Here is a 72,089-nt window from a genome sequence, read left to right as displayed (position 1 = left end):
TTGTAGTCACCTCCAGCTATGAATCTATTGCCCAGGGTGTCCAGGAAGTCGCCAAAGTCTTCTTTGGCGATGGAGTGTCTTGGAGGGCAGTATACAGCTGAAGTGGTGATTGTACCATGACAGTCTTCTATTGCTACGTTTGTTGCTTGGTGGTAGTCTTTCTGGAATGGTGGAAGTTCGTAGTGCTTAATGTTTGATTTGACTATGATTCCGGTGCCCCCGGGTGCCTTTCCGCTGGGGTGTTGTGTGTGGTAGAAGTTGTAGCCGTGTATTTTGAGGTAGTTTTTGTCGGTGAAGTGGGTTTCGGATATGTGCATCACATCGATTTGCTGTTGTTTTAAGAATAGTTCTAGTTCAAATTTGTGCTGAGCTAGACCGTTGGCGTTCCACAGAGCTATTCGCATTGGTTTTATTTTGCGCCGGGGCGTATTAATTTGTCCATGAAGAGTGTGAGTAGTGACAGCAAGTTGTTAATTTGCTTTGTTTGCTTCTCGATAAGTTTTTCGAGTCTGGCGAAGTTGTCTGTGTTTTGTGGAGTGGGAATTCTATTTTCTGTGTGTACACTGTGTGTTTTCGAGTTGTTTACGTTTCCTTGCGTTGCCTGCGCACAGGATACTGCTGGTGAGGTGAGTTTTTGGGGTTTAGGTTCTTGTATGATTATGTCCTTGGGTCTCAGTTTTGGATACTTTATATTATGTAGTGTTTTGTAGGCTGAGCATCCTTTGTAGTTCGCAGAATGCTCTCCTTGACAATGGATACACTTGGCGGGGGTTTCCGGGGATTTAGTGCATTGGTCAGTGGGATGATTACCTGCACATTTTACGCATCGGAAGTTATGATTGCAGTATTTCTGCGTGTGGCCGTACCTTTGGCACCTTTTGCATTGTATTATTTTTTTCTTTACAAGAGGTGGCTCGAACTTAACTATGGAGTTCATCAGCCGATTGATGTTGTAGATTTCTTTATTGTTTGTTTTTTGTTTTAAGTCTATGAAAAATAAGGATAGTGGGTTTTTTGTGATTCTATGCCTAATGTTGCTGATGTTAGCTACTTCGTGGCCGTGATTTAACAGTACGCACTTTAGTTCGTCTAGATCGACTGAGTGGTGGATGTTGCGTAGCACCACTCGAAATGGTCTTTCTTGTTTGAGCTGATATGTGTGGAATTTAGCGTTTAACGTTTTTAATAGCTTGGTTAACTTTCTATAGGCATCTGGGTGGGTCGGCAGAATTTTCACGTGGTTGTTGTTAATCTTTAACTTGTAGTCCTCTTTGCTGATGTCTTTTTCGATAGTCCTTATCATTGACTGTATGTCGATTACGTCGTCAATGAATATTGGTGGGGGAGGGGGAATTCTTTGAGTATGGAGATTATTTACCTTTTCGGTTGTAATCATGGAGTCTTCCGTGGACTCCAGTATTGAGAATCTATTGAAGGTGGTCACCTGGCTGGCTGGTGGTTTAGTTTGACTCTTGTTCACATTTGTCTTGGTTGGTTCGAGCTTTCGTTTTTTCGTGTGATGGTCGTTTACCAGGATAGATGTGTTGCCCCCTTGCCACGGGGGAGGCAAAATGGCGGTGTTATAATTTAGCTCCGGAGAGCCTGTTGGGAATGATAGAGCCATCATCGAGCTAGTTAATTCAGTGTGAAAGAACTAGTCGAGAGGCTGTTAACCCCTGGCTAGGTTAGTTGGATTCGCTTTCGACAGATGGGCGTCACGTGGAGTTTTGTGAACTTCACAGGGCACTGGACACACGTCTGCACGTCTGGGCACTCAGCAGCAACTGGATGGTCACGTGCTGTTTTGTGGACTTTGCAGGGCACTGGACACACGTCTGCACGCCTCGACACTCACCAGCGAACTGTGTTGCTATAAATGAAACTTAATAGTTGTTGAAACCGCTCGAAAGTCTTGTTTCTAAATCATTCCCTCGTCTCGTATCGTGTTCATCAAATGGAAAAGGAGATTGTGTTTTAATGAAATCGCTTGTTACTATCAATCTTGCTGTGTCACTCGCATAGGAGAAGAAAGTGAGGAAGGAGAAAAAAATTAAGGTAAGGTCATCAATGAGCAAAATGTTTAATGTAATTAAAATTGTAATTAAAATTGAGTCCGCTGCAACCCTCATGACATTTAAAATTCCATACGTATATTGTTATACGTAACATTGCGATATTAAATATATTCGATCAAATAGGTTGTGTTCAATCAACATTCAATCTCGTTCCCTGAAAGCTGTTCATGGATATCTGCTTGGATACCTTACGCACGGAAATAGAGAGTGTTAACAGTAACAAACCCTCTATGTAGTGTTTTTGCTTTGCTCTTTTGAACAGGTAGATGACATTTTGCTTCGAAAAACGGATATATATACCACGGATATGCACATACAGAGTATGTGTATCGATATACACATTGATATACACCTTTGTACAAAGTGTCAAAAAAGTATTTATCGCGGTATTTTTTTCAAGCCATTCTACACCTTCGATTTGATGAAAATTGGTTAAATAAGTGTAGCGCAAAATTGATCTTGACCACAATTTTCAGTGTCAAATTGTTTTTCTATTGCATCATATAGTGCTCATTAGAAAGGAAAGTTCCGTTGTTTTAGAAAAAATGTTTGAAATTTCATTAATACTTAGACTGATTTTATTCATATTTTAAGGTCAAATATGGAATACAATAACATCAATACTAATATCTACTTTTTTGTGCGAATTACTTTATATTTCAATCTTCCTTGATACGCCGTGACAAGCAAAAGTGTAAACACAGCCCGTTGATTTTATGTAGAAAGCGAATGTCGAAGGTATAATGAGAAAAGAGCATTATTTGACCATACCACAAAATAATTTACCTAAATACTAGTTAATTCTATTGGATGTAATAGACGTGAAGTAGTACTAGTGGACGAAATATCTATGTTGAAACCTTGATTCGACGAGTATAATTAATGTGCAAAACTGTAATCATGGTTTGAGATGTCCATTTTTGTAAAATGTTTTGTACATTATTAATGTTAATGAAAATTAACTATTACATTTCGTTAATAATAACTTGTAGTTACTGTTACCTAATCTTTACCGATCACTTGAGAAATTAGTCTTTTACATTTATGTGTTTACTTTTTTCGCTCGTCACTGTACATGTTTAAGTCAGATATGAAATATCTGGCGTATTCCAGCGGCTTTGATTAAATCTAAGATGTTGATATCCTTAATATGGAGAATGTTGTTAGTAAAGTAACTATTTCTATCCAAAAACAAGATATCTTTGAGACAACGTGAATTTTCGTTCCAATTTTCTTAACTTACAAGTATAACATTTTCATCGCATGATACAATCTATCCTACAAAGTTCTTGCACACGACGAAGCTGAGAACATAGATCTTCTTCAAATATTATTTTTCTGACTGCTTCGTGTGGAATTTTTACTCGACGAGATGTTATTAAACGCTTAAAAGCTTATTATTAAACGATAACATACTTTTTCCTACATGGATGAACATGAAAGACGTCGAGTGAGGAATTAGAACAATAGTGGATGGTTGGAAACTATTATGCTGCGGTCTACCATTCGTTTGTGCCTATATATACCACGGAACAAAGGATAATTTTCACCGAATTCATGCAGAGCACATTTTCTAAGTTTTACTGTATATGATTACACCCATTATATTATATTTTTTTTTTTGCGTGGGGAGGGGAAAATGCTATTACGCATGCCCAGTGACCCGCATCACTGGGTTATGTGGGAGTCGGTCGGATGTCGTTGCCATACCCACTAAAAACCCCTCCTTCTTCTTCCTCCGCTTGGGGGGCAGACAACCCCGGTAAAACCTGTCGGCAGTCATCAGGGTTGTCCTTTCGTGCCCCGTGGTATCTACTTCTTCGGGCAGTTACTGCTCATGTCGTCCTCTCAGCCAGTTCAGAATACTGGGCTGGTCTCCTCCTGCGGTTTTTCGTTGCTTCATGTTCTTGCCCTCATTGCTCCGCGTAGTTGTTGTTTCGCTCGTTCTCCTCCTTGCCTCTTCCCAGGCCCTCGCTGTCACCCTCCTGTGACACATGACGGTCTTGCAGAATTGCCTGAATTTATTCCAGCTCTCGTCCTTGGTGGTCACCGTGGCGATCAGATTGCCCACGTCTATCTTCCCGCCCAGAGCGTTCTCCAGCTCGATCCTTCTGTCCGTCCACTTCGGGCACGCGAAGAGGGCGTGCTCTGCATCGTCGTTCGGGTCTCCACAGTCGAGACAGTTGCTGTCGCTGTCCCTGCCAATCCTTTTCCTATAGACACCGAAGCTCCCATGCCCGGTTAGCAGCTGCATGGTGTGGTGATCGATGTCCATCTTCTTTTTGGTAAACAGCAGCGCACTCGGTATTACCTTCTTTGTGATATTTTCTTTTTTGTAGTTGTTCCACTCCTTCTGCCAGGCCTCTTGGGCCTTCTTGCGAATCGCCTCCAGTTCCTCCTTCAGCTTGCAGCCGTCATCCGTGCCAATCCTGGACCCATGGATCTTGTTCCTCTCGTAGGTCTCTCCGAGCATCTTTATCTTTATGTAAATCGGGAGATTCCGGGTCAACACGCAAAGTGCCGCGTGGGAGACGGTACGGTATGCCGTCGTTGTTATGCACAGGGCCGTCCGTTGTGCTCGTTTCAGCTTTTTCCTGTTCTTATCGGTATTCGCTGCTCTAGCCCACACCGGTGCTCCGTAAGTTACGATGGACTCCAACACATTGTAGTAGAGCCTACGATCCAAGCTAGGCGGCCCGTTGATGTTGGGTAGAATTCCCCTAAGGGCTCCTATTAACTTGTCGGCTCTGTTACACACCATCTCGATATGCGCACCGAACCTCCGACTGGAGTCAATGACGACTCCGAGATACCTGATGCGATCGACCGTTTCGATGTCCGAGGAGCCCAACCTGAGTTTCACCACTCTCGGCACTCGCAAGCTTGTGATGAACATGACCTCCGTCTTTTCTCTCGCCAGGGTGAGCCCGACACTCGTGCACCAATCGTTGGCGATCCTTAGCATCGTGTTGACCTTGGCGGAGGCCTCTTCGTTCCTCCCGACGGAGCATCATCCGCGAAGGCGGTTGCTCTGACCATTGGCATGTTGTCGAGTCTCTCGAGCAACCGGTCGTATACCAAGTTCCACAGGAATGGTCCGAGGATGGATCCCTGCGGGACTCCCGCCGCCACCTCGTGCTCCACCGTGCCGTGCTGGTTGCTCACGATGATCCTCCTTCCGGATAGGTAACTGCCGATTAGCCTTTTGACCTTCCATGGCAGCTTCCTCTTGTCAAATTCCTCGTATATGCTCTTCCAGCTGTGCGAATTGAAGGCATTGCTAATATCTAGGGTGATCATCACGCATACTACCTTCTTCTGTTTGCAGATGTTGGCAAACTTCATCACCTGCGTGATGGCGTCTACCGTACTCCTCTTCTTTCTGAAGCCATATTGCCTCCGATGGAACGGGTCCATTCCAATGCATCTCTCGATGATCTTCTTAAAGCATTTTTCCCAGATCTTGCTCATGGTTGGGAGTATGCTTATCGGCCGGTACGCGTTAGGGAGACTGGGATCCTTACCCGGTTTCCTTAGCAGTATTACTCTGGCCGTCTTCCAGCAGACTGGGATCCTTCCTGATTCAGTGATGCCGTTGAACGCCCTTGTCACGAGTTCGCTCCTGCGACTCGCTACCAGCTTCGCGATCTCGCCCGGCACGCCATCGACTCCTGCAGCCTTCTTGGTGTTCATTCTTCCGGCGGCATCGACGACATCGCCTTCGTCGATGGCGACGCTGAGGCTAATATCTCCTTCTTCTTCGGTCTCTGCCTCTTCGCGGCCCTCATAATGGGGGGGTCCGTGTCCTAAGGTGAATAGCCTCTGTAGGACTGCCTTCACCATGTCAATCGGCATGTCGTTGGTTGGTCCCTTGCTTTTACATTTCTTCATGACCGTGCGATAGGGTTTGCCCCAAGGGTCGCTCTCCAGTATCTTGCAGTATTCTGCCCAGGCTGTTTTTTTGCTGCGGGCGATCTCCTTTTTTAATTGCCTTCGGATCTCCTTGTAGGCGTTGACGAGGGGCTCGGTGTTGCCGGCATTCTTCTTCCTTTCTCTCGTCACCTTCCTGAGCGCTTTGTGCGCCTGCGCTCTCAGTTCCGCGATCATCGGGTTCCACCAGTAGTTCGCGTACTTGCGGCTCTCCGCACAGTTCGACTTCCTTAGCATCCCTTCGCACGTACCTTCGATGCTCTTTTGCAAGGGCTCGGCCCCATCCTCTCCGATAGCCGCGTTGAGGTCCTCCTTCTTCAGTGTGTCGTCGAATCTGCTCAGGAACTCCTCCGGCGACATGTCCTTGGTCACGTACCTGTAGAACTTCGATACGGTTCGGGTCTTCCTCGCCTTAAACCTGTGGAGCACGTACAGATGGTCCGAGGCCGAGTATTTGTCCAAGACCGCGCTTCCGGCGTGTATCTCGCTGACCTTATTGGATACGCTTATTATGTCGGGGAAGCTCGTCTTCCCGTTCATGAAGAAGGTGTACTTTTCCATGAGCCTCAATGGAAACACCCGGTGGCCGCTTAGTGCCTCCATTAAGACTCTCCCTCTCTTGTCTGTGGTCGATCCTCCCCAACAGGTTGACTTTGCGTTGAAGTCTCCGGCCACGACGACCTTGTCGTGTCCTCTAGCAGCGCTCTTCGTCATAGTCGACAGCGTGTCTATGTATTCGGAATATGCTAGCTTATTTATGTTGGGCGAACAGTATCCGCTGAAGCAGAAGACGTCGCCGACGCGAACGCCCACTATCCCGTCGCTCTTGACCTCTGTTGTTTCATCAGGCAGTTTGCCATTGAGGAGTGTGACCCATATCGAGGCGTCTCCTTTGGTGTCATTAAACCAGTGCGGTAGCTGCCTGTTCGGCTCGGAAATTATTATTATATCCGGCCTAAGTTCGATCGCGCATTGGTGCATCATGTCCTGTGCCAGCTTGCATCTGTTGAGGTTTATCTGCAGTATCCTCATTTATTCGCTTTCAAGCGGCTTCTATATTCTGGACAAGCCAGGGATCCGGTTACGTGGTCAAATTTCACTCGTTTCTCCTTGCTGCAGATGGAGCAGCAGGGTGCGTTGGCGCAGGCAGCTATCGTGTGGTCTTTGGCTCCGCACTTCCTGCAAATCTCCTTTCCAGGGCTTATCGCCGTGCATTTGTTCGCGATATGACCGAACATGTGACATCTGTAGCACTTTACCACATTGGGTAGTGCCTTTATCGAGGCTATCGTCAAGCCGGTTCTGATCTTCCGGCTCGCCCCCTCTTTGGCCAGATAGGCTTTCGGCATCGTCACTATTGCCGATTGGGTGCCCCACGGCGCCATTTTTAGGGTCTTTACTTCGACCTCAGTGATGTCGCTTATGCCCAGTTGCATTCCTATCTCCCTGACTAGTTCTTCCTTGCCTACGAGCGGGTCTATATCCCTGATCTCTACGGAGGTCTTGTCGCGCATTGGTAGCGCTCTCACCTTGCCTCTTAGCGCCGTGTTCATATCCACCGCGGTCTTTTTGGCGTTGCTACCTGCTTTCAGCTCGATCAGAATGTCACCTGTTCTGGTCCTCCTAATTCCACAGCTCTCTTTTAGGGTCTCCCTTGCCCCCGTCAAGTCTTTGTAGACCTGGATCCACTCCTTGTCTTGCCCTACTTTGACGAGGATGGCTTCGGGTCTGTTACGTATCCTCTTCGGTCCCTCCGGCCTCTTTGGCTTGTCCAATGCTGCCCTTCCTGCGTTAGCCTTACTGACCACCGTCGGGGTGTCCGTTCTTTTTCCTTTCCTTCCGCGGACAGGGATCCAGTCATCCTTTACATCGCTGTTCGTGCAGTCCGTAGTCGCTTTTGCCGAGCTGTTGCCGGCACAGGCTCCTGCGTAGGAGGCCTCCACGGTCGTTGGTCTCTTTCTCTTGGTGTCGCCCTTCCCCTCGACGGGCGATCTCTCCTTCCTTTTTCCTTCCTTCTCCTCACTCCTCCCCGGAGGGGTGGTCATCCTGGTGGCCGTGACTGTCCTAGCGTTCCTCTTGAGCCTCATCTCGTCCAACATCGAGTGGAGCTTGATCGCTTTTTTACTGATAGCGTCCCTCCTTTTCTTGATGTCGGTATCCTTTTTGCTCATGAGGTAGAGTCTGCTACCTATGCATTGGATTTCGCGGAAGACTTCTGTGATGATTTCCGTCATCGCCTTCCATTCGCTCATTTTGATGACGATACTGTCCTCGTCATTGCTTTTGGTCTCGGCCGTTGCTCTGTTCGCCATGGCCTTCCTCCTGAGACATTCCCTTGGTGCCGCCGCTTCGCTGCCGCTGTCCGACATTTCCGCCGGTGTGTCTAGCTCCGAGGTGCTGGCCGCTTCGTCCCTCGTTGCCATCGGCTGGCTCCTGGCCAGGCTTCTCGTTGTCTTGCACGCACTCCCATCCACTGGGGACTTTCTCATATATCTGGTGATCTTGTCATCTTTCGGGATTTGTTCCTTGGCGAATCGGGTCGCCTTTTCGGTGGGTGGTGTCTTATCCTTGAGTGCCTGCATTGGCATCTCGACATCCTCGATGATTCCCGCGATGTCTTCATCAAATTCGAGGTATCTTCTTGTGCTTCTCTTGCACATCTTTTCCTCTGTGACAACTGCGGGTGTTTCTTGGTCCCCGGTCGTGTTTACGGAACGAGGGGAGGCCCTGGGATCGACCTTCCCCTCGCCGTTCGTCCAGTCGTTGGGTGACCGTCGGGTCGAGCCTGGGACGCTACTCGAATCCCCGACGGGGCCTGGAAGCTCCGAAACCCCCTGAGCCGTAAGTTTACTTACCTTATAGTACTTGTCCATATTGTATCTTTAATATACATATATATATATATATATATATATATATATATATATATATATATATATGTCGGAGATGGAAAAACACCGGAACCTCTCCTTGGATTCTCGGGAATACCGTAATGTCGTAATTTAGATTAAACAAATGTCGCTCCGATTGTTCGAGGTTTATGATAGTGAGCTTGGGCTCGAGGCGACAACCAGTCGCCGAACGTAGCCGCGGTCAAGGGATGAACGTTTTATCTAACAAAGGCACAGAGTAACTCTATACCTCTCCTTTAAAGAAATAGCCGTAGCGACACGTGGCAGTAAATATTTCAAAGGTTTCTGTTCCGTGGCTCGCCACACGCAGATCCTATCCTTCGGGTAAGATGATCTCCAGATGTCAATATACCTCCGCAGTATGTTTAGCTAACTTGAGGACCCGCAATAAATCTTAAGATTTAGTCAAGCAAAGTTCTTCATTTAGACAAACAGTCCTTGTTGCAACTACGGGAGGATAGGAGAAGCCTATCTTCCACGAACGATGCCCCCGTCAACAACCTCCCCTCAAGGGCGGCCAGCATCTCTTTCAAAACGCCGATATGGAGATCGACCAATTAGCAACAGCGCTAATTTCCCTCACCTTTGGAACGAAAGCTTTCTTTGACGAATCCGAGGATCTCATGTCCTTAGACCCACCCATTATAGTTTTCCTCGACGGCATCGTCGAGACGGAGAGTTACTATCCGGTACGATCTCGACGACGACTCAAGTAACTCTCGGATACGTAGTGATGGCCCCATGCATTAACATTGAGTACAACTTAGACGCTAAAGAAGAGTAGAGTTCGTCATCCCGTTGACCGTGGATTCGTTATTGAGCCTAAGATCATTGTCATTAGCTTCTCGAGTATCAAATTATCGCGATTACTTGTCCAATTCCAACATGGTCATGTTTGCACTAGTAAATATCTCCTCTATTGCATAGTGATCACGTCTAGTGTCAATAGGGATTCGTTTACGCCCTTAACCCTAACTCTAATCGTAACGCCAACCCGACATCAGAAGTGGGATCAGTGCCGATTATAACAGTGCTAGAACTTACGACCATCGTGCGCGAGTAACCCAGTCGCTAGTGCAAAATCGAGTGTGAAACCTAACAAGTTTTCGCTACCACGTTTTAACCCTTAAAATCGCACGTTCCGACCCCGCTGCACGGGGCGTAACTGTTAACCTGATTATGAAAGAAAACCATAATTTCAATAACGAGTGGCGAGTCGACTTCTACGTACTGGAAGCATCATCGGGTAGATCAAGTCATCTGGGTGAGTCGTTTCCATTTTTACTCCGATTCGGGAGCCGAGCGTTCACTAATTAAAGAGTCCGTGACCTCGAGATTTCTGGCAAAAGAATGACTGACATATTAGTAATGCGAGGAGCAGGAAATACTTGTATTAAACATACGCCTCCCATTTGTTCATCGTGTGTATTAATGATTTTTACATCGAAGATAATTTCTCAAGTCCTTGCTGATAGTTATCTAAAATATGATATCGCGATTAGTTGTGGAACTCTAAGTCTGGGTTTTGACGTAACATTACACAAAATAGCCTCGCTATGTGTAAAACAAAAATAATTAATGTCTGTAAGGAAACCACTGCAAACGAGATCGTCGTTAATGAAGCTGACATTGATGTACATGGTAATAATAAAAGTCGATCAATTTCTCTTCTCGACAAATTCAAAGATTCATTCGTTACGGATTCCTTACGTATTCGCGTAAATACAGGCCGGTTAGAAATACGATTAATTGATCCTAACATCACCGTACGAGGAAGTCCTTATAGATTTAGCGAGGAGGACCGAAGAGCGGTACGTGAGAAAATAAGCGTTTTAATTAAAGCAAAGATCATAAGGCCTAGTAATTCGCCATTCGCGAGCCCTACGTAACTCGTGAAGAAGAACACGGCTCAGATAGATTATGAGTGGATCCCCGAGAACTAAATCAAAGTACAGTCGCGGATCGGTACCCTTTACTCCTTATTGCGGATCAAGTCGCGAGATTGCAAGAGGCGAGATATTTTATTAGCCTGGATATGGCCAGCGGGTTTCACCAAATTCCTACTTATCCTAATTCAGCGGAGTATACAGCGTTCGTTACTCCCGACAGACAATATGAGTAGATAACGATGCCGTTTGAACTGAAAAATTGCGCCGTCCGTCTTTCGGAGGGCCATTCGCAAGGCCCTAGGCGACCTCGCTCATTCGTACGTTGTTATTTATTTCGATAACGTTCTAATTATTGCCGACTCGATAGATCAAGCTTTAGGAAGATTGAACACCGTATTAGATACCCTCGTAAAAGCAGGATTCTCTGTTAACATTGCGAACTGTTCTTTTCTAAAGACATCGGTGCTCTGTTTGAGATATGTAATTCATAACGAAGAAGTTCGTCCGAACCCGGGTAAAATACACACCTTAAGCTTTTTCCTGTGCCAACAGCCGTCACACAGTTCAGGCAGTTCATAGGGTTAGCTTCGTACTTCCGAAAGTTCATCCCTAAATTCTCACAGGTAATGAAACCCCTGTATGCGCTCATCTCGAATAACAGAAATATAACTTGGACAGATAGGCACGAGAAAATAAGACAACAGGCAGTTTCCGCCCTGACCGACGCGCCGGTGTTAATGATATTCGACCCCAATTACCCGATAGAACTACATACTGACGCTAGCTCGGAGAGAGTTACGGGGCGATTTTGACGCATCAAGTCGAAGGTAAAGGCAAAGTAATAGAGTATTACAGTAAAAGAACTACCCTCGCAGAATCTAGGTATAATTCCTACGAACTAGAGACGTTAGCAGTCGTAAACGCAGTCGAGCGTTTCCGTCACTATCTACATGGGCGGGAATTTCTTGTCGTCACGGATTGCGACTCGTCGAAAGCGTCGAGTAACAAAGTACATTTAAATGACAGGGACCATCGGTGATGGGCCTACTTGCAGACTTTTGTTTTTTGACATTATGTATCTGGAAAGTAAACGGACAGCCCACGTAGATTTCTTCTCGCGAAACCCCGTAGATTTAGACCACCGTAAAATTGATAAAATTGCGGAGAAAGAAATCAATCTGGCCGAAATATCGGAATACTGGCGATTAGCCGAACAACGTCGTGATTCTCAAACCTTGGGAATCGTCAAGAAATTGCAAAACGATGAGCTCGCGGAAGACATCGCGAATACATACGAATTACGGTCCGGTACTCTTTACCGTAGGATACAAAGAAAAGGCAGGACTCTCTGTTTACCTATAGTCCTAAGAGGTTTTAGATAGTCTGTTATTAACTATGTGCACCAGTCAATTATGCACTTAGGTTGGGAGAAAACGCTCGAGAGACTGTACGAGTATTACTGGTTCGAAGGGATGGCGAAGTACGTTCGCCGATTCATTGAGAACTGTCATGCTTGTCAAGTTTCGAAAGCTAGTTCAGGTAAGATACAAGCCGAACTACATCCTATACCTAAGACCAGCATACCCTGGCATACGGTCCACATGGACATAACAGGCAAGTTGAGTGGTAAAAGCGATTCAAAGGAGTACGTCATTGTTTTGATCGATGTGTTCACTAAATTCGTATACCTGCATCGTACTCGTAAGATAGATTTCCGTAACACCATTAAAGCGCTTAAACCCGCTATATTTTATTCGGAAGTCCCTGCCGGATAATAGCAGATCAGGAAAGATGTTCTAAAGGTAATGAATTTCGAGAATTCTGCGAAAGCAAACGAATTAAAGTTCACCCGACAGCGACCGATGATAGAGCCAATAGACAGGTAGAGCGTGTTATGCGTACATTGAAAATACGTTCACGACAGTAGAAACGACCGGGCGGCCGTGGCAAGACGCGATTGGGGAAATACAGCTAGCGTTGAACTGCACCACCAACCGCGTGACTAATTCGAGCCCTTTACAACTACTAATCGGTAGAACAGCGAGACCGTACGACCTATTACTACCCGACAATATCGAAGAAAAGGAAGTCGATATCCCTGATGTAAGACAGCAGGCTGTATAGAACATAGAGAGTAAAGCCCAGTACAACAAAGAAAGTTTTGATAGAAACAAAGCTAAAGTGGTTAGGTTTAACCTCGGCGATTTCGTACTACGCAAAAAATGAGAAAATAAACCAAACCAAGCTAGAGCCAAAATTCAAGGGTCCATTCGTAATAACCGAGATTTTGGAACGAGATAGATATATTTTAAAAACGCTAGACGGCAAACGATCGTATAAAAACAGTCACGACAGATTAAGAAAAATGCCGGACAGTCGCGTTCCCGCTGAGTTGGACGTCGGTAGTGACGGCAATAACAGTGACCACGACGACATGAGCACCTCGATCTCGGAAGATCCTTAGCACAAAGACCGTAGCACCTTACGGAGTACGTTATGAAGCTTGGTAAATGGGCAAGTGATGTGTTCACGCGCACCATGAGCTATAGAGTTATGAAGCTTGGTAAATGGGCAAGTGATGTGTTCACGCGCACCATGAGCTATAGAGTTATGAAGCTTGGTAAATGGGCAAGTGATGTGTTCACGCGCACCATGAGTTATAGAGTTATGAAGCTTGGTAAAGGGGCAAGTGATGTGTTCACGCGCACCATGAGCTATAGTGTTATGAAGCTCGACTAAGGGGCAAGTGATGTGTTCACGCGCACCATGAGCTATAGTGTTACGAAGTTTGGTGCGGTCGTGCGATCTAGAAAAACGAGATCCATTGGGGTGCGAAATCGAGACTGGTCCATTTCGCCGTTATGACCCGACTGATAACCCACAGGATGCAACTAGCACTTCCAATACTAATTACAACGTTACTAATTCATGTGCTTTTCTATTCCTTTTGTTGTCAAACCTCCGAACAAAATTTTGTTGTTACACCGGACCCTCAGCTTATTTAGACATTAAGTTAAATTGTAGACATGCTAATTGTACCGAACCTAATGTTAGAAAGACTCAATCTTGTAGCTGCACCCGAGGACGTGTGATAGTCAGAATGGCCGTGTCGGAGATGGAAAAACACCGGAACCTCTCCTTGGATTCTCGGGAATACCGTAATGTCGTAATTTAGATTAAACAAATGTCGCTCCGATTGTTCGAGGTTTATGATAGTGAGCTTGGGCTCGAGGCGACAACCAGTCGCCGAACGTAGCCGCGGTCAAGGGATGAACGTTTTATCTAACAAAGGCACAGAGTAACTCTATACCTCTCCTTTAAAGAAATAGCCGTAGCGACACGTGGCAGTAAATATTTCAAAGGTTTCTGTTCCGTGGCTCGCCACACGCAGATCCTATCCTTCGGGTAAGATGATCTCCAGATGTCAATATACCTCCGCAGTATGTTTAGCTAACTTGAGGACCCGCAATAAATCTTAAGATTTAGTCAAGCAAAGTTCTTCATTTAGACAAACAGTCCTTGTTGCAACTACGGGACGATAGGAGAAGCCTATCTTCCACGAACGATGCCCCCGTCAACAACCTCCCCTCAAGGGCGGCCAGCATCTCTTTCAAAACGCCGATATGGAGATCGACCAATTAGCAACAGCGCTAATTTCCCTCACCTTTGGAACGAAAGCTTTCTTTGACGAATCCGAGGATCTCATGTCCTTAGACCCACCCATTATAGTTTTCCTCGACGGCATCGTCGAGACGGAGAGTTACTATCCGGTACGATCTCGACGACGACTCAAGTAACTCTCGGATACGTAGTGATGGCCCCATGCATTAACATTGAGTACAACTTAGACGCTAAAGAAGAGTAGAGTTCGTCATCCCGTTGACCGTGGATTCGTTATTGAGCCTAAGATCATTGTCATTAGCTTCTCGAGTATCAAATTATCGCGATTACTTGTCCAATTCCAACATGGTCATGTTTGCACTAGTAAATATCTCCTCTATTGCATAGTGATCACGTCTAGTGTCAATAGGGATTCGTTTACGCCCTTAACCCTAACTCTAATCGTAACGCCAACCCGACATATATATATATGTATGTTTGAAATGGATGTCCTTCGACGTAACCGGTCGTCGTATGCTCCCACTGTATCCTTCCGCGTGTATGCGATTCGTGTCCTAAATAACTTGCCGATGTCGTCGTAAAGTCGCCAGTCGTATGAGTGATGACCGGATACTAAAACTCGCAGTGTCACTATCACTGTTCGACGCGGGGAGTTTAGACTGGCCCTCCACGGGGGCGCTCTCCACCACTCCTTGGTTACCCAGGTAGCCCGCACGGTGGCGCTTCGGTCTCGCGACCCAAGATGGCCTCCGCTCTGCCCCTAACCTCACTTTTCACACACAGCACTTTCAATCGTTTCTCTCGCTTTTATACCAGCGAGCTCCCCTATTTCTTGTATTCCCACTCATTCCGGAGCACTAGAAACTTCACTTTCGTGCACTTTTCCGCCCGAGTTCTTTAATTTACCCAGATATTTCGGTTATGCCTACGGAGCGACGTGCACGTGTCCGTTCTGCTTGCCGCCATCATGATGATCCCCATTATATTATATTATGTTATTACGATGTTTTTTTTTATTTATTTATTGAAATTCACAATTTGTCCAATTTGGACATTTGGTGGAATTTTTTAACAGTTAAATTAGCATGTTGGTGGCTACCCCCAGAGTGGTACCATCCTCGTGTTTGTTAGGTTATGTCCTTTATAAGGTCTGCTGGGTGCTTCGTTTTTAGTCTTCTGTCCATGTTTATGGTTTTGTATGTTTCCGCAGCTAACCGGTTTGGGCGTGTTGCTATTCTTGATTTGTATTTCTCGGAGTATCTGCTAATTTCTTCCTTGACCGTTGGGATTCCCAGGTCCCTCCGTATATCTTCGTTTCTGACGTACCAAGGTCCGTTTACTATTGTTCTGAGGATTTTAGCCTGTATTACCTCTATTTTGTTTATATGGCTCATTGCTGCCGTCCCCCATAATGGTATTCCGTACGTCCAGATTGGTTTTATGATCGTTTTATATATTTTTAATTTATTTTCTATGCTTAATTTGGATTTTCGGCTTGTTAGCCAATGCATTTGTCTCCTTGTTTTCTGTATTTTTTCTACTATTGATTTGATGTGTAGTTTCCATGTGGGTTGTGTATCTAAGTGGAGTCCTAGGTATTTGACATGCTTTGTTTGCGTTATATGCGTGCCGTTCAATAAAATGTTTGGTGGTATCTTTTTTCGTAGTGTGAATGTAATATGGTTGCATTTATTGGGGTTTGCTTTTATTTGTTTTTCTTGTAGCCAATTTTCTATTTTTATGACATGTTCTTGTAGTATTTTGACTGCCGTTTCTGGGTTAGTATGCCTGACTAGTATAGCTGTGTCGTCCGCGAATGTCAATACTGTGCTGTTGGTAGTTGTTGGTATGTTCGCCGTGTATAATGTGTATAGTATTGGGCCTAGGACGCTTCTTTGTGGTACCCCGGCCTTGATGTCTTTAACTTGAGAATGTGTGTCCTTGATTTTTATTACGAAGGTTCTGCTGCTTAGGTAAGATTTTATTAATTGGTGTATTTGCTCCGGGAATTGTTTCCTAATTGTTTGTAGTAGACTTTCATGGTTAATTTTATCGAATGCTTTCTCTACGTCTATAAAGAGGGCTGTGCAGTATTCCTTGTTTTCTAGTGCTACTATTATTTCGTTTATAAGCCTGTGCATTTGCTCTATCGTGGAGTGTTTGTTTCTGAAACCAAATTGGTGATCCGGTATTAGTTTTTTTGTCTCTACTATTGTTTTTATCCGGCAATATATTATTTTTACCAGTATTTCGGAAAATACTGGAAGCAGTGATATTGGTCTGTAAGATGCAGTTTGGTGCGGGTCTTTGCCTCATTTATGTAACATTTTGATCTGTGCTAATTTCCATGGTTTGGGGAAGCATTGAATTCTTAGAATTGCATTGAATATTATTGTCATTAGTCTTATTGCTTTTGGCGGAAGGTTTTTCAAGATTTTACCATTGATTAGTGTATTTTCGAGCTATCGCGGGGAGACGCGATCGTTAGAATACGCGTCAACGGGAGTCGTAAATTCCCGTTACGATTAGAATAATCGACACCACGAATAGTTCGATCCTCGTATTTCGGTTAGGATAATCGGGGTGGTTGATGCGGTATAACACTGGTAGTCACTGAGTTATAATAATGTATATTTCCAACACTTTATACAATCACACAAAGTAGTAACGCCGTTGATTAAGATACAGATAACGAGAGAAGGGTTAGTCTTGGATGAGAAAAGGAGAGCTTTAGGCGCTCTAAGCCCTTGAGAGTTATAGGAACTGTCGGAGTTCTGGATAATGTGAGAGCCTTAGGAGACTCTAGGCCGTGTAGGCACCTTGAGAGTTGTAGGAAACTCTGAGAGATATAGGAACGGTGAGAGTTATAGGGAATACAGGAACTCTCGGCACCGTGAGAAATGATGAAGGAACTCTGAGAGATGCAGGAACGGTGAGAGCTATACGGATTATAGGAACTCTAAGCACCGTGAGAGACGATCAAACTCAGGAGAGATAGGAACGGTGAGAGTTATAGGAAATGCAGGAACTCTAGGCACTGTGAGAGACGATCAAACTCTGAAGTTTTATTCTAATGTGAATGCGGAGGAAAGCTCGGTATGGGTGTGCGCTTTGAACGAAGAACGCGGATTCGTTGCTTACATTTTCAGTTAGGAAAGTGAGGGCAATGATCCGCGATGCTGATTGGTTATGAGCAATGTTGGGAAGGAAGATAGGAGGAAGAAGCCTCCTACTAACTTGGGTCCTAGGCGACATCGTTTATGGGGAGACTCGGATTTTCCGTTAGGGAGATCTCCGCTTTTTTCGTTAGGCCACTACCTGCTTTCTCCGCAATTCTTAAGAGCACGTAATAAACCCAAGGACTCTTCTAAAAAACCAGCTGAAAACACTTCTGGAATTAGAAAGTCCTTTCTGGCAAACAGATTGACTTAAACCATGTGTGCGAACAATGCAGTTAGAATTTCGACTTTATGGTGGGTCCTTAGGCCTATAGAGGGTTCGATAGACGGCACGTCGACCGTTGGCTGTCACGCCGCGCGGGATGGAGTGCAGATGTGTTGCGCGGCGTAACAATTAGGTCGATTCCTGGCGCTTTATTGTTTTTTGTTTTATCAATTATGTTTCTAATTTCTTGTGCTGATGTTTTAGGTATAGTGTATTCTTTGTCGGTTGTGGTAATAGTGGTTTGTGGATCCTCCTCCGTATGACTTTTGAGGTTGCTGTTGTTGATAATGTGTGGTGTGAATGTGTTGCAGAGGTGGTTGGAGAATTCTTCAGCTTGTTCTTCGTTGCTTCTTACCCATGTGTTATCTGCTTTTCTGATTGCTGGGACGGGTATTATTTGCTTCCTTATTTATTTCGTGGCTTTCCATAGTGAATAGTTGGTGTTCTCGTGTGTGGAGAGTGTCCCTATGAACTTTGCGAATTCGTTATCGTTGTGCTCCTTTATTTTGTTTTTTATTTCCTTTGCAAGTTTGTTTAAGTGTTTTTTGTTTTCTCGAGTTCTGTATTTTTGTCATTTTGCTTTTGCTTTTCTTTTTTCTCTGATTTTGTCGAGTATTTCTTGCGGGATTGCTATTGTTTGTCTGCTGGTTGATTCGGGTGTAGTCGTTGTCCTTGCTGCTTCTTGAACAGTTGCTGTCAATGTTGCTACTGCCTGTTCTATGTATTCCGGAGTTTTCAACGGGATGTTGCAGTTTATTTTGCGTTCTATTATTTCTTTGAAAGTTTGCCATTTGGTGGTTTTATTGCATAGTGTTTCTGGTTTGCTATAGTGCATTGGTTTGTTTCTGTATTCAATTATTATGGGTGTATGATCGGAGCTGAGCTCGAGGTTGGGTGTTATTTTTAGTTTATTTGTGTTTAGTCCCCTTGTAACTGCAAAGTCCAGAAGATCTGGTTTTTTGTTCAGGTCAGTCGGCCAATGTGTCGGTGTTCCTGTGGATAATATATTGAGGTTATTATTTCTAATGTATTTTTCCAGTGTTGTGCCTCGAGGTATAATGTTTCTTGACCCCCATAGCGTGTGCTTTGAGTTGTAGTCTCCCGCTGCGATGTACTTGTCCCCTAGGTCCTGGAAGTATTCTTCCCACATTTGTGATGTTATTTTGTGTCGCGGATGCACTGCTGACAACTGGAAGTAGTTGCTGCTAGTTTGAACTGTAACAGTGGTTCCTTGTAAATATTCTTTGTTAACTTGGCTGTGTAGATAATGTTTGATATCGTTTCTGACTATCACTGCTGTCCCTCCGTGAGCTTTTCCTGAGGGGTGTTTGGTATCATATATGGTGTAGTATGGTATTTTCAAGTAGCTTTTTGTAGTGAAGTGTGTTTCTGAGACAAGTAGTTTGTCTATATTGTTACTGTATATGAATGTTTTAATTTCGAGGACCCGTTGTTGTAGGCCGTTTGAGTTCCAGGCTGCTATTTGTAGAGTGTCCGTTTTTTATTCTTTGCTTAGCACGTTTGTAATTAGTTGTAGCATGACTGTGATTTGTTGGGTTTGCTGTCTGAGTACTGCGTTTTGTTCGCTTATCATTCTGGATTACGATGTTATCTAATTAATTGTTGTCTATTTGTTTTGATACTTATATTAACCATTATTTATAACATAATATACTAAATACAATTAGTATACACAATTAGTATAAGGATTAGTATAAGAAATTTTAAACAGCTTTTTTCAAAAGAACGAATCATTTACGATCCAGGGGTTTTCTGAAACTTTCGTTTCTCGTGATAAGTACTTTATGATGCAATAAAAAATTTTGTCTGAAAATTATACTCAAGATCAATTTCATGATCCATTTTCTCTAACAGATCTCCATCTTCCACAGCTACAACAAATAATTTTTTGACACTCTATACATTTAACATCGATTATAATTCTGATAATTGAAACACCGAACATCAATGTGTTTATTCACTACGCCAACACAGATAACAATTAACATTGATATATAATATATGTCGGAGATGAAAGAACACCGGAACCCCTCCTTGGATTCGCGGGAATACCGTAACGTTGTAACTTAGATTAAACAAATGCCGCTCCGATTATTCGAGATTTATGATCATGAGCTTGGGCTCGAGGCGACAATCAATCGCCGAACGTAGCCGCGGTCAAAGGGATGAACGTTTTATCTAACAAAGGCACAGAGTAACTCTATACCTCTCCTTAAAAGAAATAGTCGTAGCGACACGTGGCAGTAAATACTTCAATAGTTTCTATCCCGCGGCCCGCCACACGCAGATTTTGTCCTCCGGGTAAGATGATCGCCGGATGTCGGCATGCCTTTGTAGTGTATGTTTAGCTAACGTGAGGACCCGTTATAGATCTTAAGATTTAGTCAAGCGAAGTCCTTCAAATAGACTTTGTTGCAACTATGGGAAGATAGGAGAAACCTATCTTCCACGATGCCCCCCGTCAACAACCACCCCTCAAGGGCGGCCAGCATCTCTTTCAAAACGCCGATATGGAGATCGACAAATTAGCAACAGCGCTAATTTCCCTCACCTTTGGAACGAAAGCTTTCGTTGACGAATCCGGGGATCTCATGTCCTTAGACATACCCATTATAGTTTTCCTGGACGGCATCATCGAGACGGAGATTCTTTCTTTCGTACGATCTCATCGACGAGTGACAGTACCACCTTACAACCAGTGAATACCTCACATCTAGTTAACAAAGAGTTAGACTTGAACTGTGCGAGAACATACGTTTATCATCCCGTGACCGCGGATTCGTTTCGAACCTATGATCATTATCACTAGTGCTACGAGTGCCTAATCTTGTTGATAAGCCTGTGCTAGTAAACTCTTTATTGTATCACGGCAATGGCTAATTGTAATGAGAATTCATCAAACGCCCCTCTCCATAATCCTGACCCTAATCCGACATATATATTTGACGATATATATCTGAAAGAATAGAAATTTCATTTAATCGACTATATGACCATACTCGGTTAAGTACCAACAACGACTATCTATCAACCTTATCTTACTTCCTCAAAGGTATAGAAAGACTTTAAAAATATCAGCCATGTGATTTGGTCCTTTAAAATTTGGAAGTAATATAACGATAAAATACCATCAAAACCTTTAAATTTCCAATATTCAAGAGAAACTTGAAATCTCGTTTATTTACTCAGCAACAAAATCTTATTTACCTTCAGAGAACCTATACAATTTTTTCACAGCTCAATATCTCTCCTTTAAACAAAACATCAAAGTATGTTATTCCTAACTTCAATGGGCTCAACTCAATTTCTTGATCAATTTCTCTCGTCCTATACGCTCGTTTCAAAGCTTATAATACCATCTACACCTTTGTCTTGTGTTCCATCCATGGTTCCTATGCATGCAATTTTATTATTATCGTTCCAAAGGATCTTCGCATTTCTGTTTCGCTCGTGATAGGTATTCACATCTGTTTTATCGTGCTGTTTCATCTTCTGGGAACGATATGGTCGGAAATGTTATGATGTTGAATACGCACAGGTCGTTAAATGAGAATTAATTCAAGATAGATTCAAACGGAGTTAATTAAGTGATCCCAATTCCACCGCCTTGGAGGCTGAACGCGTTTTCCTTCCGAACGGTTCGCTCGTGTCGAGTGATGCAAATTTCAGCAAGTGTTTCACCTACGTGTTTACTATTAAATTTATTTCTTATCTATCTATATCTTATCTTATGAGAGTTTCGCCTGGTCTTAATTGGTTCTGTTGATTCTTATCGTTGTGAAAAGTCGATTCGCTATATATCTTTTGTATAGAGAACTATTATGTGATGTAAGAGTGTAATGTTGTAATATTTGTGATCCTTACTGTATTAATTTTGTCACTGTGCCGTTCTTTGGTTCGTTGAGCAGTTCATGTTCCCTACTTGTTTCGCTTGGGACTTTCATAATTTTCGTAATTACAATAAAAGGTTTAATTTGTAATAAGTTAAAGATTTGGTCCCTTGCTTTATGATGTACGAGAACCTTTGAACTAACAACTTTGAAGTGACAATTGAACGAGAACTGACAAGCTTTCATTTCAATCTATATTTAAGATATTTAATATTTAATCGGTTTTCGTGACACCGAATAAATAATAAATAATAAATTTGAAGGGAAAAAAACAAGAGATTAAGAAAAAATTCTGAAAGAGACACAAATCGGTAGTATTATATTATATTACTTTGCGAATTACTTTTCAAGCATAAAAATAGTTTGACGGTCACTTGTAGTTCCTTCCTTGCCATTTCATTTATTAAATTCGTTTAATTTCGTAAACAAAATAGCCACTCGTGGCGAGTTTCGTGTTTAAAATAGAATTTTGTCATACAGGCTGGTTGGTAATTGATAGTACAGGCGGAAAATTGGTGATTCTACTCGAAAAAAGAAGTCGAAAATATAGAATAAAAATTTTTCGTTTGAGACTTTATTTTCGAGAAAATCGACTTTGAATTTTTGATCGGTATGCCTGCAACGCGTTGCAACATATTGGAACGGTTTATCAACATAACGTCAATCGAAACACAATCTACAATAAAATCCGTTATAACGAAACGTGATAAAGTGCACGCGTACCGAGCGAAAATTCAAAGTCGATTTTCTCGAAAACAAAGCCTCAAATGAAAAATTTGTATATTTTCGACTTCTTTTTTTTACCAGTTACCAACCACCCTGTATATCCAACAGCTCACTTTTTCTTTGTAAATATTATTAATAATTTTATCAATTTTTTATATTTCCATCTTTCATACAAGTGACAATGAATCATAAAAGTTTCATAGAAATCACAAAGATTAGGGGATAAGTATACCACTATATTTTCATATATGTATATGTATGTATATTCCCAAATTACATGATAGAATATGAATAATATTGAACAAAATATAATCAAGTATACAGTACCATGGAAATACAACAGATTACAATTTTCTACCTGTCACCGATTCATCGTCATCTCCTTTCATTCTTTTGACATATATAAAAACAAATTAACCCGTCTGAAATAATCATACCTCGCTCTTTGAATACAAAAATCTATTCAAATGAAATAAAGGGGAAGAAAATAAGAATAAATATAATTACTCAGGTATAATCTCCTCAAGGTATAATTATTCAGTTACAAATGATTCTTCGTTAACACACTACATTGTACACTACTTCTTTTCCCGGTGGCTGAAGCTAATCGTCGACGTTTATAAGGTACGAATTTTGTCAACGGCGCCATCGGAATCTTTATTGAGAAATTAAAATATTACAATTGCCATCACTAAGCTCAGCGTCCACAATACACTATGTTTTTCAAGTTTAGGTGAACCATCGACGATAACCACATCAGATCCGGACCAATACTCAGTGCAAACCTCATCCAGGCATTCGAACTCGCAACATCGGCGTCCAACGCGGAATCTCTTGCAGCTCTGTAATAAGAAGAAATCGATTAATTGTACGGATCAATCGTCACTAGACTACTCGAAAATCCAGGTCATTCAAAGAATAAAAGAAGAAAGAATTGCTCCAATTCCACCATTGCTTCAGCAAAACTAGTATTTGAGAACCATTGGTCAAATATATTATAACACTAAACGTACATTTCGGGAAGAATAATTTGTGCTATGAAACAGAATACGATAAAGTTCAAAGGTTACATCGATTTTCAAAATTTTATAAATTCAGGTGTATGACAGTATCAGTCAGCTCTTTTTCTGTCCCCAAGCGCCAAAATTCATTCCGACTACCATTTTATGTATTTTACAGAAGTAAGCCTTCATTCATCTCCCATTCCATCCACCAACATGCTCTCGACGTATTCTCTTCTAAGTAAAATATTGATGTTGAGCCAGACATCCTACTGAATAATCTTTTCAGTGTTACTATAAGGTATTTAAAACCAGGGTTAGTGCTTATACGTTAGATGTAATACTTGGCATGAAACCTGCTTATATTGATATTAAACTTATGCATAGTAGGATGTTGGACCATTGTCAAAATGAAATTACAATACACACAGTTTCACCGTGGAAAAGTGGATCTTTCTAGCATGTCTACGCAAATGATGGTTGGAGGGGCGAGGGGGAGGGGGAACTGTACATGCGCCAAACACCGTTACGTTCGTAATTTTTCACACAAATTTACAACTGTAGGGAAAAAATTATCTCTGATGTTTCAGATGTTAGAAATTGACAATATCGCAGAACGGAATGCTGTGTTCTAGATATTCTATTTTTGTTACGAAAGTGGTACAAACGAAGTCCACTTAAGAATAGTACAACAAAATCGGTTGACGTTAGGTTATCATGCAGATATCGCGGCTTTTGCTTTGGAAAGCACGCAACTGCCAGTCTCGTCGTCCCTTGTAAACGAGAGAAAGATATTGTAATTGGTCGGGATTAACATAAAACTCGTCGCATGCGATCAGATGGCCTGAATGTTTAAAAAACGAGAGTAGAGTGCGTGCTACGTGGTTCTAACAGTTTAGGCGGAAACTAATTATTGTAACCGGAGCCGAGATATGTAGCGATATTACTTTCCTCGACAAAGCGTATAAGGTGAGGAAAGAATCGCGATAAGGTAGAACAAGAGACAGGAATTCTTTACGTAAAGCAGATCTGTCAACTAGATAGAGATCCTACAGCTATAACTACAGTGAATCCGTACTCTGGCGAATTGTCGTTTCACAAATAAAGCTTCTGAAAAACGGAATTCATAGAATATAACTGCTGTTGTAAGAATCTATATATCTGATTTTGCTGCCGTATTTGTCAGAACGTTTGTTTATCAAAAAAACGCATCCTCTGTAATCTTCTGTAGTTTAACAAGGCACAGTTAATAAAAGAGATAGAGCGTTAAACGGTGACGATTTAATCAAAGTTAAATAGATATTGGTCTCTTTAGTTAAAATGCCCTATGATTTATTTGCATCATTTTTTTTCCATGCAATTTAAAATATTTAAATAAACAATATTTACCAAATATTCAAATATTTAAAGAAACAGTAGTCCATACAATATAATTTTATTTGATGGTTATTTGATATTTAATATTTTGGTTTACATACAAAATTGAAATTATACTTTGCTTGAGGACAAAAATTCTAATTGCATTCCTAACATATACCAATAATTATTGATCGAAATAGAAAGAACTGCAGGACTAGGAAGATTACTTAGCATCTTATATAGCCTGGCAAGGCTCGAACGTTTCATCTTCCTGTAGATTTTCTTTGCTTTTAGACTTTCCTTCCATTTCTCTGAATTGGTATCTTCTGTACACTATTTATAAAAGAAGAATAAATTACATGTTACATCCAAGTTACCAATCCAAATAATTTTAAGTAAGAAAAGAGATCTAATGCAGCAGTTTCCACTTAAATATAGATCCGACGATTATTTACGAACAAATAGTATAAATCTTTTAGCAATATGAAATTCGCAATATTTATTCAAATATTTATGTAGTACCGGGGCCAGAAGGCCTAAGGTATCGGCCGAACTGTAAACAATGTACCGTTGGGTCCTTTAAGTGGACAGTTTACGTGAAAAGGCTGCGTGACCTTGATCACGGGGGTTTCGGGATACCTGTTCCGAAGAACGGGAAAAGGTAGAGTGGGCAGAGCGTGTGGAGCGTGCGGAGTGGACAGAGTTTTTGATTGGGAAGCAGTTTTTGCCACGCAAACATGGAAATTGCGATTCAAAATTGAATTTGCACTGGAAACGGTTGACGTTCCCGACTTCACGTGCCCGAAGTGAACGGACAGAAGGATTGAGCTGGAGAACGCTCTTGGCGAGAACATAGACGTGGACAATCTGATCGCCACGGTGACCGCCAAGAACGAGAGCTGAGATAAATTCAGGCAATTTCGCAAGACCGTCATGTCTCACAGGAGGGTGACAGCGAAGGCCTTGATGGAAGCAAGGAGGAGAACGAGAGCAACAACAACTACGCGGAGCAGTGAAGGCAGAGATACAAGACAACAAAGAACCACAGAAGGAGATCAGCCCAGTATTCTGAACTAGCTGAGAAGATGACGAGAGCAATACAGAATATACAGAATAACTGCCTGAAGAAGAAGATACAACGGGGCATGAAAGGACAACCCTGATGACTGCCGACAGGTTTTACCGGGGTTGTCTGTCCTCGAAGCAAAGGAAAAAGGAGGAGGGGTTTTTAGTGGGTATGGCAACAACATCGGCCCGAGTCCCACATAACCCAGTGATGCGGATCACTGGGTATGCGTAACAGCATTTTTCCCTCCTCACGCAAAAAAGAAAAAAAAACTATACACTCTATCAATTTTAAGTTGATAATTTCGTTATTATATAATTTTTCTTAGTCTAAACTGAATCCAGGGAGAAGAACTTTCATCCAATTACATACTTCATTAATTCATGAATTATATTCGTTACCGTACGTACAAAAAGAAAGTTGACTGATATAAAAATTCAAAGGATAGAATTTCTAAGCTCGCGATTGGAAACAGATTCAGTTCAATGGTTTAATTTGCCATTTAATTGAATTCTCTGGCAATTTCAGCGAACTGTGGGCTTTAAAAGTGTCCCGCATTCAAACGCAAGACTTCTCCTCCACCTTTCCCTTTCTTTCAATTCCAACCTCAAGTAATTGACCAATTAATTCGAAGATATATTTACATGCTTGCAAGGGATTCAAACAACTTCGTTGCGTTAAATTCGCAATTATAACCAACACGAATGTCTCAATCAATGTGCAGCTCGAAACAAATAAAAGATAATTAACTTTTCAATATAACGATTGATATGTTTGATGAAGAAAAATGTATGAATTTTTAAAAACGTCTCCTAGTACATTTAGCATTTTTATAGTAAAAACTTAGAACACACACGCACACATATACTATTCCATGAAATGATTTACACAGCTATGAGTCTAATCCTATCATATTATAAAGGGATGGACGAACTTTTCCTAATAAATATAACTTTATACAAAATCTTGTTTAAAAAAATTAGTTTTTTATTCTCATTAAATTAATTTAATATCAGAATATATAATTTTAGTCGTTATCAAAATTTTATGTCAAATGCGTTCATAGATACATATATAAATATGTCGGGTTGACGTTAAGATTTGAGTTAGGGTTAAGGGCGTGAAACGAATCCCTATTGGCGCTAGACGTGATCATTATGCAATAGAGGAGATATTTACTAGTGCAAATATGACTATGATGAAATTGGACAAGTAATCGCGATAATTAGATACTCGAGAAGCTAATGACAATGATCCTAGGCTCACTAACGAATCCGCGGTCAAGGGGATGACGAACTCTACTTTTCTTCAACGTCTAAGTTGTACTCAATGTTAATGCATGGGGCAATCACTACGTATCTGAGAGTTACTTGAATCGTCTTTGAGATCGTACGGGAGAGTGGTTCTCCATCACGGTAACGCTGTCGAGGAAAACCATGATGGGTGTGCCTAAGGGCACGAAATCATCGGATTCGTGGAGAAAAGCCTTCATTCGGAAAGTGAGGGAAATTGGCGTTACTGTTAATTGGCCAATTTCCATGTTGGTGGTTAGGGAAGCGTGCTAACCGCCCTTAAGAGAGAGTTCGAGAAGAGGAAGCGTCGTTCGTGAGAAAAATAGATTTCTCCTATTTTCTCGTAGTTGGGGTTAGGTTAGGACTGTTTGTCGGTTTGAAGGACTTTAGTTAAACAAATCTTAAGATTTAAAGCGGGTCCTCGGGCTAGCTGAACATGTACTGTGGAGACGCGACGACATCTGGTAATCATCTTACTCAAAGAATAGAGTCTGCGTGTGGCGAGCCACGGGACAGAAATCGTTGAAATGCTTACCGTCGTGCCCCGTCCTAAGTATTTCTTTTAAGGAGAGCTATAGAGTTACTTCATGCCTTTGTTAGACAAAACGTTCATCCCTTGACCGCGACTACGTTCGGCGACTGGTTGTCGCCTCGAGCCCGAGCTCACTATCATAAATCTCAAATAAGTACAGTCGAATTGAATGACAACAGTTTCTTAATTCGGCTATGGTGAAATCTAAATTACAGTACTAGGGGTCTTCCCAAAGTTCCGAAGGGAAGGTTCCGGTGTTCTTTCATCTCCGACAAATAAATGTCTAATCCTATGTATTTATTTCAACTGAAATCTTAACTTAAATATTTATTAACAATATTCTGACGAATATGCAATGAAAGATAAAAACAAGTTTATTTTTCCTATAGAATGTCTCATGCTTCTTACTCATTTTATGTTTCTCGTTGTCAGTGCGTAACTACTTATCAGCCGCATGAATGCTAAGTTTTACTACTGAGAAACGAAGAGACATATAGATGCAAATATACGCTACCTCGCGTGAAAAAACATCAGATACATTAACCAGAAGGAATATCCGATACATATAAAATTCATAGCGTAGTTATTTATACATACGGAATATTTCTTTCTGTATGAAATATTCTTTCTTCTGAATTCTTATTATAAATGTATGTCCATTTCCTACCTTAAAATGTCTCTCCTTTGAAAAACTCCATTTAAATATAACGATCAACAAAATATTACCAATAAAAATATTAAAACGAGATGCTGAAAGAACCTTTTAATGAAGTACAAATGATTATTTCAACTTTAATTCTGTTAAATTTGAATTGAATCATTTATAAACCGAACAGGTGTATAAAATTTTATTGCGTAAAAATCATGAAGCTGAAAATTAGGAACGAATAACGAATGGGTAACCTAGTTTCATTAAAAGGTACGTGTACGCCGATCCGCGTAACAACTTCGACACTCCAATTATTATAAAGCATGTATCCTTCAGAGATTTTTTGCGCGAACGCAAGATACCTTTTACACGTGCAACTGAATAAGTGGAACGTGATTTTCAATATTTCTTCTTGTAGAACTTGTAACAACGTAACTGTTTCACGAATATTTTCCCTGACACTTTTACAACGATGCGTAGAAATCTCCTTTTCTAATTAATAATTTCAGCATTTCTCTGAACAGTTTCGTTGCGATTAAAAAATATACAAAGCTTACGACGTGCTTGTTTAAAAATATTTATATGGAACAAGATTTCGAATTTGTCGCATCAATCGCGATCTCAGCAGGTGTAAATTAATTCGTTCTAATGAACGAATAAATTAAACGGCTCGTGACAAAAATTATCCCTGTCCATGTTTGTCTTTCTAAAACTAATTCAAGGCGAGTTAAATGAATCGCTGTGTACCCTATTCGCGCAGCATTTGTTTTAACGACCAGCATGCAAGCGTTAACGGTGTACTTTAGTTTCGCATGGTTGTGCTAAGCTGGTTGCTTTTAGAATGAGCATATACTTACAAAAGGAGGTGAACAGAAGATAGCCTTGCACCATTTTGGCTCCGAATGGTAGCAGACGCAAAGGCTGCAAACCGAAGGTCCCGGCACATACAGCAGCCCATTTGAGATAACTTGTCCTTCGAAATCAGTACAGTTTTCTTCTAAAGCCACTGAAAACGATTACCAACGTCAATATCTTTGCCCCTCGACAATCGTACGCGCAGTTACGCTAACCGTTTTAACACCACGCAGCGTGATCGCTCAATTCGCGTACCGTGGTAAATTGTGCCACGACGTATGGTCACGATCATTAATTCGCAACGCGCTCAAGCGTGCTCGTCGTGAGTCATATCAGAGTTTCCTCTCGTAATTACTTGTTTTTCAAATAATCATAAACCAAATAAAAAAAACCAATATAAAAAATTACCTCTTGAATCGGAAAACCAAATACTGCATTATAGAATGTTATCGCGCAAACGAAACGCAGAGCATAAATATTTCGCAAACTTTTGAGTGTTTGTTGTAACGCTTTCTATCGGTACTCCTCGCAAATAAATAAACGAAGCTCTATCGCGCTGCATAGCACAAACCGATACGGAGTCTTGAAACATCCGACACTAAAACGGTTAATAACATTACGAAAACGACCGTACCAGGAAATTTTTGTCGAACGGATCCGCATTGCGGCTATCACGATGCTTCTTCGTTGCATCGATGCTTCGTCGATGAGATTAAAGCACCGTTGAATTAAAGCACCGAGAAGCGACACGCGTCCTCAAGAACTACGAAGGTTCTACTCGAACGAATGAAAACTTTTCTCGAGTCCGGTGTGTATATACAAGACGTGCGAATTTAAAGTTCAGATTGTATTAATTGAAATAATTGGTTGGTTTGATCAAATTAATCGTTTTAAGCAAATCGTTTTGAGTCCAATTACCGGATGTCATCGATGCTACGCTGAAATGACGAAGGTCATCCAAGTAATTGATGTCCACTGTAATTATTTGTTAATCGCGCGTGGAATCGGAACGATTCGACCTCGTTCCAACGCGAATCGTTACTAAGGCAGAGACGGCAATTAATAATTGTCGCGTCATTTGTTCGATCGTGTTCACAAATTGAAATACAGCTGAGTGGCGGAAACCATTTATAACACGTCCCGTACCGCGTAGGTCGTATACATATCTCAGGATGAATTTTTCGTACTTCGCCGCATATATTCTCCATGTCAGACATACCATAAAATATTTCGTGCAATCGCGTATTCCTGTCTAATGTCAGGAATTCTCTTTCCATAGGTCTGCGTTTTCCATATTATCTATTTTGCTTATCAGTAAACATTCTTACAATTTGTGATTAATACTGTACGTACAAGAACGTTAAGTTTTTGACGTTGTAATATTTCACATGAAATAATAATGGCTGTATATCGACTAACTTATTAATTAATTAAATTCGTGTATATCAAGTTTCCTATCATTTAATACTTTCGTGTAACTACAGAGATTTGATACTATGAAATGAAATATAAAACTTGGTAAAAAACGCGCTTCGTTAGGAAATGAGGGTAATGATGCAAATATTTTTTGTAGCCATTATATAGAATTTCGATGGTATAATTAATCAGTATCAACTTACCAGCCCCTGACGGGACGAAAGTGACGAAAATAATTTGCAAACAGATGAGGATTGCAAGTATTTTCGAGTCCTTCATGGTTGTAAAAAATCAGGTAATGTTGTCGCTGTAGAATATGGGAAAATCAGGCGTTTCAATATCAGTTGTGCGGGCACTGGAGTGCGTAGACCAGAAATATCTGCGACAAAAATCAGAATACATTTGTTTTCACATGATTCGATCAATTTTGTGTAGGACTAAGCTGATTGAACCTAACACGGGATAATTGTCCAACTTACGACCTTAACAAGCCCGCTTGATTCTCTATAAGTGCTTGAAATTGATGCTTGTATTCTTTCCAGATTAACAAGCTTTGCCCCCCCCCAACCCCCTCCCTCTCTATTTCCTTAGATCGAGTTAGACTGCCACAACATATTATCTTTCTTCTTTTCTTTTCTTTTTTTTCGATCTTTTAAAGCCTTAAATCGCTGGTTATTATAGTGTATACATTCAATTACTCTGTAAGTCGTAAGTACATGTTTTACGTTATTTTTTATTTTCCAGCTAAATTCCACAAAAACAAGAAATATACTTCCAACGTGTTTTCACGTGTCTCTAGCAAAGATCTCGAAAACAAGTTGCGGCGCAATTTAAAACGACAAATAGCACCGTGTGTCTCGTTGTGGCAACGCACGCTTCGTCAGCTTTTTAAAAGCGCTCTCTGTCTGCTTTTTTCTCCCTTCACCGCCTATTCGTTTTTTCTTAACGAGTGAAACCGTTTTTACGAGGACGGGAGCACAGAAATGACGTACTGGCAATTCTGTTTCGTGATGACACAACCAGCCCGGTTTCAGTGAATTAAACCTGGCCCCAAGCTTCCAATTATCTCTCCCTTCCTTTCCTTTATTTTTCCCTTCTATATCGAGTTTCAGGTTTTCTAAATTTCCATTAAAATCAACTATGGCTTTTCTCTATTTTATATGTTAGCCGATGATTCATGGCAAAAGCGTCGGCTGTAAAAATATTTGGAGTTGCAACAGCAGCAAGTGTGTTTTCTCAAACAGAAAATATTGGAAGCGTACTCGTTGGCAAAACAGTTCACGGATAGTTCGTCCTCTGCTTGTTATTTGTTTCAATACCGTTAGCAAATAAATTCATGAAACATAGTGGTATCGCATAAATTGAAAATAAAAGCTTTGCGTATACTTGGGAGTTGAACTTTGGCTATTATACGCATGTTATATATATATATAGAAGATTGCTTAGAATTTGGAGCTTAATAACATATCTCAAAGTCATTGACATTAAAGAAGGTGAACCTTACTTACCAAATTTCCTTCCGTCAAATGATACATAAAAATTGAAAAAAATAATATACATAGTTTTGACTTTCTTCCGCATTATAATTTGAATCACTCGATTTATTCGACTAAAGATAATCAAGCAATAACCTCACTTTACACGTATTCTCATCACGTGAAATAGATCACATCAGGGATTTTCAAAAGTCGATGGAATATTAATAGCGATTAATTATTTATGGATGTATTCTGCACGGTTAAAGCAATCGCCTAGTGAATTATCGAGTTCCAGGAATATGAGCGGTAAACAGGATTGCAGCTATAAATGACTCTCTAACGTGTATATTAGAGATGAATTTGATCATTTATCCTCATAATATGAAATACGCTTTGAAGTGGAAATCATAATTAACAATTTCTGACAGCGAAAAGTAAATAAATCGATACGTTTAAATCAATATTAGAATTTCTTAATATTTTTATCAAATATTTTTATCAAATATTTTAACATCGTAGAAGTGTCGTTGGAGAGAAATATTAGGTTGTTCCAAAAGTTTCTTTCGGTTTATAAAGAAATGATAGATGTACGATATTTTTTGCATTATATTATTTTATTCAATTATGTGCGATCCACCTTTCTCCAATTTAATATAAAATAACATAAAACAAAAAGTGCTGTGTATCTATCATTTCTCTATAAAACGAAAGAAAATTTTGCGAAAATATAATAGAAATTTAGCTTTAACACAATATAAAAATGGATTGTTATGCCCCTAGGAGATAAGAACAATATGATTAATATTAATAATGAATACGTTAACGTAACGAAAAGCAGCTTTTGCAGAAGGCTATAACCTGAAAATGTTTACTAAAGAATGATAACATGAATTTTCTTAAGTACCCCATTTGATACTTAATCTGCTTTGTAAATACTGTACGTCCTAACTTTGAAAGAAAGCAATTTTAGCCAGAATGTTTCAAATTACCTAGCCGTATTGTTTCCTTGTAATGTAATTTATATTTACATTATCTCGCGTAATTCTTTCCACTTTATTGACTTCTAAACGTTAATGTAATATAATTTTTATAATATAATTTTAATCGAAGTTATTTAAAATTTGTAGTATCTCATCCCTACTAGAATAATATTAACAAATGTGCAGAGCTCAAGTCGAATAACACCGGCTCAGATAAATGATCATCAAACTTACTTTTGTTATCGTCGATGTCAGTGATTTTGAACCAGCCAACGTCCATGGCAATCAATATTATTTAGCCGGTCTTAACGCAATGTAAAAAGCAAAAAAAAAGAGGAAGGAAGGAACAGGGAAGCAAAGAGATAAAACGAATTTTTCATTTTCTCGAAACTAGATCGAGTTTCAAGCTGCTCGTAAAAGAGTCTGTAGTCAATCCGAATAAATTCGATGAACCGCGCTTCAAAATTCCCAGAGAACTGTGATAACCATCGAAATTTGTACAATTTGTCGATTCATCGCTTGACTAAAAAATGGAACAAAATGAGGCTGATCAGCCGGCCTTTGAACTTCTAATGATCCCTATCGTTATACCCTAGGTTGAATGCTACGATATAAGCCGAAACAGCTATAAGTAGGGTTCACGTGATTGCCGCCATCTATTATTCACGCGTTACACATTCGCCAGACGCGTCTAACGGTTGACATTGTTTTCTATCCTCAGTTCCAACGCAATTACGTTGCTACGTGCAATCAAGTCTCGAGTGAAGCTAATGATAAGTTGTTGTTCGATCCTACACAATTACTAAAATTATTCAAATTAAACTAATTTAGTCTAAAAAAACAAGTAATTTCGTTATATATTTCCTTTCATAATAAGCCATGGTTGGAATATAGTAGCTGACGAAAATATTCGTATATTTGTAGAAACATTTTAGGGCTGTATTATGCATAACGGCACTATAGAATTAATACTGTAACAGAATTCTACTATCATGGTTATGCTGGTAATATTCGAAACAAATCTGAAAATCTATGTAGATGTTGTAAGATATTCAGTACGAGTACTGTGCATTACTGGTATGTACATAATCACGACGAGATAAGGAAGGTACTGTTCTCTATTGCTCATCGCTACCCGTTGCTAGTAGCAACGTACTATGCATATATATCTCGTAAAGATTTTAAATGTAGCCAACGAGACCATTTTTAATATTTGACTATCGTGACCCATTACAGTTTCATCACTTTCGATTAATTGAACACGACCCGCACCTTAAGACTAAAATACACAATATAAGTATGGCACAGAAAATCTTTTAAAATTTACGGACGACTATTTATGGTATTTAAAGGCAGCAAAGATAATAATTAGCTGCGGATTTTCCTCGAATCGTAGCATACAATATGGAATCTGATTATTAAAAATTACAGTGGAAATACAGTGGATTTCCATAAGATATTCGTGCTTGTGGCATTTTGGAAATAAATTCTTAACCCAAATGGACGACCTCGATACTCGAGAAATTTTGTGAAGCTGACGTCAATGGCGATATGTACTGTTGTTGTGCTATCATTTCATAGTAAGCTGTATTGATTGCACTTCTATTCACGGAATTGATTTATTCCACACAAAAGTTGACAACAATAATCGAAAAAAGAAAAATATATTACCGCCTTTCACATCAGCATACACAAGCACATAGGATTTCACACGAATATACACACTTGTAAATTCGACGAAACGATCAAATTTAATTATTTTTCGATTTTTCGGGCATCAAGTACTACATCAAACGTTACACATCAAACGTTAAAATACGGCGAGCATACAAAATGTACAAACAACTCTAAATTAATTAACTTTGAACGTTATTGATTAATTAAAAAAAACCACTGTTGCGTTGAGTTTTACATTTTAAAAAGTTGTTATCCATTTTTGCTTTGTTTAAAACTAAAAACAGGACTACGTTCATTGTAAGTCGTAAATATCCCTTTTATTTATTTAAACAAACAGATATTTAAACAAACAATTTATAAATATATAATTTATTTACGTATATTTGTAATATCTGTTTTATAAATTTGTACAACCATTTATCCATTTATCTATTTTATTTGCATATAATTTTTATAGACTTTTTTTTCTTTTTTTCTTTTTTTTTTTTTAAGAACGAAAAATTGTGATTCTATTTTAAGACATGTCAGGCTGAAGCGATACGCGATATATATTTCTATTCGGATTTCACCGTCGTCGTAATCGATGCTATTGGAAACGTTTCACGATAGACGTCTTACAAGCGCTTGCAATGTCCGTCATGTGTAAGGCTCTACCACTGAATCGCGGCTGCCATTTAGTGATTAAGGTCGATCACTTAGAGACGTTAATCCGCCATAATGGTGAGCAATACATCGAAGCCATTATTGAAAGCATAGTTACGCTTTAATTTCATCGATCTTATTCACAAATAGAAGTGTACAAATTATAGGATTTCCAAATATTTAGTTTAGTTAAAAGGAGATATGAAAATGACAGGTATATTCAAAGGATAAAACAGAACCGTACGATTGTAAAGTTTCAAATCATTATAACTATTTAAATTTGAAAAATCCTACTATATTTATACAATATATTTTTATTAAGAATGGAAGAAATTTCGAAAAATACGACAACACTTTTTACTGTCGTCTTGAAGCACACCATATGTTAAGCTTCTTCGTCGTTACAAATTTTATCGCGGATGTAACGAACGTTTCGAACATGTAGCACGCACGCGTCAACGCCTACATTTGGATTTTAAATATATGTTTTATGCATTAAGTGTATTAACTTTCTTGCGCAATTTCTTTCAATTTGTTACGATATGGAGGGTTTAATTACGTTTAAGATATCTATCTGAATCCTTTAAATTCGAAGTTCTTTAAAAAATTACGTTACGTAAAATAATCGTTTTTCCACTTTATTGTATCATAAAATAGTTACTTAAATTCATATTACTTAAAGAATCTTCCTACAGAAAGAATAAAAAAGAATAAAATCCTATATGTTAAATTTTACGTGATTGATGGAATACATAGCGATGACGAGAACTAACTACAGACAACAAGAAACTATTAGCGAAGGCAACTGGTGACTATGAATGTCGTCTCTATAATATGTGGCGACTAAGGAGAACAACTACCAACTACGGATAACAAGTAACAACCAACTGTCTCGTTTCTAAGAGGCAACTAACTTGCAATTATCCTCCTTTGATGGTTTCTGTAGCGTGATATAGGTCTTGAACGTAGTTAAAGAATATGGTCGCTGCTGAATGGCGATTTGACAGCAAAGCGATCCCGCCAGTTCAAAGCTTGACATTACAAGCTACCGAAAACCATTAATCTTGTTATCGAATATCTAGCTTTCAGAAGAACCCTTGTGATATGATATGACGTCATGACATTTTTATGACGAAGACGAACAAACACCGACCTCTAACGAAACAAATTTTTATTAAGTGCCGTATGTGGGTTGCAGGCCGGCCAACCAAGGAAATTTATCGAATGTATAAAGTAAAATATATACGAATATATTCGATATATCATAAAATGCCCGCGTTACATCATCTAACAGCATAAAGAAAGCTAAATTTAAGGAATTAAAAAATTGAAATACCAATTATAAGAGAGTTAATTAAATTCAAACCTATCCTATGGTCCTAACCTAACCTATGGTCTCATAAAGACCTATATTTCCTGGAAATTGATATCGTTCGAATTCTAAATTCTCCTTAGAAAGTATCATAGAGAAAATATGAAACTTGAAAAGTACATCACGCTGATGCCTCGATAAACCGTCGTGTCGATAAATCCATGTGTCCGAGCGATGAATTTTCCCCAAACAACAAAAAACTGAAGGAAAATCTTCTTTGAAGGACGTGACAAAGTAGGGGAAGCGGTAACAATGATCACGCGATAAACTGATGGTGTACGTATAGAACGAGTGTTGCGAGAGAATTATCGAGAAACAAAAAAAGAAAAAATAATCGTCGGCCGGCGCGACTATACGCTATCGACGGCCAAACAGCGACTGAGACTAACTGAAACGAACTCTGTCGCAGTATGAGCACGGGCTGCGTTCGCGGATCGATCGAACACGTTCTGCGCCTCTCCGCGGCACCGGCGTCAAAGCCACGCCCGATGGCTGCAACGCACTGGTGCACTTGCAACATTAACCACTGGTCCTTCCTTTTTCGTGTGATATTATACCAGCATCTGCGATGCCATTTCAAAGACCGCAATCAAAGCATTAAATGCCAGATTAGAGCGACGCGATAATATTACCCGAATATTCGTCCGTAAATGTTACCGTATAGATGTTTAATTAAGCATTATTATGCTTCGAATAATTTACTATCACATGTTCCACAAGAAAACATATGTTTCACTTTTCCCCGTAGTATGATTGTAATTTATAACAAATATTTATAATTTATAATTTGAAATATTTATAATTCACTGAAAGTATCTTCCTGTCACGATCATAGACGTAAAATTTCAAATTAAAAGTACCAAATTAAAAACATATGTTATCCCGAAACCAAACGTACGACATGGCGAATCACGATGATACGATAAAAATTGATCTATGTCTTGATTTATTCAAACAGAACGAACTTACTCGAACTTTTCCAGAATAAACGATTTATTCGATAATATCCGTCACCAGCTTCTCTTCCTTCAACGGTAACAACTGACACCGAAAGCTCGAGAGACCCGAACGGTGAGACGTACCCAGAAGCAATGCAGTTACCTGGGCAAAGAGTCCCAAAGACCAAGGACGTAGAAAATTTCGAGAAACGGAAATGGAAACTGGAGTGGCGCGTCAATCAGCATTGACGGAAACTAATAAAAATGGAAAAAACCAAACTAATTCGTTTCACAAATTATTAAAACGATATTATTCAAAATTTCACTGGATCTTCTCACTGCACACGTCAATATTTGTCGAAATATCAATATTAAAAAGTTAATAAAAAAAATATCTTCTTTCTTCATACCTGTCTTTCTCCCGGGCGGCGAAGGAATACTAGAATGTTCGAGAACAACGGATACTTTTTGATCTTATCTCAATATCAATTTCAATCTTTTTAAACGAAATACAATCTGAACGATGAAACGTTTGATCAAATAATGTTCTTCGTTCGATACTATAGGAAATTGAGAAGAAACATCGAAAATTCGTTAATAAAACGAATTTCTTTGTTTCTGTGAGATAATAAACTTGATATACGTATTGGTTTTTAAAATCAATATATCTAACCAATGGGCACACTTTTAACAAGGGTGATGGAACATACCAAAAATCTTTCAAGATGGTCTTGGCAACGGAAGAGTCGAAAATATGACAATTATAAATGAAAAATTCTAATATTTTACAGCTGACAACGATAAAGAACTCCAGATATTCTCCTAATTAATTTACAACAAATTCGCGTATATGATCGATAGCTGACGTCACTGTGTCCCACAGCCCTTGTAAAACGATAAGAATTTCCTGGAAAAACTTGTAGCCACGAAATGAAAAAGATGATAAAACTTCTAACAAGAGTACTGAGACGAGCAACTTTGTACTTACCCCTTCGGAGTAGGGAACGTGATTAAACGTCCGCGAGTTCGAAACTTTTGTAAGTCACTGCACGGCCGCTGCTTATGGTGGAAATGTAATAGATATAAGTACAGAGCGCGTGAGCGAACTAAAAACGCGATATAGGGGTAAAGAGAGAGACCGTTCCGTCCTTCTCTAATGCCCGCGTACTTGTACCGGAAATGTGTAACAACGGTAAACAAGCGCCGTCAGTGTCCACTAGTGTGCATGCCTGATTAAACAAGGACAGAAAATGCTTATATACAGCCTTCTCTTTCTATTTCCATGTCGCATCCATCTTACTATACAGTAGACAGGATTCGACTATTCCATCATTATATTCGCACCCTGCTTACGTGTGAACTAACATTGCCATGACAACAAATCGTTCGTCTCCTGTTTGATGCTCAGTTTTCAACGGAGTTGAAGGGAAACTTTATAAGAGAAAGGAAGTGACGGATTGTCTCAAAGTAATAAACGAAAATTCTCGTAACTATCGAGAAACGATAGTCAATACAAGGATATCATTATCACATTTAAAACTATTACAATAAACGGTGATTTATCGCTGCAAGGTACCACAAATAAGATATCTCATAATTTGCGAAAAGAGGTAAGGAATATTCTAGATTTTAGACTTTGGAACTTCCATGACAGTCATGAGTGTGTTTTGTCATTGATTTGCCATATTGCGTTTTTCACAATTGTTGTTCATTTTTTGCGATATTTTACACTCGCACATAGTATCTATGATTTTTTCTTTCGATAATTCTTATAATTATTGTCAATAATTAATTATTTATAACCATTTACGCTGTATTATATATCATTAAGATTTATCTTTGCACGTATCAAGATAGTAGATAACAAAATTATGTTTATAAATTTATATTATGTGTATATATTTAGATATCTTCTTAGTTGCAATTTTTTCGAATAGTATCGGTGACCAATCGAAATAGAAATTAGTGCGGAAAGAGGGGAAGGAACCAAAATTTGAAAATCGACATCGGTAACTCAGTAGTTATAGAATAACTCAATCGATAACGTAGATTAACTAGTTATAAATGAAAATATATATAAATTCAAACTTTAAAAATTAGAAATTAAAAAGCAGAAGGCAAAAAATTATCGCCGAGGATTTATATAATAATAAATAGACAGTACATTCTTTTTGTCTGTCTTACCGAGAAATAAAACAGTTAATTGATGATTATCGTATAGTGTGTACTCATAGCATAAAATTTGTTCAATGAATTAAAAATTATATTTTTTAGATATGTAGACATTAGCGATGTATTAATCCGGGAAGCTCGTCTACCTCGGAAATATCGAGTCTGCGACAACGTCGATTTGGAAATTATTCTTACAGAATATGAAAATTATTATTACAAGATGAAATTCCAAAAATATCCTATATTGTGCAAGAAAATAACTGAAAAGGAAATAAAGACGAGGGAAATGACAAATGCGAACAAAGTGTAAGAATTTAAATTATTTAACACTATTCAACGTTCTCAACGTATTCAACGTATCGATTACAATATCATTCAATCTTCGAAGAAGTAGTAAAACGTGTCAAATCTGTTAGCAAAGAAACGAGAAGTGAGTCTGTGAAAAGGAGGAATGTACAACAGAAGATGACGGGTGACGCTACGGATGATATTAATCTCGCAATAACATTGACACCAATTTTCGCCAATGAAAGCGATGAATCTTCATCAGAAGAGGAGAGCTATTTAACATCTTAATGGAACAATCCACGCAATCAAAGATATCAAAATAGGCTCAGAAGCTTTATATAGACAATCTGGAATTATGGAAGATTATTGAAGACATTTCATGCGTAAGTTATTTTCGATTAATATACGTATTGTAAATACTGATTTCAGTAAAGCTTTAAATAACGAATTACATAACATTTACGGAAATTAATACGGAGATTATGCGCCATTTCATCTTTGTATTGTCGCAGGAAATCATACTGACAAAATTAAATGTATATTGGGACAACATCGTAGGCCTAGAGGAATGTAAATCTGCTATTAAGGAGGCCATTGTGTATCTCCTCAAGTACCTTATCTTTTTTAAAGGCCCATTTTCTCCCTGGAAAGGTATTCTGCTATACAAGCAATTACGAAATAGGGAAGACGATGTTGGCGAAGGCAGTCGCAACAGAATGCCACTGTACCTTTTTTAACATAACGGCCAGCTCATTGGTGAGCAAATGGAGAGGTGATTCCGAGAAGTATATCCGTGTAAGTTGATTTCCTTTGTCTATGAAGAAGAGATTCTGGAATATATCATATATAATAATAATCATATATAAATAGAATAGTTGTTTGGAAAACGAAATGATATTACGTTCGTGATGAAACAATGAATTTAAGGAATTTTGAATATAATATTTAATAAATAATAAATACATTTGTTAAATTGAACAGGTTTTATTTGAACTTGCCTAAAATTATTCGCCTACAATTATTTTGATCGACGAGATTGACTGGATAGGCACAAATAAAGGAGTAAACTGTACATTGTCTGAACCTTCAAAGAGATTCAGATCAGAACTTCTTTCTAGATTGGATGGATTAGTATCTAACGAAAATTCTAATGTAGTTCTTTTGGCTGCAACTAATTGCCCTTGCTATGTATATCACGCTATTTCAATGTTTTCTAAGTAGAAAATATCTTAATATCATAATTATTCATTATCTTAATCTTAATTATTGTGTTGTTCGGAATATTCCTTCGTTATTATTAATATAACAGAACAATAATATTTATTGTAAATATATTATTAGGGACATTGATGCAGCTTTACGCAGATGCCTCGAAAAGAAAATATACGTATCATTACCAAATGAAGTTACTCGACTCGATATGTTCAAATAATACCTTAGCAACCAGTTATTAGAGAATATGGATATTGTAAACCACATAATAAAATCTACTGAAAAATATTCTTGCGCGGATATAAAATTGCTTTGTAAGCAAGCATGGCTGCTAGAAATAAGTCCAATGTGGGAAAAACTTGAAAAAAAAGAAACATCTGTTACGACTTTGAAATATGAATTAAAGAATTATGAAATAATAGCAAAATTGTTAAAAAACAATGTCACCTACAGTTACGGATGTGGATAGATATGAAGCGTGGAATAAATATGTATGCCATAAGAACATATTTTAAAAAATATAAATGGTTATCATAATATATATCATTAATATAATTATCGTTCGAAAAATTGTTCGTGTGCGTGCATGTATGTGTGCGCACGCGTTATAAACAAGTTTGAAATGTTCGTGCTACATATATGTATACGTGGTATACATCTTCCCTTATAATATATAATATGTGTAATCTGAGTGGTAATATCTCCACGTATTACATATGTGTTAGTGTATTTTATCGATAATCTGTCTTTTATTTCCTCTTATCTTATTAACGCATGTATGGGCGCGTATATGCGCCGGGCGAAAGCTATGGGTGTAGACTCAGAACACATATATGCGTTTTTTGCAAGTATTCCGCATGGCCTAAGGACAGATATACGCGTTTGTCGATTTTTCCGATCAAGTAGAAGTAATACTATTACATTTATGTGAGATAAATATGAATGTATTCCTTAGTAACGGCAGTAAGCAAATGCCAATAATGTCTCGTTATAATTGTCTACCTGTTTCGAGGACAGTCGCATCTAATTATCGAGAAGAAAATGTGTTGTTTGTGTGAAAAATAAGAGAATGCAGAAAATGCGATGTCGGATTATGTATCGATAATTGTCTTGAAATTTTTCTCATACAACTGAATTATTAGCCAAATTCTGTTGTAAATTCTAAATGTTTATTGTAAATTTCAATGTTTAAAATAAATAATCAATACTAAAAAATAACGCTCTTGAATTATTTAATCTCGTGCAAAAGAATTACTATAACTTATTACGCTTTGCGCTTTCAATAGTCAATCAACAGAGTTCAGTCTAACGAAGAAGTTCCCTCTTACGCTAACGAACTGTCCTGTTTTTGCGTCCAGGCTTTCACGACATAAATTAAAATATCGCACATAAGCACAGCGTAACAGCGGCTTAAATTTAAGTTACAATAATAATCTTAAAAAAAAAAAAAAAAAAAAAAATGTAATAATGCATGGCTATGTCGTACCGTCGCGTATCGGTACTTTTGCCTGTACCACCCTACAATCAGAATTCAGCGTTTATTCTGGAAAAAAATCATGTAAAAAAAAAATATGTAAAAAACCTGGAATTAATAAACAAAGATTTTAAAAAATCAACAATTAAACAAGGGATTGAGATGACCAACCCCGCTCACGCTGCGAACTTCGAACGCGGAAGAGTCGAGCCGTGGCCATGATGGGTGATTCCAGGAATCGGTCGCGTATGGCAGGATCTGCCATGCTTTACCGATCCCAGCCGCGCCGATTTCCGTCAACAGACACAGTAACGGAGATATTTGGAACAGAAGCAGCCGCATATTCGTCTATCTGAAATTAAAGAGATGATTTCATGTAGAAGATACAAATTTGTTCCCTGATATTGAAATGCCGAACACGAGGAAAATGAGACATGCAAATGACAAAGTCGATGATCAATAGGAAGATAACATAAACAATTGTAGATTGCAAGGAAAATTTTGAAAAATGATACGTGTTCTAATAATAGAATATAAATAATAAAAAGGAGAATGTAATTGCCATTCTTCTATGTATTTTAATTTATGAGACGTAACTTCTGAATGACCTGTAATGCCCGTTTCCGCGGCATTATGCGCCGAGTTCCGGACTACGCGTAGATCCGGTAGTGCGATTGTTCACTCGACTACATTTACCATAGCGAAGTCGAACCTCCCGCGAAATCGAACTAGAATTCGACCCGACACGCGTACGCGCCCAACCACTGAAAGTTCAACGCACCAGTACCGTCAGACGATTCGAAACTTGTGAATCATCTGCTAACGATACGTATCCACCGTCAAAATATTTCATTGCAATAATTTTTCATAACGTTGCAACGATCGCTATATTTTCAATATACATGTATGATCGTAATAAAGAGTGTCTACTCTTCTTAGACTGTTATTTGTACAACATTATACGGAAATGTATGTTTTACGTGATATGGCTTCTCTCGACGCGTGGATCCATTGGGAAAACTGCTATATTTATGGTAACTTAATCGTTACAATAACATAAGAACACGTAGAACCGACTCAAAGTTGTAAAAACATGCTTGATACAACTCAAGTGTATTATATACGTTTGAAGCATCACCGCCCATTACTACACCATCAACATCAATCATGTTCTACACCACGGTCATTCTTCTGCAAAAAACGATAATTAAAAGAGAAAGAGAAAGAAGAATTACTGCACAAACTTCGACAACCATGGGACTTCCGTATACATATACAACAATAAGATCACCGTGAAATTGTCTTATCTTGTTCTTTTAATCGCGAAAAATCTGTCCGTAAGTTCGTGGACCGTGTCGAACAGAACGCTATATACGAGATAGAACGGGTTTTTGTCCGACTGTTGCACGGTTAAGAGCACGACGAGCAACATTGTTCGTGGCGATAAAATGAAGGTAAAAAAATGCAACGAGGAAACAAAGGATAGAACGTCTAGACATAGCGGAACAAATCTTCGGCAGGAAGATCTTCTCCGTTAACATCGACTCCGCACAGTTACGCTCGCTCTTTTACAGTTAGCCTCGCGGACCTGTCTTAATTTGTAACTACGTTTCGGGACATCCTCAACACGTTCCCCAACGCGTAGGTTTCATACGACAAATTCAATGTCATAGTGGTTTAAGTCGTAATTCCGAATGTTTGAATTCATTTTTACTCTCAAACATATCTTCCCTTTGGTTTCAGAACCGATTAAGTCGTAACTTTATTCTCTACCATTTCTGTTTCCACGGTTTGAACAGATGTAATCTATTTTTACGGTAATAAACACAGAAGATTATTTGATGAAAACTGGCAATGGCCTAACTTACACCACTATGATTCTCAACCCTGTTTTCCAAATTGTGTTATATAATATTTTATGAAATGTTGGTGCCATACAGGATGAAACGATCTTAGGCGAATCAAACATCTTATTTTCCCTTACGCCATTCAAATTATAAAATATGCAAACTTTTTAACATTTAACTCCGCTGTCTCATTATGTCGATTCCGTCAACTGTACGTATGCTGATGAACAGTAGTTAATTGTCGGTTTCACGATGGGATTTCGAAGAGGAAATTGGATAGCGGATAGGTGAGGGGCTCTGAAGTAGGATAAGAACGTAATTGTAACTCGACTTTTGATGATTTATTGCCTAGCTAGCGGGATCGAGAGCGTGACTGGTGATGTAAGATACTGAGGAAAGTTAATTAAACTTAGCTTCATTACGTAGAGTAAATAAGATGTTTGATTGCAGTAGAAATTGTCACATATTTGATAAATGTTAGATTTCTATATATAAGAAAAATGTATAAAAGATATATAAGAGTATAAGACTATTTCTAAGAAAGGTAAATTATGGGTTTTTCATCAAATGTTTGAATCAACTTTGTTAAAGCATTCCCTAATTTAACCATTTAGATGTTAACTATCGAGAAACCGGTCCAGTGTGTCGTATATCTCATCATTTACATAGGAACAAAATCTCCACGTTCAGGCTGTACAGTTAATTGAAATTAAAGGCAAACACTGTAACTCTGGCACAACTGTCCTTATTTTCGCAACTAATTACCATTTGTCCCATTTCATTAAAACTTTTTAACAGCCGGTAAATAAATCGATGGAATTTCCTCGGTTCAATTTATGAGTGATGAAAATCAAAATTACTTAAAAGTACCATTCCTCGATATCTCCAAAAATATGTCATTTCTAACCGTATAATAATCTATAAGCAGAGAAATGTCAATGAAAATTTAAGACGAAAAAGAGGTAAATTTACCTGAATTCCAGAGTGCGGCCGGCTTTCAAATGTCGTTGACTGTTTAGAGTTACCACGCTTACTACGGTCCGTGAACTACGGCTTCCCGGTTTACCCCGGCTTCGTATCTGCATACCGTGTGCTGTTGTCGCAGCTAAAACACGCTCACCTCTCTACTCGCGGACTTAACTACTGTTCTCAATTGGTCGCTGTTTTTAACTGTAGTTCTTGTTCCGAAAAATAGGTAAATGGCTTCCTCTATGATCTACGAGCCAACACAATCAAAGATGATCGTTTAAAGTAGCTTATAGGAACAGGCAGACTACGGGCACATTTACGCTCCGATCGTGTGTAGAACGCTAAAAGGTAGAATTCTGAAAACTGTAGAACAAACGAGCGATAGTATTGCTAAAAAGACAAGTTAAGAGTACATAAATATGTAGTAAGAGGAAAGAAAAGATCTTCAACTGACAAACAAGTAATTGTGTCTATCATCATTTCGTCAATGCGATTAAGGATAGTTATATACATTTATACATTACATTCTAAGAGTTACAGTTGCATGAAACAAAGGAGAAAGTGATGGGAGCAACTTACCTGCTCATTTATCCTCTGCACGTTCGGAGATGCGCATTAACATTATCATAATCGCTCAGTTGAATTATGCTTGTATTAGTATGTTTTATCTTCTTCGTTAATACATAAGAAGTACTTCAATATCGAAATAATCTGTGAAATCTAAGTTATATATAAATATATATACTTTCAATGTGATTATCAATAGTTTAGTTTATTTAATTCAACATATGTATATTTTCATGAAAACAAAAGTACGTCAAATTTTAACGAGCAATAGCTTTCGTTTTACATCTCTATACGGTAATTTTCAGGATGCAAAAAGAAAAATAGAGAGTCTGATCTGAAAATAGAATGATCTTGAATAAATTGTAAAGGACATAATAGCGCTGTCATGCGCTATGGTGCATAAACTAGGGTAGAATTAAAAGCGTAGTAGAATGTAGATCGTTAACAAATAAAAATTAATCTAGGTGTTATTAAAGAAATTTGTTTCACCTTTTAAACTTTTTGATGATTGGTTTACTTTGAATATTTTGCATATTTTTGCATATCATGAGCATTTTGTACATTTCCATACATTCAAATTTTCTATGAATATAAAATGATCCGCACTCTACTTCATAGTATACTCTATACGTTTAAAATGCTCCATTAGAAGCTTAAATCTATCAAAATACAGCTCCTAAGGAAATGTGAACTTTCACATGAACACATAATATCGATTTTCTGATTGAAACGTATAGACAGGTATATATACTAGCATAAGCCACCTTCGGCATTGGACTGCGTGGTGCAGCACTACTCCCTCTGGGATATCCTAGCCACTTTCGGCATTTGGCCGTATGGTGCAGCACTAGCTCTGTAACATAGAAAACCATAGGCGTCAGTTCTTCTTATTTCCTCTCTCATATATGTTTACTTTAATGTCACTTATTCAGGCGCTTGATATATTGTCGGAATGAAATTTTAGTAATGTGCAAGTAATTGTGAGTAGATTAATAAAGTATAATAAGATATTAGATTCATATACATAGTTTCAAGTGACATCAATCTTTATGTCTAGTATATACATGTGTATTGGTCTATAAGTCAGTGTTAAAATAACAAACAAATGGCAGAAGAAGGAAAGAAGATTTCCTTCGGTTTTGCAAAATCTATTAAGAAATCTATTAAGAAAAAATGCTATTCCACAAGAAAAAAAGAAAGTTGATTACATTGAATGCCTTGATGAGAAAGGTATTAAAGTAATAGGGTGAGTTCAAAAAGTAAAATTTATAATCAAGAAACATATAACCTCAACCTAATCTATAAAAATCACCAATAGCGGAATATATATATTTGAAAACAATTTTTTTATTTCAGTGAGGAAGAAAAAAAGGATGAACCTCTAATTATTCCATTACTAGGTTCAAAAACCTGGCATGATAGAATTCTTAATAAAATAGATGCAGACATTTTCCTTCCGAAGGCAGATAAGGAAAAGGTAGGAGACGCTAGTGTTAACGAGGCAAAATCAAAGCTATCTAATGGAAAAGCATCGCCAATAATATCAATAAAGAAAGAGCCAGTTGAAGATAGTGAAAATAAAGTTGTTACTTTAGAAGAGCAAGCGGCGGAAGAAATCATTGAGGAACTTAAGTCAAAGAATGAACATGAAACTAAAACAAATGATTTAACTTTACCTTTAGTAGAAGATGAATCATTAAGAGGCAAAGAACAGGTACGTTATCAACATATTGATGTGCAATGCACAGATGTATTACATTTGCATATTATAAATATTGTTTTTTATTTTTCAGTCTACGTTAGAAGGTTATGAAAAAATTCCTATTGATGCTTTTGGTGTAGCAATGTTACGGGGAATGGGATGGCAACCAGGAAAGGGAATTGGTTGAAATGAAAAGTATGAATTTTACTCTAGATTAAATTAATTATATGTGTTTAATACATCACTTATTGGAAAGTAAACAGAGAACATCATTTTTTATTTCACAATCGTTTATTCTAACTATTACAGATTAGTAGCAGCTGTCATACCAGAATTACGACCAAAAGGTATGAAACTACAGATACCAAAAATACAGATTCCTAAAAAGAAGAGGAAGAAGTTAAAATCGAGAAAGGAACATTTGTGAAAATTATAGCTGGAAAACAAAGTAATAATTATGGTCAAATAGAAGGATTCGATGATGATGCAGGAAGGCTCATAATAAAACTAGCTCTTGGTGGAAATATAATATCTGTAAATGAATTTATTGTACAGCCAGTGACTAAATCAGAATATTCTAAGAACTCAAAAGTTCTAAGTTAGTATGAAGTGTTAGTTTTTCATTAAGGGACTTTTAAGAAAATAAATTTGAATTGACATATACATATAAAGACATAATCAGGCATGTAGAAAAACTAATTCAAGAGTTCCTGTAAGTGTGTTGTTGCATGCAATTTTTTAAAGGTCCCTTCTAATTTTATATAAAATATGATAACTGTAGATCGGTCCGTCGTGTCCAGTAGTTGGGTGACTAGTGGGTTGTGGTGGTTGTTGACTCTTGTGTTATATCTGCTTCTGGACTTGTGTATTTCATCTTTGACTGTAGGTATCTTGAGGTCACGGTGGATTGTTTCGTTGGTAACATACCAGGGTGCATTTGATAGGGATCTTAGCGTTTTCGATTGGAAGCGTTGGAGTATTTCAATGTTGGAATTACTTGCTGTTCCCCATAGTTGGATTCCGTAGGTCCAGACAGGTTTTATTACGGCCTTGTAGAGGATTATTTTGTTCTGTATGTTTAGTTTGGAGCGTCGGCCCGTGAACCAATAGAATTTTCTTAATTTTTCCTTTAGTTGCTTTGTTTTTTCTGAGATATGTTTTTTCCAAGTTAGCCTCCTGTCCAGGGTCATGCCCAGGTATCTTACGGAGTCCTTGCTTGGGATTATTGTGTTGTTAATGGTGACCTGGGGGCAGGTTTGTTTTCGGAGCGTGAAGGTTACATGAGAGGATTTTTTTTCGTTTATTTTGAAACCCCATTTTTGGAACCACTTTTCCATGGAGTCGAGACTTCGCTGGAGAGTGGATGAGGCAATTGCCGGGTCTGCGTGGGTAGCTAATAGTGCTGCGTCGTCGGCAAATGTTGCTATTGTTACCTCGTTTGATATAGATAAGTCGGCAGTGTAGATGGAGAACAGTAGGAGTCCGAGGACACTACCTTGGGGTATGCCGGATTCTATTGGGAATGTTGCGGAAGTGGCGCCTAGACATTTAACTATGAATTGTCTGTTGGTTAGGTAGGATTTTAAGATGGAGTAGTATGGATGGGGTAGGATCTTTTTGAGCTTGTAGAGTAGCCCTTTATGCCATACTTTGTGTGTTATGCCTGTTGGATGTCTAGGAATACCGCTGAGCAGTATTTTTTCTTTTCAAGGGTTTGGCTGATCATGTGGGTTATGCGGTGGATTTGCTCTACTGTTGGGTGTTGTTTTCGGAAGCCGAATTGGTGGTCTGGGAGCGTTTTCAATTCTTCTAGGAGTGGAAGGAGACGATTCGTGAGCATCCTCTCGAATAGTTTAGACAGGGTAGGTAAAAGACTGATTGGGCGATAGGAGCTGGTTTCATATATTGGTTTACCGGGTTTAGGGATGAGGGTGATCAGTGAGATTTTCCAAGCCTTGGGAAAGTGTTGAAGGCGGAGGATAGCGTTAAAGATTGATGCGATGAGTGCAATCCCTTTTATCGGAAGTTCCTTGATTGCTTTATTTCCTATTAGGTCGTGACCTGCTGCTTTCTTGGGGTTTAGGCGACTGATTGCTTCTATGATCTCTAAAGAAGTGAAGGGTTCAATAGGAGGGGACATTTGGAAGGGAGTGTGCAGATATTCGGTAACGTCCGCTGCAGCTATGGAGGAATGGAGTTGGAATACTTCAGTCAAGTGTTTGGCAAATAGGTTGGCTTTTTCTATAGGGCTACGCGCCCATCCACCCTGCGGACGGCGGATTGGAGGTATTATTTGTGGGAGGCGCGTGAGTTTCCTGGAGGCCTTCCATAGTGAGTAGTTGGAGTCGGCTGTGGGGGACAAGCTGGCGAGATATTTGTGAAAACGGTCATTATTGTAGTTTTTTATAGTTTAGGATAGTTCTCTAGTTGCGTTGTTTAGTTTGCGTTTGTCCTCCGGTGTTCTATGGGTCTGCCATATGCTTCTTAGTCTACGTTTTTCTGCTATTTTTTTTAATATGTACTGGGGGTATTCGTGATTGCTGATGGACGTTTTTGCCGGTGTGGAGAAGCGGATAGCGTTTATTATGCTCGTGTTTTGGTATTCCGTGGCTGCTTCGATTTCTTCATTGGTTTTTAGTGAAGTTGAGGCTGAAGTTGTGTGTGTAAAGACTTCTCTAAAGAGCTGCCAGTTGGTGTGTTGGTTATGTATGGAGCCATTACGTGTATTCTCGATGATAGTTGAACTGACTGTTACTATCACGGGGGAATGATCAGAGGAGAGATCAGCCGAGGAATTGATTTGGACGTGTCTTGACGAGATATTTTTAGTTATGAGGAAATCAAGGAGATCGGGTATTTTGTTTGTGTCGGTGGGCCAGTGTGTGGGTTCGTATGTGGTAAGGTAGTTGAGCTTGTTGGTTATTATGCTGTTGAGGAGGTTTTTGCCTCTTACTGTAACCAGTCTGCTGCCCCATTGGGTGTGTTTGGCGTTGTAGTCTCCTCCAGCTATGAATCTATTGCCCAGGGTGTCCAGGAAGTCGCCAAAGTCTTCTTTGGCGATGGAGTGTCTTGGAGGGCAGTATACAGCTGAAGTGGTGATTGTACCATGACAGTCTTCAAGACCATGCTTGGAGGTAGTCTTTCTGGAATGGTGGAAGTTCGTAGTGCTTAATGTTTGATTTGATTATGATTCCGGTGCCGCCGTGGGCCTTTCCGCTGGGGTGTTGGGTATGGTAGAACTTGTATCCGTTTATGTTCAGGTAGTTTTTGTCGGTGAAGTGGGTTTCAGTTATGAGCATTATGTCGATTTGCTGGTGTTTTAGGAAGAGTTCTAGTTCAAGTTTGCGTTGCGTTAGACCGTTGGCATTCCACAGAGCTGTGCGTCTTGGTTTTATTTTGCGCCGGGGCGTATTAATTTATCCGATGTGGATACACCGTTTTTTTGTTGTTTTTAGATACAAGTGACGAAAAATTATGAAATGATATTTTAAATTTAAACTGATTTCATTCATTGATTTATTGTAGCGACAATGGTAACTTGTTTAAATAAAGATTTTATAAATAAAATATTTAAGGTCTAAAATAATAAATTAACACATGTGAAAACATTAAAGCTGTTATCCTTATTCATGGTCTTGTTGGAACGTGTTTAACGAGCGTAACGTAGGCGTGAAAACGAAAACGTTGAGACTCTTGTGGCGTAAAAAGACTGAATTCCTCATAAAAATGCAAGAAACGAGAGGAAACGTGCACATAGTTTATTCTCGACCTTGGATACATAAAACCAAAAAGAAAAAAAAAGGAAAAAGAAAAAGGAACAAAAATTTTTATTGGTTATTTACCGAAACTCATTGTATCATTTTTATTACTCTATATAAAACGTAGAATCATATACTGACGAATGTTATTTCGAATTTCTAACTTCAGAACGATAATTACATATTTGAAATTTCCAATAAGTGGTAGTAGCATTAAAAATATGGAATATTCAACGAGATGAAATATAGGTAAGGTATTTAAAAGAAAAAAGATTGAACCGTTCGATGTAAAACGATGAAATTAAATGATTGGATTTGAAAACTTGATTCGGTTTAATAATTCGATGAAAAAAGTATTCATCCTATGAAAAAAGAATTCATGTTCCTGTCGATATATCAACGACGTGCGCCGTTACTTCCCACTGCTCTGCAATTCAAATGCAATACTCGAATATACATGGCGAAAGAAATGGAAATTGAGCAATTTAAGGGAACGAATTACTCTCACGTCCACGTAACTTCAAAATGTATCACGTGTCCGTGTTTGCGAAACGAAATTCGTCGTTGTCCAACTAACACGCTTGCAGATGCTACGTTCACTTTGTTGCATATAGGGCTTAAATATATGAACAAATAGTACTGCGCAAGTGTCACTAGCGTAATTTTTAAAGTGAATTAATGCATAATCTCGTCATCTACGGTTGACCATGATTATGGCAGTGATCATTGTTATATACGAATCTTCGTGCAATATATGTGAAAATTCGTGGTTGTCCAATTAACACGCTTGCTGATGCTACGTTCACTTTGTTGCGTATAGGGCTTAAATATATGAACAAATAGTACTGCGCAAGTGTCACTAGCGTAATCTGAACGTGTTAAAGTGAATCAATACATAACTTCGTCATCTATGTTTGACCATGACTACGGTAGTGGTCATTGATATATGTGAAGCTTCGTGGAGTAGATGTGAAAATTCGTCGTTGTCCGGTTAACACGCTCGCAGATGCTCCGTTCACTTTGTTCCATATAGGGCTCAAATATGTGAACAAATTGAATGGAGCAACTGTCATTAGCGTAATTTTAACGCGTTAAAATAAATTAATGTATAATTTCGTCATTTACGTTTGATCTACGTTTTTTCATCTACGTCATCTACGGCACCTACGCGAATCTTATTGATTACGTCTTTGGCAGTGTTCGTTGCTATAAATGAAACTTAATAGTTGTTGAAACCGCTCGAAAGTCGTGTTCCTAAATCATTCCCTCGTCTCGTATAGTGTTCATCAAATGGAAAAGGAGATTGTGTTTTAATGAAATCGCTTGTTACTATCAATCTTGCTCTCACTCGCATAGGAAAAGAAAGTGAGGAAGGAGAAAAAAATTAAGGTAAGGTCATCAATGAGCAAAATGTTTAATGTACATTAAAATTGAGTCCGCTGCAACCCTCGTGACTTTTAAAATTCCATACGTATATTGTTATACGTAACATTGCCATATTAAATATATTCGATCAAATATTCAATCTCGTTCCCTGAAAGCTGTTCCTGGATATCTGGTTGGATACTTTACGCACGGAAATAGAGAGTGTTAACAGTAACAAACCCTCTATGTAGTGTTTTTGCTTTGCTCTTTTGAACAGGTAGATGACATTTTGCTTCGAAAAACGGATATATATACCACGGATATGCACATACAGAGTATGTGTATCGATATACACATTGATATACACCTTTGTACAAAGTGTCAAAAAAGTATTTATCGCGGTATTTTTTTCAAGCCATTCTACACCTTCGATTTGATGAAAATTGGTTAAATAAGTGTAGCGCAAAATTGATCTTGACCACAATTTTCAGTGTCAAATTGTTTTTCTATTGCATCATATAGTGCTCATTAGAAAGGAAAGTTCCGTTGTTTTAGAAAAAATGTTTGAAATTTCATTAATACTTAGACTGATTTTATTCATATTTTAAGGTCAAATATGGAATACAATAACATCAATACTAATATCTACTTTTTTGTGCGAATTACTTTATATTTCAATCTTCCTTGATACGCCGTGACAAGCAAAAGTGTAAACACAGCCCGTTGATTTTATGTAGAAAGCGAATGTCGAAGGTATAATGAGAAAAGAGCATTATTTGACCATTCCACAAAATAATTTACCTAAATAGTAGTTAATTCTATTGGATGTAATAAACGTGAAGTAGTACTAGTGGACGAAATATCTATGTTGAAACCTTGATTCGACGAGTATAATTAATGTGCAAAACCGTAAACATGGTTTGAGATGTCCATTTTTGTAAAATGTTTTGTACATTATTAATGTTAATGAAAATTAACTATTACATTTCGTTAATAATAACTTGTAGTTACTGTTACCTAGTCTTTACCGATCACTTGAAAAATTAGTCTTTTACATTTATGTGTTTACTTTTTTCGCTCGTCGCAGTACATGTTTAAGTCAGATATGAAATATCTGGCGTATTCCAGCGGCTTTGATTAAATCAAAGATGTTCATATCCTTAATATTGAGAATGTTGTTAGTAAAGTAACTATTTCTATCCAAAAACAAGATATCTTTGAGACAACGTGAATTTTCGTTCCAATTTTCTTAACTTACAAGTATAAAATTTTCATCGCATGATACAATCTATCCTACAAAGTTCTTGCACACGACGAAGCTGAGAACATAGATCTTCTTCAAATATTATTTTTCTCACTGCTTCGTGTGGAATTTCTACTCGACGAGATGTTATTAAACGCTTAAAAGCTTATTATTAAACGATAACATACTTTTTCCTACATGAATGAACATGAAAGACGTCGAGTGAGGAATTAGAACAATTGTGGATGGTTGGAAACTATTATGCTGCGGTCTACCATTCGTTTTTGCCTATATATACCACGGAACAAAGGATAATTTTCACCGAATTCATCCAGAGCATATTTTCTAAGTTTTACTGTATATGATTACGCCCATTATATTATATTATGTTATTACGATGTTATGTAATTAATTGTTGTCTATTTATTTTGATACTTATATTAACCATTATTTATAACATAATATACTAAATACAATTAGTATATACAATTAGTATAGGGATTAGTATAAGAAATTTTAAACAGCTTTTTTCAAAAGAACGAATCATTTACGATCCAGGGGTTTTCTGAAACTTTCGTTTCTCGTGATGAGTACTTTATGATGCAATAAAAAATTTTGTCTGAAAATTATACTCAAGATCAATTTCATGAACCATTTTCTCTAACAGATCTCCATCTTCCACAGCTATAACAAATAATTTTTTGACACTCTATACATTTAACATCGATTATAATTCTGATAATTGAAACACCGAACATCAATGTGTTTATTCACTACGCCAACACAGATAACAATTAACATTGATATATAATATATATTTGACGATATATATCTGAAAGAATAGAAATTTCATTTAATCGACTATATGACCATACTCGGTTAAGTACCAACAACGACTATCTATCAACCTTATCTTACTTCCTCAAAGATATAGAAAGACTTTAAAAATTTCAGCCATGTGATTTGGTCCTTTAAAATTTAGAAGTAATATAACGATAAAATACCATCAAAACCTTTAAATTTAACGCACCCAAACATGTCTTCTTTGCTAATGACGTACTATAAATATAAATATTTGAATAAATATTGCGAATTTCATATTGCTAAAAGATTTATACTATTCGTTCGTAAATAATCGTCGGATCTATATTTAAGTTGAAACTGTTGCATTAGATCTCTTTTCTTACTTAAAATTATTTGGATTGGTAACTTGGATGTAACATGTAATTTATTCTTCCTTTATAAATAGTGTACAGAAGATACCAATTCAAAGAAATGGAAGGAAAGTCTAAAAGCAAAGAAAATCTACAGGAAGATAAAACGTTCGAGCCTTGCCAGGCTATATAAGATGCTAAATAATTTCATTTTGACAATGGTCCTACATCCTACTATGCATAAATTTAATATTAATATCAGCAGGTTTCATGCCAAGTATTACATCTAACGTATAAGCACAAGCCCTGGTTTTAATTGCCTTATAGTAACACCGAAAAGATTATTCAGTTGGATGTCTGACTCAACATCAATATTTTACTTAGAAGATAATACGTCGAGAGCATGTTGGTGGATGGAATGGGAGATGAATGAAGGCCTACTTCTGTAAAATACGTAAAATGGTAGTCGGAATGAATTTTGGCGCTTGGGGACAGAAAAAGAGCTGACTGATACTGTCATACACCTGAATTTATAAAATTTTGAAAATCGATGTAACCTTTGAACTTTATCGTATTCTGTTTCATAGCACAAATTATTCTTCCCGAAATGTACGTTTAGTGTTATAATATATTTGACCAACGGTTCTCAAATACTAGTTTTGCAAAAGCAATGGTGGAATTGGAGCAATTCTTTCTTCTTTCATTCTTTGAATGACCTGGATTTTCGAGTAGTCTAGTGACGATTGATCCCTACAATTAATCGATTTCTTTTTATTACACAAGTGCAAGAGATTCCGCGTTGTACGCTGATGTTGCTACATCGAATGCCTGAACCCCACAGAAGATCCGACCGAATTTAATGTCACTACCGTCGAAGATTCACCCAGAAATGGTTCACTTCAGAACCATAGTCCCATATCTGGATGCGTCAGTCACTATGTGTCACATAGTCATATGTGGATGCTGAGCTTATTGATGGTAATTGTAATATTTTAATTTTTTTTTATTCTATATTTTCGACTTCTTTTTTCGAGTAGAATCACCAATTTTCCGCTTGTACTATCAATTACCAACCAGCCTGTATGACAAAATTCTATTTTAAACACAAAACTCGCCACGAGTGGCTATTTTGTTTACGAAATTAAACGAATTTAATAAATGAAATGGCAAGGAAGGAACTACAAGTGACCGTCAAACTATTTTTATGCTTGAAAAGTAATTCGCAAAGTAATATAAAATAATACTACTGATTTGTGTCAGAATTTTTCAGAATTTTTTCTTAATCTCTTGTTTTTTCCCTTCAAATTTATTATTTATTATTTATTCGGTGCTTTTTCCCTTCAAATTTATTATTTATTATTTATTCGGTGTCACGAAAACCGATTAAATATTAAATATCTTAAATATAGATTGAAATGAAAGCTTGTCATTTCTCGTTCCGTTGTCACTTCAAAGTTGTTAGTTCAAAGGTTCTCGTACATCATAAAGCAAGGGATCAAATCTTTAACTTATTGATGTGAATACCTATCACGAGCGAAACAGAAATGCTAAGATCCTTTGGAACGATAATAATATAATTGCATGCATAGGAACCATGGATGGAACACAAGGCAAAGGTGTAGATGGTATTATAAGCTTTGAAACGAGCGTATAGGACGAGAGAAATTGATCAAAAAATTGAGTTGAGCCCTTTGAAGTTAGGAACAACATACTTTGATGTTTTGTTTAAAGGAGAGATATTGAGCTGTGCAAAAATTGTATAGGTTCTCTGAAGGTAAATAGGATTTTGTTGCTGAGTAAATAAACGAGATTTCAAGTTTCTCTTGAATATTGGAAATTTAAAGGTTTTGATGGTATTTTATCGTTATATTACTTCTAAATTTTAAAGGACCAAATCACATGGCTGAAATTTTTAAAGTCTTTCTATATCTTTGAGGAAGTAAGATAAGGTTGATAGATAGTCGTTGTTGGTACTTAACCGAGTATGGTCATATAGTCGATTAAATGAAATTTCTATTCTTTCAGATATATATCGTCAAATATATATTATATATCAATGTTAATTGTTATCTGTGTTGGCGTAGTGAATAAACACATTGATGTTCGGTGTTTCAATTATCAGAATTATAATCGATGTTAAATGTATAGAGTGTCAAAAAATTATTTGTTATAGCTGTGGAAGATGGAGATCTGTTAGAGAAAATGGATCATGAAATTGATCTTGAGTATAATTTTCAGACAAAATTTTTTATTACATCATAAAGTACTCATCACGAGAAACGAAAGTTTCAGAAAACATACTTTTTGCTTCAAATAATTAAGATAAAATTTAGATACGGGGCTTTCAGCTTATGAAAGTCGAAGAGAAGATATATATTCCTCATATTGGTCATATTCTATTTAAATTCGTAACTACTCGTTCCATTTACGTTATCAATAAAACATTTTTCTCGTCAAGCTACCTAACAGAAAGACCTTTTTGTCACTCTAAATTGCCTCAAAAGAAAATCCCTTGTCAAACATACCATGTTTCTCGTACGAAAATCCAAAAAGGATTTTCCAAAAAGATATATTCAGTGAACCATGGTTTGTGACTGGTGAGCTTGAAAAGAGATCAAGCGTCGAAGCGTCAAAGTTTATATTCCACGAAGCTCTCGACCCTTCTATCTCAATAATCCTGATCAAAATTCGAATGAACTACCCAACGAAACGATCACCGTTTTCTATAGAATCTCTTTAAGCATTCTTCATTAAGGAATCGTCAGATTTTACCCCATTACGTTCTTCCATCACAATCTTCGTAATGATGAATAAAAAAATAAAAGCTTTTAAAACCCGACAGCGCTGTCATTTTCTAAAAACGTCGTCTTTATACTCCTGATGGCCACGAGCACATCCGACTATCAAATATAAAATGCATTGTGAGTGTGTCATCAGCATAATTTTCGTGAAAAGAGCAATTTTTCTTGATAACTATAATTTGTAACATAGATTAAAATCGCTGATTTGATCCCTCTGATATTGTTGTCTTATGAGAGTTTCGCCTGGTCTTAATTGGTTCTGTTGATTCTTATCGTTGTGAAAAGTCGATTCGCTATATATCTTTTGTATAGAGAACTATTATGTGATGTAAGAGTGTAATGTTGTAATATTTGTGATCCTTACTTTATTAATTTTGTCACTGAGCCGTTCTTTGGTTCGTTGAGCAGTTCATGTTCCCTACTTGTTTCGCTTGGGACTTTCATAATTTTCGTAATTACAATAAAAGGTTTAATTTGTAATAAGTTAAAGATTTGGTCCCTTGCTTTACGATGTACGAGAACCTTTGAACTAACAACATTGAAGTGACAATTGAACGAGAACTGACAAGCTTTCATTTCAATCTATATTTAAGATATTTAATATTTAATCGGTTTTCGTGACACCGAATAAATAATAAATAATAAATTTGAAGGGAAAAAACAAGAGATTAAGAAAAAGTTCTGAAAGAGACACAAATCAGTAGTATTATTTTATATTACTTTGCGAATTACTTTTCAAGCATAAAAATAGTTTGACGGTCACTTGTAGTTCCTTCCCTGCCATTTCATTTATTAAATTCGTTTAATTTCGTAAACAAAGTAGCCACTCGTGGCGAGTTTCGTGTTTAAAACAGAATTTTGTCATACAGGCTGGTTGGTAATTGATAGTACAAGCGGAAAATTGGTGATTCTACTCGAAAAAAGAAGTCGAAAATATAGAATAAAAAAAATTAAAATATTACAATTACCATCAATAAGCTCAGCATCCACATATGACTATGTGACACATAGTGACTGACGCATCCAGATATGGGACTATGGTTCTGAAGTGAACCATTTCTGGGTGAATCATCGACGGTAGTGACATTAAATTCGGTCGGATCTTCTGTGGGGTTCAGGCATTCGATGTTGCAACATCCGCGTACAACGCGGAATCTCTTGCACTTGTGTAATAAAAAGAAATCGATTAATTGTAGGGATCAATCGTCACTAGACTACTCGAAAATCCAGGTCATTCAAAGAATGAAAGAAGAAAGAATTGCTCCAATTCCACCATTGCTTTTGCAAAACTAGTATTTGAGAACCGTTGGTCAAATATATTATAACACTAAACGTACATTTCGGGAACAATAATTTGTGCTATGAAACAGAATACGATAAAGTTCAAAGGTTACATCGAATTTTCAAAATTTTATAAATTCAGGTGTATGACAGTATCAGTCAGCTCTTTTTCTGTCCCCAAGCGCCAAAATTCATTCCGACTACCATTTTACGTATTTTACAGAAGTAAGCCTTCATTCATCTCCCATTCCATCCACCAACATGCTCTCGACGTATTATCTTCTAAGTAAAATATTGATGTTGAGTCAGACATCCAACTGAATAATCTTTTCGGTGTTACTATAAGGCATTTAAAACCAGGGCTTGTGCTTATACGTTAGATGTAATACTTGGCATGAAACCTGCTGATATTAATATTAAATTTATGCATAGTAGGATGTTGGACCATTGTCAAAATGAAATTATTTAGCATCTTATATAGCCTGGCAAGGCTCGAACGTTTTATCTTCCTGTAGATTTTCTTTGCTTTTAGACTTTCCTTCCATTTCTCTGAATTGGTATCTTCTGTACACTATTTATAAAGGAAGAATAAATTACATGTTACATCCAAGTTATCAATCCAAATAATTTTAAGTAAGAAAAGAGATCTAATGCAGCAGTTTCAACTTAAATATAGATCCGACGATTATTTACGAACAAATAGTATAAATCTTTTAGCAATATGAAATTCGCAATATTTATTCAAATATTTATATTTATAGTACGCCATTAGCAAAGAAGACATGTTAGCGTGCGTTATCGATTTTACGCTTTTGCCACGCAAACATGGAAATTGCGATTCAAAATTGAATTTGCACTGAAAACGGTTGACGTTACGACATCAATAACATATTTCAAAAACACTGATGATATCATACGGAATCAGAGAGATTCTATGAAAAGTTAAACGCATAATCATCCTATTGTAAATAACAGGAACAGAAAGTACTCAAGGAATAATACAGAATCATCCTATCATCCTATCCTATTATACAGGATTGCTTTGATTCGAGCTCAAACATAGGGAAATCTGAAAGAATTTTTCGCAGAATTTCCTTCCCCTTTGAATTGGCTTTTATACAAAACGACTTTAACCTTTTCAGGGAAATACCTATAGAGTGTGACGATCTACGATTTTAAATAGAGGGGTATATCTGAAAAGAGGTGGATGTAAAACGTAGCATATAAAACGTAGATCAAATATTTATTCAAGGATTTTTTCTCTTCGCAGAGAATCAGGTTTTCAAGAACGATCGAATATGTATGCACTTGATTTACACGTGAAGTTGTCATTAAAAATATTGTTGCGTTTAAAAAGATAAATATTCATTTAAATTTAATGAAATTGTTAGTCCAATTGTTTTAAGCTTAAAGATATGTAGGTGTCACATTTATATATTGAAAACCTGGGAGCGGCATTAATTAACAAACCTAGTCACGCGCACACGTACTTTAAAACCATGCTTGAAAATCGATATTCCCTGAAACAATGCATCGTTCTGCGCTTCCAATTTATTTTCGCACGAAGAATCAGTCCATTCATCGTTGCCGTCACCATCGCTACTGTAATCTATATTACTCGAATAAATTCTATATCTTGATTGGAAAATCGCATATTTTAACGAACTTTCTGTGTTTTTTTTATGATTTTAATTGGCAATTTCCGAAATTGAACTATAGCTTGAGAATAAACCGATAATATTTGAGGGTATATATACATACATCATGTTTTTGATGGGTTTTGTAGTAAAATAATTGTAGAAAAAGCAAACTTTTTAAGAAAAAATTACCATATTCGAGTAATAAATTATAGAAAATTACCAATGTAATTTAAAACTTCAAAAGAAGAATCTATTACATGTAATAAAGAGAAGGACTTGTTCACGAACGGTAATTCAACAAATACATGCGTTGCAGAAACATAGTTTTACAAGAGAGAAGAATCTCTCTAGGAACTCGACGATGTCACGTCAAGAGAAAATTCAATAAAGTGATTACTAACCGTATTACCAGCGGCAATCGTGTTGCGGCAATTCGTAAATAAGTTAGTCGTCTATTTGGAGAAACGTCGCTGGCAATATCGTCACATTTTAATTACGTCAGCGCTATCAATTGGTCTTGGAAGAAAGTTTTCCATTATGTACTTTTGCCCACGGCGTCGTTCCAACAAATGAATCCGAGTTTTGAATCGCTTTCTCTTATATCACGAATTTGTAACGGTGTTTCTTCAAACTATAAACGATTGTAATGAATGCCTTTGCGTACAAAGACCGATACCTGGTTTGACTAGAAGCTTCAGCTAATTAGTGCCCCAGTTAATTTGGATGTTCACTACCACGCCACTTCCCCCGCCCCCCAAAAAGTGGCTTGGTGTCCTCCACGTAAAAAAAAAGAAAAAGGAAAAAAAGAAAAAGAGAAAGGAAAAAAAAGAAAAAGGGGAAAAAAAGAAAAAAAGAAAGGAAAAAAAAGAAAAAGAAAAAGGGAAAGAAAAGAAAAAAAGAAAGGAAAAAAAAGAAATAGAAAAAGGGAAAAAAAAGAAAAAGAGAAAGAAAAAGAAAAAGAAAAAAAAGTTAATTTGGATGTTATAAAATGTTATACAACCAAGAACTTATCTTCTACTTGGTAGTCGCATAAGAGAAGACCGAGCCATTGAATCGCTCAGATAGATTAGCTGATTCGCTTAACGTATTTTTACTTCCGATGACGTAAACAAGAGCAGAAAGTACACAAGTAATAATACAGAAATGTCAAATGTACAGAGGAATAGATTTCGTTAAATCATTAGAACGTAACATTTCCTTATAATTCTATTTGTGTATAGCAAAATAGCTTGTGTGCTTTCATGAAATATAATTGATATTTAGAAGCTCTCATATAGGTAGATATATAGCTCGTGTTAATTAGTAATTTAACAATACATCATGACAACATATCATTTTCGTTTCTTCGTTTATCTCGTTATGCGCGTAAACGAATGTGTAAATAAAGACATATAATCAACGATAACATGTAGTGGCAAGCATTATAATTATCGACAAAGGAGAATATTGGTGAAATGATTGTGGGTGATTTCACTCGGTGTATCGGTAAATAAACTTTGATAGACATTGCCGGTGGATTCGCTGTCGGTGAAATCGTGTCGATGAAATAATTGTCAGTGATTTAAAGATAACCCAATTTATTGATCTCCCCTTCATAGAGTTGTACGTCTCTCTATAATACATACTCTACCTGGAAGGGCTGAAACATTTAGCTTAGTCACACTAAACTGAACTGGACTGCAAGTAAGAAGATTGAAATGCAAAATTCACGTGTGAGCGCAACGGTTTAGATGGAAAGTTCGATAAGGCGATTATGTATATTAACCCGAAAGAAAGCTCATGGCTTTGCAACGCGTTACACGCAACACGGAATTTCCCTCGCTGAAATAATCCTATTACAACGATACGATTTTCCTTAACAGATCTCGCAATGTAATTCTCCCTCTACAACATTTTATTAGGTTTGAAACACGAGAGTTTCGAAGCTCTGCAAAGTCTCGCGAATCTAGAAGTCGAGTTTCAACGTATTTTCGCTTCTTATTTTATAGCTGTTAATAGTTATTATCTCACTCTGCACGTACATCAAACGAGTACTTATGTAAATCCAAAGGAAACGGAAACAACCGAGAATAATTGAGGATAATTCGAATACGTACCGATTAGTAAAGTGTTTGGCAAAGAAAAAAAAAAAAAGGAAAATTGTATCGGAGAAATAGGGGAAAAACGGTGGCGTACATCAAGCAATCTTTATGGCTGTAATACATTTATTATTCATTTATGTTCATTTTCTATCGCGTCACAGACCTTGAAGTAACTGGCAGAACGAGCATATAAATCTTGTATCGCTCGACCTGACTTCTCCCGATTCAAAAATATTCACCAGCCTGGGATCGTGCATCGCTAATTACTCCGTTCTACTTTTCGAACGCGTTTCCATCCATACAGAAAAGCAAGAAGGCAAACTCTATCGCACAGTCATGAAGAGATGCAAAAGCAAGAAACCAACCAACGACATGACGATCGACATGGTGAAAGCAGTCCTCCAGAGGCTATTCACCATGGGACACGGACCCTCCCATTACGAGGGCCGCCAAGAGGCAGAGACCGAAGAAGAAGAAGACATCAGCTTCAGCGTCGTCATCGGCGAAGGCGATGTCATCGATGGCGCCGGAAGAATGAACACCAAGAAGGCTGCAGGAGTCGATGGAAGACTCCTGGACTGCTGGAAGCATGAGCTGGAAGCAAGCTGGAAAGAGACTGCTGGAAAACGGCCAGAGTAATACTGCTAAGGAAGCCGGGAAAGGATCCCAGTCTCCCTAACGCGTACCGGCCGATAAGCATACTCCCAGCCATGAGCAAGATCTGGGAAAAATGCTTTAAGAAGATCATCGAGAGATGCATCGGAACGGACCCGTTCCATCGGAGGCAGTATGGGTTCAGAAAGAAGAATTAGCTTAGCGAATACCGATAAGAACAGGAAGAAGCAGAAACGGGCACAACGAATAGCCCTGTGCATAACAACGACGGCATACCGTACCGTCTCCCACGCGGCACTTTGCGTGTTGACCGGGAATCTCCCGATCTACATAAAGATAAAGATGCTCGGAGAGACTTACGAGTGGAACAAGATCCATAAGACCAAGATCGGCGCGGATGACGGCAACGAGCTGAAGGAGGAACTGGAGGCGCAAGGAAATTAATACAGAGTGCGCTGCTATTTACCAAAAAGAAGATGGACATCGATCATCACACCATGCAGCTGTTAACCGGGCATGGGAGTGTGGCGGCACTCGACACTAACTAGTGTCGGACGACGGCAGCAACATCTACAGCTCCCAGTGACAATTACAGCGGACCAGGCCCAACTACTACAACTATCACGCACGTCCAATAAATATATAACGCACACACGGCCACCTCTACATTGGTGACCCCGACGTGATCGACAGTAAAACTGAGGTCTGACCGTGATAGCATTACTGAGAACTTCCATCATCGCGAATCTAGACCTGTGGCAAGCTGGACCCTACCGCTACGACGAACACGGAACGGCCCTTCCTTCAACAAAAACTCGACCCCTCACCGCCGACTCACGTATGCAGGTGACTGGGTACGAAACGATGACCGACCAAGCCAGGAGTGATGTGGCCGTCGCAAAAGTTCATGGGCATTACCACTAGCACGTCATACTAAAAAATGGAACAGAGGCCTACGACCGTACGCGGAACGCCCGCACCGTACTGACAGGTATCCACCGCCACATTGAAGACTTCGAGCAACATCCGCACGAATTGGACAACAATTGGACAATTGGACGGTTTATTACACTAAGATTCTAACGCTATCACTGGTAAGGGGTACTGTGGCGGAACTCGACAAGCCAAATACCACCACTTGACACTAACTAGTGTCGGACGACGGCAGCGACATCTACAGCCCCCAGTGACAATTACAGCGGACCAGGCCCAACTACCACAACTATCACGCACGTCCAATAAATATATAACGCACACACGGCCACATCTACAGGAGTTTCGGTGTCTATAGAAAGAGGATTGGCAAGAGCAGCGACAGCAACTGTCTCAACTGTGGAGACCCTAACGACGATGCAGAGCACGCCCTCTTCACGTGCCCGAAGTGAACGTACAGAAGGATTGAGCTGGAGAACGCTCTTGGCGAGAACATAGACGTGGACAATCTGATCGCCACGGTGACCGCCAAGAACGAGAGCTGAGATAAATTCAGGCAATTTCGCAAGACCGTCATGTCTCACAGGAGGGTGACAGCGAAGGCCTTGATGGAAACAAGGAGGAGAACGAGAGCAACAACAACTACGCGGAGCAGTGAAGGCAGAGATACAAGACAACAAAGAACCACAGAAGGAGATCAGCCCAGTATTCTGAACTAGCTGAGAAGATGACGAGAGCAATACAGAATATACAGAATAACTGCCTGAAGAAGAAGATACAACGGGGCATGAAAGGACAACCCTGATGACTGCCGACAGGTTTTACCGGGGTTGTCTGTCCTCGAAGCAAAGGAAAAAGGAGGAGGGGTTTTTAGTGGGTATGGCAACAACATCGGCCCGAGTCCCACATAACCCAGTGATGCGGATCACTGGGTATGCGTAACAGCATTTTCCCCTCCTCACGCAAAAAAAAAAAAAAAAAAAAAAAAATAAACTATCACACTCTATCAATTTTAAGTTGATAATTTCGTTATTATATAATTTTTCTTAGTCTAAACTGAATCCAGGGAGAAGAACTTTCATCCAATTACATACTTCATTAATTCATGAATTATATTCGTTACCGTACGTACAAAAAGAAAGTTGACTGATATAAAAATTCAAAGGATAGAATTTCTAAGCTCGCGATTGGAAACAGATTCAGTTCAATGGTTTAATTTGCCATTTAATTGAATTCTCTGGCAATTTCAGCGAACTGTGGGCTTTAAAAGTGTCCCGCATTCAAACGCAAGACTTCTCCTCCACCTTTCCCTTTCTTTCAATTCCAACCTCAAGTAATTGACCAATTAATTCGAAGATATATTTACATGCTTGCAAGGGATTCAAACAACTTCGTTGCGTTAAATTCGCAATTATAACCAACACGAATGTCTCAATCAATGTGCAGCTCGAAACAAATAAAAGATAATTAACTTTTCAATATAACGATTGATATGTTTGATGAAGAAAAATGTATGAATTTTTAAAAACGTCTCCTAGTACATTTAGCATTTTTATAGTAAAAACTTAGAACACACACGCACACATATACTATTCCATGAAATGATTTACACAGCTATGAGTCTAATCCTATCATATTATAAAGGGATGGACGAACTTTTCCTAATAAATATAACTTTATACAAAATCTTGTTTAAAAAAATTAGTTTTTTATTCTCATTAAATTAATTTAATATCAGAATATATAATTTTAGTCGTTATCAAAATTTTATGTCAAATGCGTTCATAGATACATATATAAATAAATGTCTAATCCTATGTATTTATTTCAACTGAAATCTTAACTTAAATATTTATTAACAATATTCTGACGAATATGCAATGAAAGATAAAAACAACCATATTTTTCTTATAGAATGTCTCATGCTTCTTACTCATTTTATGTTTCTCGTTGTCAGTGCGTAACTACTTATCAGCCGCAGGAATGCTAAGTTTTACTACTGAGAAACGAAGAGACATATAGATGCAAATATACGCTATCTCGCGTGAAAAAACATCAGATACATTAACCAGAAGGAATATCCGATACATATAAAATTCATAGCGTAGTTATTTATACATACGGAATATTTCTTTCTGTATGAAATATTCTTTCTTCTGAATTCTTATTATAAATGTATGTCCATTTCCTACCTTAAAATGTCTCTCCTTTGAAAAACTCCATTTAAATATAACGATCAACAAAATATTACCAATAAAAATATTAAAACGAGATGCTGAAAGAACCTTTTAATGAAGTACAAATGATTATTTCAACTTTAATTCTGTTAAATTTGAATTGAATCATTTATAAACCGAACAGGTGTATAAAATTTTATTGCGTAAAAATCGTGAAGCTGAAAATTAGGAACGAATAACGAATGGGTAACCTAGTTTCATTAAAAGGTACGTGTACGCCGATCCGCGTAACAACTTCGACACTCCAATTATTATAAAGCATGTATCCTTCAGAGATTTTTTGCGCGAACGCAAGATACCTTTTACACGTGCAACTGAATAAGTGGAACGTGATTTTCAATATTTCTTCTTGTAGAACTTGTAACAACATAACTGTTTTACGAATATTTTCCCTGACACTTTTAGAACGATGCGTAGAAATCTCCTTTTCTAATTAATAATTTCAGCATTTCTCTGAACAGTTTCGTTGCGATTCAAAAATATACAAAGCTTACGACGTGGTTGTTTAAAAATATTTATATGTAATAAGATTTCGAATTTGTCACATCAATCGCGATCTCAGCAGGTGTAAATTAATTCGTTCTAATGAACGAATAAATTAAACGGCTCGTGACAAAAATTAATCCTGTCCATGTTTGTCTTTCTAAAACTAATTCAAGGCGAGTTAAATGAATCGCTGTGTACCCTATTCGCGCAGCATGTGTTTTAACGACCAGCATGCAAGCGTTAACGGTGTACTTATTAATTAACGGTAACTTATCAATTAATTAAATTCGTGTATATCAAGTTTCCTATCATTTAATACTTTCGTGTAACTACAGAGATTTGATACTATGAAATGGAATATAAAACTTGGTAAAAAAACGCGCTTCGTTAGGAAATGAGGGTGATGATGCAAATATTTTTTGTAGCCATTATATAGAATTTCGATGGTATAATTAATCAGTATCCTGACGGGATATACCAGCCCCTGACGGGACGAAAGTGACGAAAATAATTTGCAAACAGATGAGGATTGCAAGTATTTTCGAGTCCTTCATGGTTGTAAAAAATCAGGTAATGTTGTCGCTGTAGAATATGGGAAAATCAGGCGTTTCAATATCAGTTGTGCGGGCACTGGAGTGCGTAGACCAGAAATATCTGCGACAAAAATCAGAATACATTTGTTTTCGCATGATTGGATCAATTTTGTGTAGGACTAAGCTGATTGAACCTAACACGGGATAATTGTCCACCTTACGACCTTAACAAGCCCGCTTGATTCCCTGTAAGTGCTTGAAATTGATGCTTGTATTCTTTCCAGATTAACAAGCTTTGCCCCCCCTTCCTCTCTATTTCCTTAGATCGAGTTAGACTGCCACAACATATTATCTTTCTTCTTTGCTTTTCTTTTCTTTCGATCTTTTAAAGCCTTAAATCGCTGGTTATTACAGTGTATACAGTCAATTACCCTGTAAGTCGTAAGTACATGTTTTACGTTATTTTTCATTTTCCAGCTAAATTCCACAAAAACAAGAAATATACTTCCAACGTGTTTTCACGTGTCTCTAGCAAAGATCTCAAAAACAAGTTGCGGTGCAATTTAAGACGACAAATAGCACCGTGTGTCTCGTTGTGGGAACGCACGTGTAACGTAAATCACATCAGAGACCAGGACACACACACACACCGCGGGCAGGATGGTGTCCCGGTTGGCATACTTCCAACCCGATGGACCGATGAGGGAAACACATGGCGACCTTGGCGACAATGTATATTGCCGGAGTACCTAAGGATTCATTTATGGCCTAACGGTCCTTCCACCAAATGTTCTAGAAGCGTAGCAACGGTCGCGTACGCCTACAGGGTAGTGGGGATAATGAGGGAACAGATGTCACCGAAAGTAAAAAGATTGTAACAGACTCAGTCTCGTACGGTCACGGCTAGAGCTCAGAAGTGTCTTATAAGTGTATAAACGAAGGAAAAATGAAGTTTTCTTCTTTCTTTTAAATTTCCTTTTATTTTACGTGACACACGCTTCGTCAGCTTTTTAAAAGCGCTCTCTGTCTGCTTTTTTCTCTCTTCACCGCCTATTCGTTTTTTCTTAACGAGTGAAACCGTTTATACGAGGACGGGAGCACAGAAATGACGTACTGGCAATTCTGTTTTGTGATGACACAAGCAGCCCGGTTTCAGTGAATTAAACCTGGCCCCAAGCTTCCAATTATCTCTCCCTTCCTTTCCTTTATTTTTCCCTTCTATATCGAGTTTGAGGTTTTCTAAATTTCCATTACAATCAACTATGGCTTTTCTCTATTTTATATGTTAGCCGATGATTCATGGCAAAAGCGTCGGCTGTAAAAATATTTGGAGTTGCAACAGCAACAAGTGTGTTTTCTCAAACAGAAAATATTGGAAGCGTACTCGTTGGCAAAACAGTTCACGGATAGTTCGTCCTCTGCTTGTTATTTGTTTCAATACCGTTAGCAAATAAATTCATGAAACATAGTGTGTTTCAACCGTTCGCGGAGAGACGCGAACGCTGGATAACGCGTCAACGAGAGTCGTAAATTCTCGTTACTATTAAACAATCGACGCCACTAACTGATTGATCCTCTATTTCTATTACCAGAATAGAGGTGGTTAGGTTTGAGTGTATACGAACAACTATACTGGGTTGGTTGATAAAAGTTTAATAAAAATAACGAAACAACAAGTTCAGTCAAAGATCAACAATTATAAACGAAAAAGATAACAGTCAAGGTTTGTTTAGCGGTTTGCTTATAACGAGACCTATCGCACAAGCAACAGCTTGAGACAGACGTTATGTGTTAGATTCGATTCAATGTGTAACGTTCGACGCGTCACAAGGAACTGATCGACTTTAGATGATTTCTTCGTCTCATCTTTAAGACAACCCCCACTATACTTAGGTCATGCCACCGTTCGCGCCTATGATCACGTATGTCTGTTCTTGCGTGGAAAACGTAACGGACCAAATTCGACGTTTCGAGAACTCGCTGCTTGGCGATAGCTATGCGCTCGTCGATACATTGTATATGATCCGGCGGTCAGATAAGACGATCTGACTGAGACATTGTAGGGCCGCGAGCGACGGTTAGAAAATACAGCCTGTGTTAAGCCTCGTGGCGTAACATCCTCCCCCCGTTGAGAGGGTACCGATCAAATGATATGGTGTGGAGTCAGGTGCGTCGCTGACGAATCTCCTTCGCTCCGTGTGGGTGGTCGGACTCGTCTGGATCTGGGTGAATGGGTAAGGGGACCAGTCTTTTGACGCCACGATCCAGGGTAGTTGTTGCCGTCTGCACGGTAGCGGTCCGTATGATTCCGTCGACTCCTGGATGGACCTTGATCACGCGGCCCAAAGGCCATTGCATGGATGGTACGTTATCCTCCCTGAGGACTACTACGGTGCCTTCTCGGATGTCGTGACTGCCCTTGCTCCATTTGTTTCGGATGTTCAGCTCGTTCAGGTACTCTTGATGCCAGCGGCGCCAGAAATGTTGTTTGACTCTTTGAATGTGTTGCCAGCTGGAGAGACGATTGGATGGAGTGTCCCGAAAATCTCGTTCTCGAAAGCTTGTTAATGCATCTCCGATGAGGAAGTGACCGGGAGTAAGGACAAGAAGATCGTTTGGGTCAGATGATATTGGAGTCAGAGGACGGGAGTCGAAGATAGACTCGATTTCAATGATCAGTGTGTTGAAGTTTTCGAATGTTAAGAGCTCGTTACCTGCGACACGTCTGAGATGTCGTTTGAAGGACTTCACCGCAGCCTCCCACAACCCGCCAAAGTGAGGTGAGTTGGGAGGAATGAAGTGCCATTCGATCCATCGATCGGCTAAAAAGGAGTGAACCTTTACCTTATGATCGTCGGACTGCAGGAGGTTTCGGAGCTCTCGTAATTCGTTGTTGGCGCCAACGAAGTTGGCACCGTTGTCAGAATAAATTGTTACACAGAATCCTCGGCGAGCGATGAATCTTCGCCGAGCAGCAATGAAGGCCTCGCTAGTGAGATCGGTGACCAGCTCGAGGTGGACTGCTTTAACTGCAAGACATACGAAGATTGCTACATATACCTTGATTTTGCGTCGGTTGCGATCCTTTCGTTCCTTGATGTAGAACGGTCCGCAATAATCAATTCCGACGTTGGTAAATGGACGAGATTCCGTTATCCGTGCAGCTGGAAGGTCGCCCAGTACGTAATCCACTGGAGGTGGATTGGCTCGGCAGCAACATACGCACTTCTTCAGCGTGCTCCAAACTTGACTACGGCCGTCGATAGGCCAATAAGATCTCCTTAAGGCATATAAGGTAGCTTGAGTTCCGGAGTGGAGATTTAGGAGGTGTTCATGCTCGATAATGTGTGCTGTAATTGAGGATTTGGGTAGAATGATTGGGTGTTTCTGAGTGAAGGGCATTGGTGAGTGACTGAGTCGGCCTCCGACTCACAATATCTCGTCCTTGTCCAGAAATGGATTGAGTCGTTGCACCTTCCCCTTCACTGCAGAATTTCGATCTGTTCGGAGAGTACGTATTTCATCTGGAAAATAGCAGAGCTGTAACAATTTGACCAATTTGTTATGCGCATTGGTTAAATCATGTGTGGTTAGAGGTCCCCCCCGATCCTGTTTTTGTCTCCATCTGAAGCAACGAGCGGCAATTCTTATCAGCTTGGGCCAAGAAGAAAATCTCTCCAGTCCAGTAGACTGTGGTCAGGCGGAGTCACGGACAGACATGTTGCCTTCTTCTGCTCTGGTATTTCAGCTAATGGTACCGTGTTCCACGTCGGCCAGTATTTTTCAGGTTGTTGGAGCCATTCCGGTCCATGTTGCCAAATGGTTGATCGCAAGAAGTCTTCGGGTGATTGGCCTCGCGATATGAGATCTGCAGGGTTTTCGGTAGTGGGAATGTGGCGCCAATCGGAGGTGTGAGTCTTCTGTTGAATCTCTGTCACACGATTCGCGACGAAGGCTTTCAGCGTA

At 38.6% G+C, this 72,089-nt stretch overlaps 6 long non-coding RNA genes across 12 annotated transcripts; 3 read left to right on the top strand and 3 right to left on the bottom strand.

The window, feature by feature from the left end:
• Nucleotides 1–22,723: 22,723 nt before the first annotated feature.
• LOC126927560 (uncharacterized) lies at nt 22,724–29,685 on the bottom strand. The gene is made up of 2 exons (XR_007715624.1): nt 29,265–29,685; nt 22,724–23,350 (listed from the first exon to the last, which is right to left on the bottom strand). It is a non-coding gene; the product is annotated as an uncharacterized LOC126927560 (long non-coding RNA).
• On the top strand, nt 27,619–67,727 carry LOC126927568 (uncharacterized). The gene is made up of 2 exons (XR_007715632.1): nt 27,619–29,035; nt 67,670–67,727. It is a non-coding gene; the product is annotated as an uncharacterized LOC126927568 (long non-coding RNA).
• On the top strand, nt 39,672–40,513 carry LOC126927562 (uncharacterized). The gene is made up of 2 exons (XR_007715625.1): nt 39,672–40,243; nt 40,354–40,513. It is a non-coding gene; the product is annotated as an uncharacterized LOC126927562 (long non-coding RNA).
• On the bottom strand, nt 40,240–40,885 carry LOC126927552 (uncharacterized). The gene is made up of 2 exons (XR_007715608.1): nt 40,689–40,885; nt 40,240–40,572 (listed from the first exon to the last, which is right to left on the bottom strand). It is a non-coding gene; the product is annotated as an uncharacterized LOC126927552 (long non-coding RNA).
• On the bottom strand, nt 40,948–47,062 carry LOC126927553 (uncharacterized). 7 transcript variants are annotated; one of them, XR_007715610.1, is made up of 6 exons: nt 46,784–47,062; nt 46,307–46,628; nt 45,524–46,090; nt 43,083–43,263; nt 41,889–42,980; nt 40,948–41,309 (listed from the first exon to the last, which is right to left on the bottom strand). It is a non-coding gene; the product is annotated as an uncharacterized LOC126927553 (long non-coding RNA). The 7 variants fall into 7 exon arrangements; XR_007715611.1 differs by having other exon boundaries at nt 41,889–43,263; nt 45,524–45,676; nt 45,731–46,090; XR_007715614.1 differs by having other exon boundaries at nt 41,889–43,263; nt 45,629–45,676; nt 45,731–46,090.
• LOC126927566 (uncharacterized) lies at nt 46,042–46,615 on the top strand. Its single transcript, XR_007715629.1, has 2 exons — nt 46,042–46,187; nt 46,260–46,615. It is a non-coding gene; the product is annotated as an uncharacterized LOC126927566 (long non-coding RNA).
• Nucleotides 67,728–72,089: the final 4,362 nt, after the last annotated feature.

Source organism: Bombus affinis, unplaced genomic scaffold (assembly GCF_024516045.1).
Source record: "Bombus affinis isolate iyBomAffi1 unplaced genomic scaffold, iyBomAffi1.2 ctg00000143.1, whole genome shotgun sequence".
Taxonomy (NCBI): Eukaryota; Metazoa; Arthropoda; class Insecta; order Hymenoptera; family Apidae; genus Bombus; species Bombus affinis.
Note: the sequence above shows the minus strand (reverse complement) of the source record. Positions and strands in the feature narration are given on the sequence as shown.